This window comes from Ambystoma mexicanum, chromosome 6q, assembly GCF_040938575.1.
Source record: "Ambystoma mexicanum isolate Mex_15411 chromosome 6q, UKY_AmexF1_1, whole genome shotgun sequence".
NCBI lineage: Eukaryota > Metazoa > Chordata > Amphibia > Caudata > Ambystomatidae > Ambystoma > Ambystoma mexicanum.
The window spans coordinates 912,319,748-912,391,836 of NC_090937.1; positions in this window are offsets into that span (position 1 = coordinate 912,319,748).

A 72,089-nucleotide genomic window follows, 5' to 3' on the forward strand; every position below is an offset into this window, starting at 1 on the left:
GGTGTCCGGAATGTCCATAAAGAAACGAAAATGGGAGCATCCTAAGGACACTATATCTGTCCGTAATGTTTACATGCAAGTTGAAACTGTTCTAAGAACACATGCGGTGTCCTGAAATGTTTGTAAAGAAACAAAATGGGGGTGTCCTGAGGACGCTATGCCTGTCCGTATTGTTCGCAGGCAAGTTGAAACTGTTCTAAGAACACAGGCTATGTCCTGAAATGTTCGTAAATAAACTAAATTGGGGTGTCCTGAGGAAACTATACCTGTCCGTACTGTTTGTATACAGGTTGAAACTGTTCTAAGAACACATCAAGTGTCCTGGGATGTTCCTAAATAAACAAAATGGGGGTGTCCTGAGGACGCTATGCCTGTCCGTATTGTTCGCAGGCAAGTTGAAACTGTTCTAAGAACACAGGCGGTGTCCTAAAATGTTCGTAAATAAACGAAATGGGGGTGTCCTGAGGACACTATACCTGTCCGTACTGTTCCTAGGCAGGTTGAAACTGTTCTAAGAACACATCAAGTGTCCTGGGATGTTCGTAAATAAACAAAATGGGGGTGTCCTGATGCCGCTATTGTGACGCACTTTTAATCACTTCAGGACCCGAACAGTGTCCGTAGAACACCAACGTGCATGCGCAAAACAGTTTCAGTGCATTTGGTGTCCTGCGGACACCCGCTCCCTTCACGGACATGCTCGCAAACCTATCATGTGACCGCGCCCACACTGAGCATGTGTTCTGATTGCGAACACTGTTTGTGTCCCTGAACAAATTAAAACTACATTTCCAAGCAATCTACAATATTTTTCAATAAAAACGCACCATAGCACAAGTCCCACATAGTAATCCTGAGTTTCTACATACTTTTTGTCACTTTTTGAACCCTTTTTTCTGTTTGATCTGTCCATGGACAGCGCGCATGTCTGCAAACCGCGCACAAGCACCCCTATAAAAGACCACACCCTAGAGCTCATTCTCATTGTGTTTCTTGCTAACCTACAGAACACAGCGAATTTTGCTGCTAACTTTGCAGATTTTCATCTCGAACCTGATGGCTTCCATGGCTCCACTAATGCCACCTGGTGCTGCATCTGCCTCAGCACCACCCCCAACCCCCTCCACCACCAACACCTCCCCAAGGGCCTGAAGAGGGGAACAGGAGTGAGGATGCACAGGAGGATGAAGAGGATGATGAGAATGAGGTAGTGGAAGTCCCTACTACCAGCACTCGGCGTGAGTCTTGGGTGTGGTGGTTATTTACCATTCGTGGTAATGGTCCTAAGGCGCGTGCGAAGCAAGTCACCTGCAACGAGTGCAAAATGGTACTCATTTGCGGGAGGCCTGGTTCATTCAGCTTTGGGACAACTACTATGAAGCGACACCTAAGGTCATTCCACACTGGGGCCATTCACAAGGTTGTACCTTGCGAGGAGCGTAGCAGGTTGACTTCCTTTACTTCATCCTCCGTTTCCGATCCTGTCACCTCAAGGAACACTCCTGTGGGACAGCGTATTCCTCAAGCTGCCTCACAGGCCATACGCAATACTGATGACCCTTACCTTTCGAGGGTCACAGTTGTGTGTATGTACTGCGATGCAGTACTGCGTAGGGGGGAGAGACTTCGTAGTGCTTTTGAGGCTACTGTCTCAGAGCACAAGAAGATCTGCTCACTACCCAAGTAAAACGCATTCTACATCCTCCTCTCTCCACTCACCTTTTCTTATCCCCGTGGTTGGTGTCCTCCCTTACCCTCCTTTCCCCTCCTCTCCTAGTGTGTCGTGTATAAAAATCCCAAAAAAATATAAAACAACAAAAATAAAAAAAGGCTCTTTTCAGAGCCGCCTTTCGCAGTAAAAAAATAGAAGTGAAAATAAATAAAGCAGGGCCCTGTGTATTTTTTAGAAGTCCGTGGACAGTCCGCGAACATCTAAAATTTTGGAGTGCTGCCCTATCATAACCATTGCAGTTTTATCTGGGAGGAAGTGGTGGCTTTGAAAAGAGACTTTTGGTGGTGTTTGTTTGTGTTTGAAAAATTTGAAATGCTCAACACTTACTACAAAATGGATGCTGCAATTCAAAAAAGGTTGCAATGCATTTTGTACATTTCTCTGAAAAATCTGATTGCCAGCATAAGTAAGATGGACTCCATCTCTGCAAAAAATGTATGTGCTACGAAACATAATATTTTCATTGTGAAAAGAGGACATGCCAAAATATCTTAGAAAGGCACAAACAATCTTATTGACATTGCACCTTGCTTTCTCCATTTGTGGACCAAATGAAGAAGAGCGAAGCCACATTTGTCTCTGCGCAATCCGTGAAAAAATTACTTGAGAATTTGGAAACATGTCCATGACCTTCCCAAGTCCTTCTTTCATTGCAAATTGCAAAGAAGTTCCAGACACATGTCCCAAACTGTTCCCTCCACTTCAGTCCATGCACTCCATGCCAGTGCACTTCCACATGTGGGAATCCAAGATCTGCAGCTACTCCACAGCTTTCTGCATGCACCTTCATCCAATGTATCCACGAGTCTCTCAAAATCCAAACAATTTGTTTTCTGAAACACACAGCCAAAGCTATCTGTTCTTCTCTCAGCAAAAAGAGTATCTGAAAAACTCTCTCATGGCACAACACACCCACTAAACTTTCCTGACCAATCCCTTTCTCTGCTCATTCTCATTTGCATGGCTCCCCAACCCAAAATCCCTGGATGTAACACCCGATCTCCGCGGACTACCGCCATGTCCGCAGACATATCATAACATGGAGAGTCCTACCATTTCCATTTCACTTCCTGTTGCATTCCCTCATTGGATATAGCTAAGAAGTCACATGACCATCTAACAATCACATCCAAGACCTCTACATCTAACTGCATCATCATAGATCAGCACTTCAAATGTGTTGTTAATCTCTCTGAGTACAAGTGTTATATCATTGGAAAGCACCTCCTACAAGAAATACTGTACAAGTCTCCAGGATTTCTACTTGCAGCTGCATGCATATCCATATGCATGAACACAAACTACAGGTATGCATATTTTCTGTATAGTACATGTACAATTCATATAGATTCATATAAACAGATTAACTGACTTTTAGCTTGTATAATATATAAAATGAATTTACTGTCATTTTTTCGATCTCCTAAAATCAACTGTCACTTCCAAACCTATCTGCTATTTAATTTATTTTTACACACACATTTTCAAAGCATGTTGAACTAACATATTTAAAGTACAATATGAAGAGTTAACATACTCAAACAAAATTGCATGCACACAGTATGTTCAAATATCAAACAACAATACTTGTACAAAAACATAAAAATGTACTAATTTATTTATTTATTTACTTATATTTATATAGTGCGCAAGCAGCCCATGGCATTGAGGCGCTGTTACTTACAAGAGCTTAGTTACAGAAATAGTGGTATTCAGTGGTACATTATGAATTCCACAAGGCATAGAAATTATATTTTGGTTGGTACAGTTAGTCATTACAATACAGTTTATGCATTAAGAACATATGTTATGTATTCAACTGGTGCGACGCATCTTATGTGAATAAGATAGTTTTGATGGTTTTGAGGAAGGCGCTGAGGGTCAATGTCAATTAAAAAAATCAGTGTCTAAATTAAAGACACTGCTATATATTAACAAAATTACTAATTTGTTTCCTTTACAATTGCAGTGAAGACCATTCTCCTGAAAAGAAGCAGCTGAATTTGAAGTACAAAGAACAACTAAGAAGAAACCTGCTCATTTCAGAAAAAAAGTAAGTTGAATACCACCATATTATTTGTACTATTATTCAAACACACTGTGAGGTTAATTCATGCTATTTCTGTGCCTAAAAATAGAAATTGTGCACCATTCTGTCTACAAATCCCCATTTCTTAAACAGAGATTTACAGGCAGAAATGCACACAATTTCTGATTTTTCGACACACAAATGACCCAACTCAGCCCCTAGAATTTTGATATTATAGAACAAAGAACTATTTTAATTGTATACCATTAGATTTACTATTTGTACTTCTCCACACCACTAGCTTACTTTCTACTGTCATCTGAACCCCAGTTTAGTAGCACATACATTCAAGAATACCCATCCCAACTAGTTGTAGTTGCCCAATGCACAATCACACACCATTACATACATCTTTATCATCTTACTCAGACACTCATGCACACAGCACACATACATTAAGAAAACCCCAACCCACACCTTCTTTATTTTTTTCAACAGACCCTAAATAATGCCTACCAAAAATCAAGTCCGTAGAAAGCAACAGAGAAGCAGAGCAAATGAAAATAGAAGTGTCCAAAACAAGCATCCATCTCCAGCAGAATTTATAAAAAAAGTTAAAACAAAACAGCTAATACAGTCATTTAGTGAAACAAAACACAGAAACTTTACATCCTCTATCAAAATGTAAAACGAACCACAAAACAATTAACAAAAAATCAGCTACCACTACAGATGAAACTGCTCCTATAAATCTGGATATAGTGCAAAGTAAGCATACCAAAAAAGTATTTTAGCAAAAAATGTTCTGTCACAGAGTCCTTCAAAATCTTATAAAATCAGGTGAGAAATCAGGCTCAACTCTTAAAACCTATCATAGGAAATTAATATTAGAAGCGTTGATAGACAGTGCAATCCTTCTCAAAAGAAAGTTATTTATTTTAGTGTTTAAAAAAATGAAGACTTCTCAATAAACGAAATGTCAACAGAAATAACTTCTTAAGTATCTGTGGAGATGAGTGGAGTCACACTACTAGCATAGAAGCATACTTTAATGAAGAAGCATACAAAAAAAGCAAACAAATACAATTGCCATACATAGCAGTAGACGAGGTTATGAAAACGTTAATAATACCATAATGGAACAAGAAATACTGCTTATAAAAATATCCCCAGAAAACTTAGAATTACTTCTCCATTCAACTGAATCAGAACGTCTAGTATACAAATGGCCATGCACGTCAATGTGTAACATTCCCAAAAAACGTTCAAGTCTTCACGCCAATTCCTCAATCAATATGTGAAAGGCAAAGACAAAATCAAAATTAAACTACTGCAAATATGGATACCTGTCCAGTGCGAAAGTACACAGGACTACAAGGACATTCATTGGCCTGCATTTCAGGACCTACTTGCAAAACCACATTCCATTATAGCAAAATGATATCAATACATCATTCAACTATAAGAAATCTAGTCTATAAACTGTACTATGCTAAAAGTCCTGCTTTAGCACTAGCCAATTTAAATAACATTCTTATTAAGTATTAAATAGCTTTAAAGCAAATTAGCAACAATTCTATGCATGGCAACCTTCTACTACACACATACAAAAAGAAATACTGAAATTTAAAAGTACATCTGCTGAAGTACCAAACCATGTGTGTGTATGTTGCCGTAGAACCTTTTATAAAAGTAACACAAAAACTGTAGACCTAACATACAAAATAGAAGACAATGAAGATTCTAAATGGTTTGAATTAGCTCTCTACCTTATAGCAGAAAACAAATACGAAATAACTGACCCTTAATACTTTGCAGTTACTGCACTACAAACTTGACAACAACCAAACTCCTACACATGCTATCACAAATAATTTGGAATTATTTCCACTACCAAAACCCCTACAGCAACTAAATTTATATGTGAGCATCATAATTCAAACAGTGCACCCCTTTCAGGCAATAATATGCCTTCAACCAAAAACAGCAAAATTACCTCCCTTTGAATTAGTGAAAGGTATTCGGGGAAAAGTAGTGTATTTACCATTAGATCTAAAAGAAAATGTGCACATTCTAGGAGTGCAACGTCCAATAGAGAAATCTGTAATTGTCTTAGTAAATGGTGTACCTACAAAAGACAAAAACAATTGGCAACAACTGGTAGATTTACACAAAGTTAGACAAGCCTTGCAATATCTAAAAGACAATAATGAATACTACAAAGAAATTAATATTGAAGAAAACTTGAAGGATACCACTGAAATAATTCAAGAGACACAAGAAGCTGGTCAATTTGAGCTCCTAGACCCAGCTACAATATCCAATACTTTAGACCATTATACAATTCACCTATTGCACTCTAATGACACTGTAGAAGATGCACTAGAAACGTGCCAAATGCGTCAAACAAAAGGATCAACAATCAGCATATGGGAAAAAAGTATAGAAGCACATGCTTTTCCTCTACTCTTTCCTACTGGCAAAGGAGGAAGGTACGATGATAGACCTATTCAAATAACAGCATCAGAATACCGCTCAATACGGATGTATTCTGAAGATCCCAGATTTAGACAAAATGTGGAATACATATTCCACATACTCTTTGAAAATGACCTAGCAACTTTATGTTACGGAGTTACACACACATTAAAATCAGGATCCCACTTTTTTCAAAATATGTCAGCTACACAATTATTACAAAAAGTGCAACAAAAAGATGAGGTTTTAGAATCAAATATTACAAATCTATTAGCAAATATACGTGGTACTAAAGAGTACTGGTTTCGACGTCATGGAGATGTACGCTGTATGATAAGAAACCTTGGCCCACCCACTTGGTTTGTTACATTAAGTTGTGCAGAATATGCATGGGAAGATTTACATGATTTCCTACGCATATCAAACAAAAACAAAACAAACGTAGATATACTAACACCTGGAGAACTTTGTTCTCTAGATCCTGTTAATGTTTCAAGATATTTTCACCATCGCTTCATGGCTTTGCTACACTTTATTTGTAATAAAACTACTCCTCCCCTCAGAGAAGTGCCAACACTTCTTTTGGAGAAAAGAATACCAAGCCAGAGGAGCACCACATATCCACATGCTTTTATGGATTAAAGATGCTCCTAAATTCGGTCAAGACAGTGATGCCACTGTTTTACAGTTTATTGAAAAATATATCACTTGTGAAATTCCATCAGAAGCAACAAATAGTGATCTTCATGCACAAAATTTACAATTTCAAAGACACAAATGTGGCAAATATTGTCATTGCAAATACGAAAACAAAGGGAAATACTACACCAAATGCCGCTTTGGTTTCCCTAGACGGTTACAAAAACAGGTGAACAACTTCATGTCTTCAGTTAGACATAGTGTTAAAGGTACATCACCTAAAAATACATATTACATAAAAAGAACAGAAGAAGAAAAATATATCAATGATTACAATGCAATCATTGCCCACTTATGGAACGCAAACATAGATGTGCAGTACATTGCAGACAATTCCACTGCAGTTACACAATATGTTACAGCATACTTAACAAAAGCAGAATAAACAGAGCTCCAAGACCTCTAGAATGACCTGTCATCAGACAAAACACTGTCTCAGAAAGAAATTATACCGCTTGGGCATAAAAATGCTCTCCCATAGAGAATGTGGCTCCTATGAAGCAACAGATAGTTTAACTGGTATTGCTCTGTATGGAAAATCTGAAAATATAGTATGGCTAAGTGTTGGTCCTGCTAAATCTAGAAAAAGAGTTCTAAAATCATACGAAGATCTAGAAACAATAGCCAAACATGACCCCAACAGCCAAGACATTTAAAAAAAAAACAATTTACTGGACACATACTACCCAAACAGAAGTAACACGTTGGAAACCATGTGTCTATGCCACATAGCCCAAAACTTCACATACAAAAATAATATAAAACCCGATGAAAAAAAAGGTAAATACAGAGTGACAAATTGTGAAGGCAACTTAGTAAAACTCACCAAATGAAATTTAATTAATCATATCAAATTGTCATTAAAGACTCCTCAACAAGGAAAAGAAGAAGAAATACTAGATAACTATGACTCATATGAAGATGCTTTCAAAGCAAATGAAAGCACTATAACTGATGTAAACTTTACACAGTACAAAACAATGTTGCACAATGAACAGCAACATGAAGAAGAACTCCAGGCCCAACTCGATAAGGACACTCCTGACAGTAGTCAACCTTCTGCAACAGGAAGCCAAGAACCACTGGGAGAGCCACTAATAACAAATGAGGCAGAATTAGCTCTGACAGAAGTAGAATACACCATGTGTCATTACGAAGATAAAGAAGACTTAACTATACTACAATCAAAACTAAACAATGAACAACGTAGCATTTTTCAAGAAGTAACAAAAGAAATTGCACATGATGTACAGCATGAAAACAAAGAATGCACCTGCCAAAATTACAAACTTATACTACTGTACGTCAGTGGTGAAGCTGGTTCTTGCAAAACATTCTTAATCAAAATCATCAGTAAGTTCCTTCAACAACTGACAAACAACAAACTGTCAGCTGTTGTCACTGCCCCCACAGGTTTAGCTGCCTACAACATAGGCGTTGTCACTTTACACCGATTACTACTCCTGCCAGTAGAACACCAAAACAAATTAGACTATTACACACTTTCTACAGAAGCTGCAATGGAACTACGCAGAGTATTAAAACAAATGAAAATGCTACTAATAGATGAAGTGAGCATGGTCTCCAACCTAATTTTGGCTTTGATTCACCTCAGACTACAAGAAGTACTCAAAACAAACTACGAAGAGCTCTTTGCAGGAAAACACATTATTGTTTTTGGAGATCTTCTTCAATTGACACCAGTGAAAGGTGAGCCTATTTTTAAAACATTAGGACACAAACTCTGCCATAAAACTGTTGGCAGCATTGGAAATGTCAACCTTTGGCAACATTTCCAATACAGAGAATTAACACAAAATATGCGGCAATCTGCAGATCTCACTTATGCCAACATCTTAAAAAGTATTAGGTGGTGGGGATGGGAAGTAGGGCCAGCCCGATGAAGCTGGCACATGTACAGCAAGACAGCAATGTTGTACCAGCCATACATGGGGTTGCCGTGGGGGGAGGGTTGATACAGTGTTTTGGGAGTGTGCTGGGGGGAGGGGGGGTAGGGTGTTTTGGGAGTGTTGTGGGGGAGGGGGATATGGTGTTTTGGGAGTGTTGTGGGTGGAGGGGGGATAGGGTGTTTTGGGAGTGTTGTGGGGGGAGGGGGGATAGGGTGTTTTGGGAGTGTTGTGGGGGGAGGGGGATAGGGTATTTACGTTGTTGGGTCCATGCACTTCTTTATTTCTTAATGTATTAAACACACTGGTGACAAGTTAAAACACAGGCTTGGACCTTATCATTGAGTATGTGAGCTTTATTGGGGGAGAGGGCCCAGTGTGTGCTCCACCACAGAACCCAGTGGACAAATGCCCACATCCATTCAACAGAGTAGGACCATGTGATTCAGAATATTTGGTTGATCAGATGCTGATGCACATCCCGTCCCTCCTGGGCATCGTCTCCTGCATGACCTGCAGCCCCATCTCCTCCCTCCTCATACCCTTCATCATCCTCATCAGGTGGTTGCATTTCAATGTCATGGGGCATTGGCACATTCTGTCTGATACACATATTGTGCAGCATGAAACATGCCATGGGGATCTTGGCCACCTTCTCATGGCCGTACAGGAGTGCCCCACTCGACCTGCTGAGGCACCGGAACCGTGTCCTCAAAAGGCCAAATGTCTGCTCTATTACCACGTGGGTACGGATATGTGCATGATTGTATTCCTCTTCGTGCCTGTTCTGTGGGTTCCGTACAGGGGTAAGGAGCCAGCTCCTCAGGGGATAGCCAGCATCACCTGCATGGGGGCAACAATGGGGACGTGTTACTGTTCACATCAAGTGCAACCTGTACCTATCACACAAATCAACTTTGCATTGTGATTGACATCCACGAATCCCAGAATGCATGGAGATGATCTGTGTAACTGCAATGTGGAAGGTGAGCTAGTCCTTGCAAGTGGACATGCACCATGCATGCCTCTGGCAGTTATTGCCATGTCCTGGCTGAGGACAGGTCTTAGGTGTTCCTGGGCCCAGGCAACATTTGTACCACACTGCTAGTGTACTGCCATTCTGTGATCGATGTCGCCATGCTGTGAAGCGGCACTTCAGTAGTGGTGTACGGGTGTGGTTCAGTACAATGGCTACAGGTGATCCCTTTGCATGCACTCATGGGCGCATAGCTGTAGTGATGTTGTTCAGCGCGCATTTTGATTTGGCATATTGGCGCCATGTTGCTGATTTGTGTCATATGGGGTATGGTATGATGTGCAATGTGCATGTGGATAGATGTGTCATGTTTGGCATATTGGTTTGATTTCAATGTTGTGCAGCTTAGAAATTGCATGTGTTTTTGATTCCGGTCCATTGTGGCCTGCCTTGGTGGACAATGGCGTACATCTCTATGTCCATTTGTTCTACGGACGACAGTCCACACCCAGTTGGAGTATGCATCTCTTCCCCCCCAATCAGACCCAGTTGGAGTATGCATCTCTTCCCCCCCTAATCAGACCCAGTTGGAGTATGCATCTCTTCCCCCCCAATCACACCCAGTTGGAGTATGCATCTCTTCCCCAGCCCCAATCAAACCCAGTTGGAGTATGCATCTCTCCCCCCCCAATCAGACCCAGTTGGAGTATGCATCTCTTCCCCCCACAATCAGACCCAGTTGGAGTATGCATCTCTTCCCCCCCAATGAGACCCAGTTGGAGTATGCATCTCTTCCCCCCAATTACACCTAGTTGGAGTATGCATCTCTCCCCCCCATCACACCCAGTTGGAGTATGCATCTCCCCCCAATCAGACCCAGTTGGAGTATGCATCTCTTCCCCCCCAATCGCACCCAGTTGGAGTATGCATCTCTTCCCCCCCATTCACACCCAGTTGGAGTATGCATCTCTTCCCCCCCAAACAGACCCAGTTGGAGTATGCATCTCCCCCCCCAATCACACCCAGTTGGAGTATGCATCTCCGCCCCAATCACACCCAGTTGGAGTATGCATCTCTCCCCCCAATCACACCCAGTTGGAGTATGCATCTCTCCCCCCCCTAATCACACCCAGTTGGTGTATGCATCTCTTCCCCACCCCAATCAGACCCAGTTGGAGTATGCATCTCTTCCCCCACCCCAATTAGACCCAGTTGGAGTATGCATCACTTCCTCCCCCCAATCAGACCCAGTTGGAGTATGCATCTCCCCCCCAATCACACCCAGTTGGAGTATGCATCTCCCTCCCCCCCAATCACACCCAGTTGGAGTATGCATCTCTTCCCCCCAATCAGACCCAGTTGGAGTATGCATCTCCCCCCAAATCACACCCAGTTGGAGTATGCATCTCTCCCTCCCCAATCACACCCAGTTGGAGTATGCATCTCCCCCCCAATCAGACCCAGTTGGAGTATGCATCTCCCCCCCAAATCACACCCAGTTGGAGTATGCATCTCTTCCCCCTCCCAATCACACCCAGTTGGATTATGCATCTCTTCCCCCCAATCACACCCAGTTGGAGTATGCATCTCTTCCCCCCAATCAGACACAGTTGGAGTATGCATCTCTCCCCCCCCAATCAGACCCAGTTGGAGAATGCATCTCTACCCCCACCCCAATCAGACCCAGTTGGAGTATGCATCTCCCCCCCCAATCAGACCTGGTTGGAGTATGCATCTCTTCCCCCAATCACACCCAGTTGGAGTAAGCATCCCCCCCCCCCAATCACACCCAGTTGGAGTATGCATCTCTTTGCCCCCAATCAGACCCTTTTGGAGAATGCATCTCTTCCCCCCACCAATCAGACCCAGTTGGAGTATGCATCTCTCCCCCCCCATCAGACCCAGTTGGAGTATGCATCTCTTCCCCCCCAATCAGACCCAGTTGGCATATGCATCCCCCCCCCTAATCAGACCCAGTTGGAGTATGCATCTCTCTCCCCCATTCACACCCAGTTGGAGTATGCATCTCTCCCCCCCCAATCAGACCCAGTTGGAGTATGCATCTCTTCCCCCCCAATCAGACCCAGTTGGAGTATGCATCTCTCCCCCCCAATCACACCCAGTTGGAGTATGCATCTCTCCCCCCCAATCACACCCCACATCACACTGCCATGTGCTTGCCCTGCTACTCACCAAGTAGCCATGAACGTTGTCCGGCATGTCGCTCCATGTAGCGTGGTATCGTTGAGTTCTGCAGGACCATTAGATCATGGGTTGATCCGGGATATCGGGCACAACAATGTGTGATTATCTTGTTTGAGGCACATACCATTTGGACATTGATCGAGTGGAATTGCTTTCTGTTTCGGTAATCTGCTTCATTGTGATGTGGGACCACCAATTCCACATAGGTACAGTCGATGGCCCCGGTGCAACCTGGGATGCCTGCCAGTGAATAGAATCCAACTTTGGTGTTGGAGATCTCCTGGGCAGTCCGTGGCAGGGATATGTGTTCACTTGTGTGCTTCAGGAGGGCACCTGGTTCAGCGTGCGTGATAATACTGGTTGTGATATGACATGCATCTGCCCTACTGTATGCTGGTAGGTGTCTGTGGCCAGGAAGTGGAGTACACTTACCACCTTCAGTAGAGGGGGGATTGCAGTACTGATGTCTATGAGGCTCACAATGTTGTTGTGTATCATGTCCACAATGCTGGTGATGGTATCCCGGTCCAGAAGGTACAGGGTGTGTATCTGCTCAGGGGTTAGGTTGAATGGACTGGCTCGAATCCTGGGGATTAGTGGATGCCTCTGTGGTATTACTAGGTACACTGGTGGGGCTTGCTGGGCCTGTCTCGCCCTCCTCCTCCTGTGTCTCCTCTGTGCTGCCTGTTGTTGTTGGTGATGCAATGCAATCATGTCCTCCAGCCCATGTAATGCTGCTAGTATTGGATCCATCCTGGTGTGGGAAGGGGTGTGGGAATGGGTGTGGTGTGCTCCTTTTGTGCTGCCACACTCTCCATTGCCTCCACCTCTGCTGATTGTGGCCACCTGTGGCAGGTGGGAACACTGCTCATGTCTCTTAACGGGTGGTTCGTGATGCCGGTATTTCTGCCATGCCGGTATGGGCTTTTTGGGCCAATTCCATGGCGCTATTAGCATGTCCGCATGGCTTGTGATGGTGTGCTATTAGCGCCATGCCGCTATTTCCGACATGAGGGGTTGTGCGCCCGCGGACTAGCTGCTATTAGTGGCACCGTTCTTAGCGGTGCCGCTAATAGCGGTTATCCAGGTCGTAATTGGCAAGGGTATTTAGCAATACCAGTAATCCCTTACCGGTTTCGTTAATCCCTTACCGCCATCCGTGTAATGAGGCCCTATATGTGTTATTAGGATTGTTTGTTGCATTTCTATGAAGTACTAATATTTGCAAACACAATTGGTCTGTACTGTGTAAGTATATGTTGTCAACAATTGGTGGTAATTGAAATAGAATATTCATTGCTACATTTGCGTAGCAATTTACACCAATTATATTTGAGAGTTTAAATGGACCAGGTAATTCTGTATCTGAGTGATTTCTTTTTAGTTTGTCTTCCTTCTTTGACAAAGTACCTGGTTTACTTTCCCTAATTGGTACTTTTTTGCTTGTGGTACTTGATGAAGTATTCGTTTCTTTTACTCTCTTTGGAGGATTTGCAGTGATATCCTGTTGTATTTCTGTTTGATTTAGTTTTCTTTTACAACATTTTACTTTTTGTGGAACAGGATATGTTTTTAGATGGGGTGTATGGTGAACAAAGTCTATTGTATTCTAAAATGCAAGGAATATCAGCGTTTACTTTACTTGCATCAAAGTTGATTAGAAATACACCGTCAAGTGTATGTAAGCGTGATAGTGCTACGTAGCTCATGCCTTCTTTAAAGACTGTGTTACCAATGTCTATTAATGCTTTGTCTAGGGTAAGACCTTTTGATTTATGAATGGTGACTGAGTATGCTCGAGTTAGAGAAAATTGTTCTCTGCGTACATACATGTCTTTGAAGAGAAGGAATCGAGCTGTTGAGTGTCCTATCCTTTTTACTTCTGAAAGTTTGTCAAAGAGATTATTGACAAACTGAATGTTGTTGTCATGTGGGTATGTTTGAAAGCCAACAACTGTACACAGTGCTCCATTAACTAGTCCTTGGTCCACGTCAAGGTTACATTTAAGCATTACTCTGCAATTTAAGGATAATTTTAATAGTCTTTCCAACCCAGCTGTTTTGGAGATTGAATTTTCCAAACTATTTAGTCTTGTTGTGGCTTGCTCACACATGGATAGTGTCATACCATGTACGTCTAGAATGGTGAAATTCACTATAAACTCACAGGAAGATCCACAAGAATTTCTAATGTACTTACTACAAGTACTGGAAAAAAAAAACATACCTATAAAGGAAATCTTCCAGATTTCATACATGTGGAAACATACATGCACTCTCCGCAACAATGTGACACAAGAACAAATCCCCAATGAGCTCTTTGTGTATGTATCAATACCTAATTGTGAATCCATTCCATTTCAGCAACTTGTACTAAATGCAAACCATGGCAGATTATGTACTACCTGCAATTCGGATAATCGCTCCACCTTACTAATACAAACACATAGTAAATACGTAATACTAATGCTTTTACGTTACAATGCAGATGGTACCAAAAACAACTGCAAGCTGACTGGAATCACACATGGTCAAGTATCACTTGGTAAGAAAACCTTCACAACAATAGGTATAATCTACCACACAGGAGACACAACCAATGCAGGTCACTACTGCATATATAAAAAAACATGTGGATGTTTCGAATGTAATAATAGTACCATTACTCTAAAGCAGAGATTACCTTCAAATCTTACAAACGCTTATTTGATCTTCTTAAAACCAAAATGTATTAACTAAACTGTACTTAAACCTTAACTAAACTTCTATTAAAAAACTATAAACTGTTAGAATATGCCAACTGGTATCTAACTGCCCCAAGATTCTACAACAACTAAACAGATAAATGAATACCACTAAATTATATCAAACAATAAACAGTTAGAATATGCCAACTGGTATCTAACTACCCCAAGATTTTCAATAACCAAACAGATATGTCAATACCACTACATTATAACAAAACATAGACAGTTAGAATACGCCAACTGGTATCTAACTGCCCCAAAATTTTACAATATCCAAACAGATAAATCAATACCACTTCATTGTAACAAAAAATAGACTGTTAGAATATGTCAACAGGTATCTAACTGCTCCAAAAATCAGCAACAAGCCAATATATAGAGCATTAGCCAGAAACAACAAGTGAACACTGAAAACAAACAGACTGTAGCATAACAAAAAATGTTTTTTTTTTAATCCAACATGGATTTTTTTTTTCCCACAGACCCAATGATTTAACAAACAAACACAGAAACTGAGCAAATTGCACAGTACACTGGTTTGTAATCTACTAAATATGATGGTAAAAAAGAAAATGTTGATTATTCAATGTTATAAGTCATTACAAAATACCAATACTAACATGATCTTTTCTTTTATCACAGAAATGAACAAGAAATACATGTACTTCAGTTACTAAACCAAACAGTAAATATATTATAATAAGTACAACCATCGCAGAAAATCACACCCATAGTGACTTATAACTTTGGTGCTTATAAATTTGGTGTTGTCCATGCACCCAAGACTATGCGCCCTGCCCACAACCACCACAGCATATCACACCCGTAGTGGCTTACAACTTTGTTGCTTATAAATTTGTTCTTGGATCCCAAAGTTATAAGCCAATATGGGTGTAATATGCTGCAGTGGTTGTGGCCAGGGCATAGAGTCTTGGGTGCATGGCCATATGACCATGCTCCCAAGACTCTATGCCCTGGCCACAACCACCACAGCATATCACACCCATAGAGTCAAACATTTTGACTATGCCATATGGGTACTTTTAATGTCAGCGGACATGATGAGTGTTCTTAGAACACTTTCAACTTGCCAGTGAACAATATGGACAGCGTCCTCAGGACACTCCCATTTTGTTTATTTACAAACATTTCAGGACACCGCAAGTGTTCTTAGAACAGTTTCAGCTTGCTTGCGAACAGTACGAACAGTCATACCGTCCTCAGGACTCCCCCATTTTGTTTATTGACGAACATCCACCATCCTCAAGACACCCCCATTTCATCCATTTACGAACATTTCAGGACACCGCAGGTCTTCTTAGAACAGTTTCAACTTGCCTGCGAACAAAACGGACAGACATACCGTCCTCAGGACACCCCCATTTTGTTTATTTACGAACATCCCAAGACACATCATGTGTAATTAGAACAATTTCAACTTGCCAGCTAACCATACCGACAGCATCCTCAGGACACTCCCATTTAATTTATTTACGAACATTTCAGGACACCGCGAGTGTTCTTAGCTTCCGAACAGTACGGACAGTCGTACCGTCCTCAGGGCACACCCATTTTGTTTATTTTCGAACATATCAGTACACCGCGTGTGTTCCTAGAAGAGTTTCAACTTGCCTACGAACCATACGTACAGACACAGTGTCCTCAGAACACCCCCATTTCTTTTATTTAGAACATTTCAGGACATCCGTGTTGTCCGCGGACAAATCAAACACAACAAGGAGATCTACCACCTAAATAAATACAACATTTAACCCATCTCTTACTCCCCCACCTACCCCAAACAGTCTTACACACCAACACACTCTACTAAATAGCATTTCTCCACCAAGTTTCACCGCGCTGTCCGCGGACGTCCGCGAATTCAAGATGTCGGGCATTCCCCGAAAATCTGACGTGCTTCATGCTCTTCGCCGTCCAATCAGCAAAAACGTTGCATGTCCGTGGACATGACGCAAGCCGGTTGGCCAATCAGGACACTGTCTGCGCAGCGAACAGCGAAGTGTGTCCGCGCACCGAACATGGATATATCTATTTTTTTTGGACCTTTTTTTGTGCTCATTTTGTAATAAACTACTGGATGGATTTTTACCAAATTTGCAAAAGCACGCTTTCGGGACCAAGCCGCTGCTCCTGGTCCAAATTTAGTGAAAATTCGTCCAGCGGTTTGGGCTGTAGGCGTGAGCAAAGTTTTTTCCCCATTCAGTCTATGGGAAAAAAAGAAGTTTTGGGACCCCCCTTATAACTTTGCCCCCCCTGGACCAAACCTCACCAAACTTTGGACAAAAAAATTCAGAGTGACCCATATACTCTTTTTGCAAAGTTTGGTGAGGATTCGTCCAGGGAGAGCGAAGTTATAAGCCACCCAAAAAGGGCTCTTAAGCCACTCAAAAACAGCAACTTAACCATAAGTACACAGCCACTGCTGTTGCTGTGTAAAAAATATATATATATATATGGCTACCAGGTGGCGTTGTGGAATGTGAGACTTGTCTCAAATGGATTATCCTACAAATATATTTATTCAGTGAAAAAACATTTGTTAAGAGAGAGTTAAGGTGAACAGATTTAACACAACAAAACCCTTGAAATTCAGCACTTGCATTTGAAGCTGTGCCCCCTCTTGTACCGCGTATGACCACAATGATGACATCACAATTGACATCACTGATGAGCACCTTAACTTTCTCTTAATAAAGTTTTTTTTCGGAATTTCAAAAGTGTTGCTGGTACGTTTTTTCACATTAAATCGGATTACCTTAAATCTTGACAGTTCAGGTGTTTAGCTATACTATATTTTCTTTATGGACCACTAGCCATGGTCTTCAGTCTTGGCCACTGTACTTGTTGCACCAATACATTTCTTCATGGCCTTTGGCCATGGCCACTGTACACATTGCAACAATATTTTATTATGTGGCAAATAGCCATTGCCTTCATCCTTGCCCACTGACTTGTTGCACAATATGTTTCTTTGGGGCCCACTAGCCATGTGGTTTGGCTGTATCCATTGTACATGTTGCACCAATATGTTTTTTGGGGCCCACTATCCATGGTCTTCGACCTTGACACCTGTACTTGTTGCACAAATATGTTTATTTGGGGCCCAGTAGCCATGGCCTTTGGTCATGGCCACTGTACATGCTGCACCATTATGTTTCTTTGGGGCCCACTAGCCATGGCCTTTGGTCATGGCCACTGTACATGCTGCACCATTATGTTTCTTTGGGCCCCACTATCCATGGCATTTGGTCATGGCCACTGTACGTGTTGCACCAATAGGTTTCTTTGGGGCCGACTAGCCATGGCCTTTGGCTGTTTGCCACTGTACATGTTGCACCAATGGGTTCCTTTGGGTCTACTAGCCATAGCCTTTTTCCATGGCCAGTGACTACGTCCTTGGGCTGTGTGCACTATACATGTTGCACCAATAGGTTTCCTTGGGGCTGACTAGCCATGGCCTTTGGCTGTGGCCACTGTACATGCTGCACCAATAGGTTTCTTTGGGGCCCATTAGCCATAGCCTTCGGCAATGGCCAGTGACAACGTACTTTGGCTGAGCCCACTATAAATGTTACACCAATAGGTATCTTTGTGGCCCACTTGCCACAGCATTCAGCCATGGCCACTGTTCATGTTGCACCAATAGTTTTCTTTGGGGCCCACTAGCCATGGCATTCAGCAATGGCCAGTGACCACAGCCTTTGGCTGAGCCAACTGTACATTTTACACCAATAGGTATCTTGTGGGCCCACTAGCCACAGCCTTCAGCCATGTCCGCTGTACAAGTTGTTTTCAAAAAGGTATCAGGCACCCCTCTCCAGAAAAAACATGGCTTAATAACCTGTTCTGGGGAGGCCAGCTAACATTTGGAACCTGCCGAAACCCAGAGCATTGAAAGATGTGGAACATTTGCTTCTTGCTGAATATCGTGACTGGTTGACTCAAAACTTGTATTTGATTTATCAACAGGTGCGAGAAGCCCTCCTAGTTAAATATGAGGGGCCAGGTCACAGAAATTGGCCCGGGGACTGGGTGCTAATGAAGTCATTTTAGAGAGCATCCAGTCTCGCACCGCGCTGGAGAGGACCGTCCCAGGTCCTGTTGTCCACACAGACTGCTCTACAAGTAGCAGGAAGGAGACACTAGATCCACGCGACACACATCAGGAAAATACATTTTCCTTTGCCACTCGAAGAAGAAAAGAAGGAAACTACTTGTTCTGTTTCTGGTGATCAATCTGTCTTGAACAACATCAAGGGTGTTTCGTAGATTCTTCCTGAGCCCGTGGGGCATGGGGAGATGGCTGCTTTGTCTTTGAATTCTTCTTGGGATCTTTCTGCACCCTTGAGCAATCTTTCCTCTGCTTTACCACTTCCATCAGGAAGCATCGACACTCTGTTCACAGATCACTCAGTGTCTGGAGTCTTAAGGTACGATCTGTGTCTACGGCATTAGACTTACTGCACAGCACGGCTTTGCCCACGGGAAACGACTGTTGAGCTAGTCCCTTCCCACTCTCTCGCTGAAACATCAGTAAGTGGCTGGGACCAGCAAAGCTATCTTCAATCAAGAAACATCACGTGGTCAGGAGATCACCAACGGACAAACTTAAGCAGTCCGTCGCAGAAACCTTCCGGAATGAACTTTGAGGAACAATGCCTGTCGCTACTCCTACTTGTATGAAGCAACCGATCGATTGTGTGGCTAACAAAGACATTGGACATAAAAATTCATGGTCCTTGAGGACTTATAGTTTTCTCGTCATTTTGTTAATTGGTCTAACAGTAATCATTGCTTTAGGGTTTTGGTATATTGAGGGGGTGTGTCCACTTGAGACATTGTTACCCATTGAGAGTGTTCCTACTATGCCTTCTCCTTTCGTGCATCTGCACACTCTACCTTCTAGGGATTCCCAACACAGACAGAGTTACCACAACAATACACTTTTATTAATTATGAATGCGATTCTGAACAGAACAAATTGCTGGATATGTTCGCATTTGCCACAACATTTGGAAAAAGGGTTGGGCTGGTATATTCATACTTTGCCTTTAACTACTGCATGCTATGCCTCTCTAAGGGCACTATTCTTTGGTTGTTGGAATTATAGCATCTCAGGGAATTTCGATGGAACTAATTTGAACGAGTTTGAAAAAAGAGTCCTGATGCCTCTGGGATGCTCCCTTTTTGCAAACAGGAGCAAACTTAATGTTGCTTCTATTAGGCCTTGCGATAGACTTTCTAGACCTTTCCAATCATTTAAGATGGCCCCCGTAGGCAACCGGGATGCCACGCCTCCTTCTCACACTATTAATCACAGCCCCCCCTCTGTTTCCTTCTGCATACAAAGGAATGGTTCTCAGACAATGGGTACCTGTGAGGGTTGTACCAATATTGCGAATTTGACGAGTGAGGACAGACCTTTGTATATAGGTGATCCTGTTTATTTCGTTTGTGGCAATGAAGCTTATCTGTGGCTACCTAGAGATTGACAGGGTACTTGTTATTTAGGTATCTTGCTACCAGGGATATTTGTAGCTAGCACCTCTGAGGTCTCTGGAGCTCATCCAAGGCGGGACGAGAACGGTGATACTCCTTCACAGGTCATGGGTGATGTAGCAAAATCCTTTGTGTCATTTTGGGGACAGATCATGAATTCCGAGGATATCAGGAGATTGGCAAGAATATTGGAGAAAACCATCAACCGGACCACCGATATGTTCTACAATATGACGTTAGAACAGAAAGCAATTAGATTAGTAGCTCTACAGAACCGAATGGTGTTATACGTCATCCTAGCTGAGCATGGTGGAGTATGTAAATTAGTGGGATCTGCTTGTTGTGTTTTCGTACCTGAATCCTCCCCTAACATATTCAAGGCAATACAAAATCTGCACATCCTAAGTACATAAGTACATGTTCCCGAGCGAAATTGGGATCTTAGTGCCTGGTTTTGGGACTTTTTACGGACTTGCGGATAGAAATTCTTCTCGGTTTTAGTAGTAATCCTGGGTATTCTATTGTTTTGTTGTTGTTGCATACAATGTCTTCCTGCCATATGTCCGATGTTAGGGGGATGTTGTGCGCAAACTGTAGGAACATTAGGACCAAAAAAACCTGCACCCAAAAAGCTGACTAATGTTTTTGTAATGGAGGATATTTCTGTCAAGGATCTAATGGCGATCAATATATCTGATGAATGTGGAACGTGGAGTTGCGACTAAAGCAAATATTTTTAGTAAGCTCTTGGGTTAGGCCAAAAGGAGGGTTTGTTAGACCGTAATTATATAGTGCCTCCTTATATTTAATATCGGCCTAAGCCCAATAACGTTACACAGAAAATCGCATTGTAAAGTTCTGATTTTTGAGTTTAACTTCGCCGCCATTTTAAGATTCGTCCACCATTTTGATTTTCACTTGTGTTCCACATTCTAAAATGGTGGTCTGTGTTTTCGTTTTGCAGTCGAGCTGACTGACCTTTTAGTTCTATTAATGTTTAGGTTGTCTGCAAGCCAACTGTTTAAGCAAAGCAAAGAAACCCTGTGCTTCATATGAACTGCTATTCGAGTGTTGTCTGTGCTCACAAGCCTCTGCCTTGTATAAACACTGAAACAATGAAGAGTAAACGATGATCGTATGTTTTAGTTGAACTACATTGTAAGAGATTCTTGAAACAAGGCCTACCGCAGATCCGAGAACCTACACCACCATTGTATTGTCATGGAAATGTAAATTCAAGTAATCCTTTGCATAATATTGTAAAGAAAACTGTCATGTGAACTAAGCACAAACTCTAGATCACAAATTATTAACATGAAGAGAGACTGGACAATATTGTAGGAAATGTATAAAAATGCCATTGTTTATATGTCCAGTACCTCACTCTCCTCACTGTGTCGGCTGGTACACACTGCGAGGTGTTGGGACCAGATATCTGTTTTGCTTTGTAAACTGTACAGTAATAAAAGATACTTGTATCTTTTCAGCCCGTGATTGGTGCATTTCATTTGTGGTACTCGGCCTTGATATTTCTTGGTTCTTTCATACCAACAGCAAACCCCATACATATTTCAGCCTTGTTGGGCTTCATCAGTGAGGTGGAGCTGTGCCTCTTTGAGCACAGTGAACAGGGAGTCAACGTCTGGGTTCCGCAAGGTAACTCAGGGTGACTAACGCCAAGTCCCTTGCAAAACATTTTTCAAAAAGGTAGCAGGTGCCCCTCTCCAGAAAGAACATGACATTATAACCTGTTCTGTGGTTTTGTCCCACTGTGAGAGTTTGCAGCCATTGCTTTTTTCCCACTGTACCTTTCACAGATGGGAAATAGCCATTTGCATATCAGTCTTTGTCCCGCCCACACGGGCAGTCCATCTCCGAAATGCTATGGCAATTCCTTTCTGAACAAGAGTACCAACAGAAAACCCATACACGTTTTTCAGGGATTTTTTTGGGCTTCATCAGTGAGGTGGAACAGTGCCTCTCTGAGCACACTGAGCAAGGAGTCCACATCTGCGTTCCCCCAGGTAACTCAGGGGGACCAACCCCAAGTTCCTTGCAAGACATTTTCAAATGATTAGTAGACACCCCTCCCCAGAAAGAGCATGGCATGATAACCTGTTCTGTGTTTTTTTTCTCAATTTGAGAGTTTGCAGCCATCACATTTTACTCACTGTACTTTTCACAGATGGGAAATATCCATTTGCACAAGTTACAATAATAGGTTTCTTTGGGGCACAAAAGCCATGGCATTTGTCGTGGCCACTGTTCATCTTACACTAATGGGTTTTTTTGGGACCCACTAGTTATGGCCTTTGGCCAAAGCCACTGTACATACAGCAACTTTGGGTCCACTAGCCAAAGACATAGCCTAAGGTTAAGTCAAAGTCTGTTTGGTGTGATGAATCATGTTGCGGCATCACTGATCCGCAGCCTTAAATCTCCTCCATTTTGCCATGGGACGGCAGCTGCTGCCTCATCCTGACCCTGAAAGTGGTATTATGAGGGAAGATCACATGGGAGGAGATAGCTGCCCGGCAGATGTGGTGACCCCATCAGGAGAGATGAGGTATGCTCCTCTTCTCATCCATGTGAAGAAGATCCTATAATCCCTGCTTGCTTGATGGTATATTGTCAATATACCAATACTTTCAATAATAAAACTCAGACACCTCTTCTTGTCAGACACCTTAAGCAGGATAACATTCCAATGTCAAGTCCACATAATAGTCACATAACATCTTCTATGTCTGACCATCTTGACTTGAATAAAAACACAAAGCTTTATTGCTTTACAGAGTCTCAATCTCCAATGGACTCTTAACTTCCATAAAACCTATAGTGCTGGGAAGAGGAAGAAGAGAAAGGAGATAATGTGGAGCGGAATGCACACCAAGCTGAATTTGCAGACTAGTTGTTGGTATACTAGTCAACTGTGCGGGACATTTAAAAATGGTGGGCCTTTGAAAATGCAGAACAGAGCAGAAGGAGAGGAGAGATGCAGAGCGGTCATAGCAGGACGCAGAACCAGAGGCAGAAAAACACAAGCAAGCTATGCTTAAGGAGGCAGGTGCTTCGTACCGGAGAGGATAGAGACTGGGAATGGCTTAGCAGGTGAGGAAAGGGGATTGCTGAAGAGCTGGAAGTAAGGAGAAGGCTGTCAGGAGAGCGGTGTCTGCAGAGTGGGGAACACTTTTCCACTGCACGAACATCGCAGCAGCAGTAAACTAAGGGTCGGAAATGCCAGTAAACAACGGTCTGCCCTGGAGTGTTGGGAGGTCCAGGGCGCACCCACAGGTGTACCAGCAATTACCAAGCTGTTTTGAATACCCGCCAAGTAACATTGAAAGACTACATTTAAGTCTCCATATAAGGGATGCCAATATGGGGAAAGTTTGAGTAAATGTTGTCAGAAGCAAATTAATATTAATAATGAAGTAAATGAAAGGCAAGATCTGTACAACTATTCATAACAAGTACAACTTGATCAAGCCTCCATACAAGGGATACCAATGTGGGGGAAGTTAGAACAAGTAATAACCAAAGCCAATGGAATACAAAACAAAGAAAGAGAAAGATAATTGAAATGACCTGGTGAAGATGTTCCTTCAAGTGAGCCTTTGGGGGCTAGATACCTGGGTGGAGAGTGTGCAAGGGATCTACCAAGCCCAGAGAGGGGGATACCTGGCAGGAGAGTACAGCAGGCAATCCAGCCAAAGTATGTGAAAGAAGAAAATATATTGTAAAACCAGTTCCTAGTAGGGGAGTATACCAGGAGGTCCTCATCAATAAGTTGCTAAGTGGAAGAGACACTCTTTTTTTGCTGTCCTTACAAACATCATGAATTGTTTTGAAAAGATATTTGTGGTCAATCTTGAGAAAGTGTTGTAGAAGAGAGCCATATCCATTACCCTTGGGGAGCCATTGTTTGCGAAGGATGTTTTCATCATCCCTAAGGAAGTGCTAAAACATCATTACTTAAGTTGCCAAGAGATACTTTTATTTTCGAGGAAGTGTTATGTGAAAGAGACATTTCTACCATACTATATTGTGAACCGAATCTTTCCTATATTCTACCGGCAACAGTTCAGGGGAAGGGAGTCCTCCCATAGATATAGGGATTGTTCTGTTGCATTTATATGCTTAGTTTTTGCACTTTTTTCTGAGTTTAAAGCAGAGGCATGTACCTTGCACATTTGGTTGTTATGATATGATAGGTTATTTATAACACGCTTAATACCCAGAGGTTTCTACGGGTGGACCCGGGGATCAAACCTGTGTTGCTCTGTGTCATCTTGCTCTCAATGTGAGCCAGTTGCCACTGAGATGTCCTCCCAGGACAGGGAGGATAGGGAGGATGTTAATTGTTAGTGTGAGGGACAGATATCATTTGGACACAAGGACAGTTTTGCTTAAGCTGGATGACAAGACACAGACTGTTCCGTTCTTTTGATTTCATAGGCTGGGAAACTCTCATTTAGATAGAGAGAAGGAAGGTGTTTATCCAAACCCTTTTATTTTAATAAAATGTCTAATGTTGAAAACTTTACAACTTTGTGTCTGTCTCTCATTTCTGACCCTCACAATGGCGTTTCAGAAAATTACTTTTCTTAATGACGTTCTAACTCTTACATTTAAACGTCTGAAAATATAGCAGTGTAATATTTCGAGGCAGCCACCTGTGCATGCAAAATGTCAGATTTGTACACTTAACAGCTTCATAGTTAAAAAAAATATTTGCTTTGCATTTTGAATAGCTTTTAACATGGGGTTTTCCCATAGAAAATTAACATTTGCGGGCCAAATATCTCAAAATGTTGTGCTTATTGTTTGCAGGTGCCTAGATTTTAGCTAGAATCGGTTCACTGAAAACAAAATGGACTTGGCTAATTTTTAGATATTAACGATTGAACATGTATTTAAACGATGCATGCGCAATGACAACCACGTTTCTTTACCAGAAAAAATACAAACTAAGTTAAAATACACACCAACCATATGCTCAGCAACAACGCTGCCTAAAATCACAGCAGCTATAACCACACCCATCATACACACGAACCCCCATTTTGTACACATTACAAACACGTTTTCCCATATCCACGCAGGAGCAGTGCCACCAATTGTTGCCAACCATAGCTGATTTGCAGGGGACGAAACTAGAAGGGAGAGATCTAACACCAGGGTGGACTGCAACCGTACCCCAATGCCTCTGCAGAGACCAGGTAAGCGTAACACTGGGAAATCTTCTATGGGTTCTGTTTCTATATGTTTTCTTTTTATTTATTTTTTTCTTCAGTACAGTGTACATAGCTAGGTGGGGGGTGTACAGTGCATGCATTCTATTGTATTCTAGGATGCAAGTGATGTCAGTGTTGATTTTGTTGGCATAAACGTTAACTAGGAATAGACCATTGAGTGTACAGAGATGTGAAAGTGATACATAACTCATACCTTCTTGATGACTGTGTTGCCAATGTCAATCAATGAGTGATCTAGGGCTAAACCTTGTGGTTTGTGAATAATGACAGCATATGCAAGATATACAGAAAATTGTTCTCTCCATACGTACATGTCTTAAAAAAGAAGGAAACATGCTATTGTGCAGACTATTTTCTTTACTTCTGAAAGTTTGTCAAAATGTATGTTGTTCTAATGTGGATATATTTGGAAGCCAACAACGGTACCAATGGCTCCATAGTCTAAACCTTGTTCAAAGTCAAGGTAACGTTTTAGGATTACTCTGCAGTTTAAACACAGAGTTAATAATTTTTCTAATCCAGCTGTGTTGGAGATACATTTTTCTAAGCTATTTAGTCATGCTGTTGTTTGTTGACGCATAGGAATTGTCATGCCATGTTGTCATGCCATGAACTTCTAGTTTATCTGTTGAGCTGATATGCGGTATAAGTTGCATTTCTATTTTCAACATAGTATTGTTGAATTGACTACAGTTTGCAAGGGTTTGTAATAATATTTTGTTGAGTTCATTTTTCCATGACACCAGGAGCAGATGTGTTTTGCCCATATGGCTCATGGATTAGTCTAGTTTTTAAGATGGATGTTGCATCTTTAGCAAGCAGACCAGTTATAATGCTTTTTAAAATGTTAGCATAGGTGAGATCTGCAGACTGACGCATGTTTTGAGTTAGTTCGCTGTAGTGAAAATATTGCCAGAGATTTACATTTCCAATGCTGTTGAGTTACAACATTGCTTTTTGTCCTAATGTTTTAAAAATAGGTTGACCTTGTACTGGTGTTAAGTGTAGGAGGTCTCAAAAAACAATTATGTGTTTTCCTCCAAACAGTTCTTCGTAGTCAGTTTTTAGAACTTATTGCATTCTAAGATGAATTAAAGCCAACATGAGGTTGGAAACCATGTGTACTTCATCTATTAGGAGCACACTCATTGGTTTTAGAATTCTGCATACTTCTGTAGCAGCTTCTGCTGATAATTTGTAGTATTCTAATTTGTTTTGGTTTTCTACTGGGAGGAGCAGTCGTTGGTGTAAATGTTGTAGGCAACTAAACCTGTGGGGGCTGTTGCAACAGCTGGAACATTGTTGTTTGTTAAGTCTTGTAGAAATTTGCAATACTTTTAATTAAGAATGTTTGACCAGAAACAACTTCACCACATACATACAGGAGCAGAGGCTGATCATTTTTACAGCTGCAAGTTTTAGTTTCATGGTTAATACCATGTTCAATGTCTTCAGTGACTTCTAGATAAATGGTGAGTACTTCATCATGTAGCAGTGATTATTTTCTACCTCACTCATGGCTATTTTTGCTTCATTTAGAATGTGTGGTTCTCCAAGTGGTTCTTTGCTTCATGTAAGGGAAGGTTGACTTCCCTCAGGAGTGTCTTTATTTAGTATAGCTTCAATGTCTTCATCTTGTGTCGTTCATTGTCCAACATTTGTTTGTATTGTTTAAAATTGACATTTGTTATATTGCACGAAACAACCCGCAGAGCGTGGGTGAGGCCTGCATAGAGGGCGGAGTAGAGGGGCAGAACTAAAAAAATTAGGAAGAACAAGGAAAAAAGTTGGTGTTACGAGGGACGGGCCAAAGTAGTCTATAGCCCACCCACAAATGCGCATAACTAAGCGTATTCATGGATTTGACTGTGCAACCTCCCGCCTGCAAAATGCCCATGCAAATCCCTCCATCTCTACGCCACCCGAAAGCAGGCATAAATACACTTGCGCATAGCAATTGCAGCTCAGATGTGGGTTTGCATGTCAGATTTAGGGGTGTTCGTATGTAGCCAGGGATCTGATCAGACTTAGGTGTACGCATTTACAGTGTAGTGTGGAGCAGGAAGAGTTTATGGGGGTTCACACGCCGATTTTCTGAATTTTACCCACGTTACGATACAACGTACACATGCTGTCAGGATGCTGCTAACAGTTATGGGTGCAAGGTCCTTGAGATGCAGGTCTGCTTGCAGGGAACCCCATGCACTGTTTGAAGGGTGCATGTATCTGCACCTGGGGGAGCACATAAAGGTAGCCTTACTGGCTGCTTTTGCTTTGCGTGGGGGTGTTTCAGGGAAGTTCCATCCACAACTTGCGTATATGGTTACTTTGAGCAGAAAATTCCACGACTATGCAGGGCGCACACTTTTTATTCTGCACGCAGGCTCTTACAGTGTTGTTCTCAGCTCACAGCCTTTGCAGGATTAATGTGCTATTTCTATGAATCAGCCCCTGAATATCTACCAGATGTCTCATCTGATGTTTATGTAGGAGTACTTGTGGGTTATGTCGAACAGACACATGTTTTCCAATCTAGTACTTCTGTTTGGGTAGTATGTGCCAATTAAATTGTTTTTTTAAAATGTCCAGCCTGCTGGGATCATTTGTGTCTATTGCTTATTTATTTATTATTCTATTTCTTGGTAGGTTTTTAGTACTCTTTTTCAGGATGAAACTGGACCAAGGTTTAATCAGACAATGGGCCTCATCACGAGTTGGGCGGTAACACTGGCGCTAAAAGCGCTGGCATTATTAGCCCTACCGCGAAACCCACCGGCGCTATTAGCGCCAGATCACGGGTTTGGCGGAACGGGTATTGCCCATTCACCATTGAGCCCATTCGGGAATTCCCCATTCCCCATTGAGTTCAATGGGGAAATTTTGCGCTTTTACCGCTGGCGGATTTCCCGGCAGTGGTTAACACGCCTAAAATCGGCAAATTCTTGGCGGATTTCCCCCCAGCTTAGAGCTGAGGGGAACTCAGCCAAAGCTGTGATTTGGGAGAGCCTTAAATGCAGCGTTAACAATGCTACCGCCACATTTAAGGGCTACCGCCAAACTCGTGATGAGGCCCAATGTGTTCAGATTTGCCATATATGGATGTACCTGTTAAATGGTGTGCAGCTTTGTAGCACCCACATTCTCTATGGGAGAGCATTTTTATACCGAAGCTGTACAATTTTGGTGACATTGTTTTTTCAGATGATATGTCATCCCAGAGGTCCTTTAGCTCTGTTTGCTCAGCTTTGGTGTGACAGACTATGACATATCTTGCAACTGCATTGGAACTGTGTGTATTGTATGTCAATATTTGCATTCCACAAGAGGACAATGATTGCATTGTAATCATTGATGTAATTGGATGCTTCTTAGCTTTTATGATTGTGTGTGTTTTTAAAGGAATTTTCCTTTTACACTGTGTCTAACAGAATACATTAAGCTATTTACTTGTCCTGTTCTGCAAACTGGTCTAGGGAAACCAAAGCGACATTTGGTGTAGTATTTACCTTTGTATTTATATTGATGTCAGCAGTATTTGCCACAATTTTTTGGAAGCGCAAGATTTGTGTACGTAGGTCACTATCTGTGGTTTCTGAAGGGATGTCACAGGTAATGTATTTTTGAACATGAACATGTGATGGCCAAATTTGGGAGCATCCTTTATCCACAAAATCATGTGGATGTGTGGTGCTCCTCTGGATTGATATCCTTTTCTCCTAAAGAAGAGTTCCACTTCTCCGAGTGGAGGGGTATTTTCATTGCATATTAAGTGCAGCATGGCAATAAAGTGAGGGTGAAAGTACCTTAATACTTTAACAGGGTAAAGGGAACAGAGTTCTCCTTGTGTTTTTATTTCTATTCCCTCTTTATTTTGGTTTGCAATGCGTAAGACGTCATGCAAGTCATCCCATGAACATTCTGCACAACTTAAAGTAACAAACCATGTTGGTGGGCCTTGGTTCGTTAGCATACAACGTACATCAGTGTGACATCAGAACCAGTATTCTTTTGTACCACGCATGTTTGCCAAGAGATTTGTGATGCTTAACTGCAAAACTTCATCTTTGTCTTCTATCTTTTAAAGCAGTTGGGTAGCAGGTATGTTTGAAAAATAAGAGCCTGTTTTTAATAATTGTGCAACTCCATAGCATAGAGTTGCTAGTTCACTTTCAAACAGGAGGTGGAAAATGTATTCTAAATTTTTTCTAAATCTGGGGGCTTCAGAATACATTCGTAAAGAGTGATATTTTGATGCACTAATTCGTTTGGGTCTTACATCATATCTTCCTCATTTTCCTGTAAGAAAGAGTAGAGGAAAAGAACGTGCTTCTACACTTTTCTCCCATATGCTCATTGGGAAGCCTTTGGCTTGACACATTTGATATGTTTGTAATGCATCTTCTATGGTGACTTTGGAGTGAAGTGGTTGAACTGTATACTAGTCTAAATGTTGGCTAGAGTAACAGGATCTACATGTTCAAATTGGCCAGTTTGTTGTGAATCTTGAATTATTTGGGTGGTTTCTTTTAGGTTTTCCTCTATGTTTATGTCTTTGTAGTATTCATTGCTTTCTTTAAGGCATTGTGGTAGGGCTTGTCTAACTTTGTTTAAGTCAACTACTTGTTGCCAAATCTTTTTGTCTTTTGTTGATACGCCATTAACTAGTACAATCAATGATTGATCTACTAGCCATTGTACTACTCCTAGAGCTTCTACATTTTCTTTATGATCTAATGGCAAATATACTAATATGCCACAAATGCCTTTTAGTAACTCTGATTGAGGAAATCTGTCCGTTTTCAGTTGAAGGCACATTATAGCTTGAAATGGGTGTACTATTTGGGTTATAATGCTCTCATACAAGTTCAGTTGTTGGAGAGATTTTAGAAGTGGGAAGTTATTAGTAATAGCACCTGATGTCATTTGGTTTTTGTCCAGCATGTGCAAACTGTTGAGGGGATCATTTATTTTGTATTTATTTTGGGCTGTTAGATATAAAGCTAGTTGGAACCATTGAGATTCATCATAATCTTCTATTTTGTAGGCTTCATATACTATGTTGGTGCTCTTTCTATGAAAAGTTCTGCGACAATAGACACATACTTTGGTATTTCAGCAGATGTATTTTGAAACTTAGCTATTTCTTTTTTGTATGTGTGTGTAAGGTGGGTGCTGTTTGTGAGGTTTTCGCTAATGTTTTAAAAGGTTTCTGAATTTTGTAAGTCAACTTCAGTTCCAAAATATTTACTTTGGAACAGTTATTTGGCAGGAGAATGCTATTTAAATGTTGCAGTTCTAGAGCAGGACTTTTTGCATTGTATAGTCTATGCACAAAACTCTGTATAGTGGTGTGTTGCTAACATTTTGATGTAACAGAAATGCAAGCTAATGAATGTCCTTGCAGTCCTGTGTGGATGTGTACTGGGCAGGAGTCCATGGTTTGTAAAGTTTTTATTCTACTTTTTAGTTTCACATATTGATTTAGAAGTTGTCATAAAGATTTTTCGGAATGTTGTTGTACATCACATATTGAGCTGCAAGTCCATTTGTACACTAAACGGTTTGTTTTGGCAAAATGAATATTGGCTTGAAAGTTTGTTGGGAAGGGTTTCTTTTGCCATAATGGTGTCTACTACCATTTCATAGCCTCAGCCGTTATTGTCTATGGCAAGTGTTTTTTTTGTTCTGTTTTATAAGCGTCTTCATTGAAATATGGTTTTGTGCTGCTTCTGTGAATCCATTCATTCCCAGAGGAATTTGAAAATGTATCTATGTGGTCATTGTGCATGTTTAGAATTCCTTTTTGTAATGTATTGATCAATTTAGTTAGTAGTTTCAATCTGTTTTATATCAATATGAACAACTTTCTCTTTAGTAGAAATGCACTGTCAATTGGAGCTTTGAGGATTAGTTTTCTGCCGTAGTTTTTAAGTGTAAATCATGACTTTTTAGTTTTCTTTATAAGATTGTTAAGAACAAACCGGTGCAAAATTCTTTGTAGAATTCATATTTGCGGTTGCTTTACTGTGGCTACTTTAACATAGATAGAAATAATGTTAGGTTCATTACTCGGTCTGCTTTGTTTTGTACATTTATTTTACTTTAAGATTTTGCAAAAGGGGCCTTAGTTGTTTTGGTGGTGACTGGTTTATTTTTACTGAGTTAGGTTACTAACTGCTTTGTTGTAATATTTTCAATAAATTGTGTTAGAGGAAGATGAGTATATGGCTGTTTTTTTATCTGCTCTATTTTTTCTTTTTTTTCTACAGAGTTGCTTTTTAGTAGGCATTGTGTTTCGTCTGTTGGAAAAAAAGAAAGTGTGTGTTTGAAATTTGTGGAATGCTTATGCATGTATTATCCATGGGTGTGTGTATGATTGTGCAGTGGGATGATAGGTGTGGTTGGAAGGTTGGAAGAGTAAGAGGTAGTACAGGTGTGATACACTTGGATTTGAGAGTAAGGCAGTAGTGTGATGGAATAAGTAGGGACCTTATGTTTTGAGGAAAAAAGTGGTTGTTATAATGGTGTGATTTACTGCGTAGGTATGAGGGTTGTGTGGGTGAAATGGAAAGGGTTAAAGAATTGTGTCTGTGTGTGCTAATGTATGGTAGTGATTTGGAATACAATGAGTTCCAAATGTGTTGCTTTGGAATTAGGACCTTATGTGCATAGGGGTTTGGTAGTAAGGAAGTACACTGTGGTATAGAAGTTATTGAGAGATAGATGTGTTGTTTGGTATTAAAGAATGAACAGTGTTTTGAATAAAGTACATTGTTTGGATGGGAATAGAAAGAGTGTGCATCTTGCAAAATAATCAGTAAGTGAAATACAATGTTGGTTAGTAGAATAGAATATTCTAGGCTAATATATAGTGAAAGCACATTGTTACAATTATAGCAATGTACGTGCTATACTAATGAACTTACTTTGTAGGATGCAAAGAGTGTTATTTCTTCAGTAGGTGTTTTCTTCAATCTTCTTTTTTTCCTGTAATTGTAAAAGAAAGTTAGTGGATACATGTGGTAATAGCAAAGTACTTTTAGTAAGAGAGTTTGTTATTTATTAAGTAGTAGAAGTTGTTGGGAAAAAGAGTTATCTAAGGTGGGTTATGGGTGGTGTAGTAAAGTATGTTAAGTATGCTGTTAGAAAAATTGACTATGGCTCTCATTATGAATGAGTCTGTAATTAAAGGTATTAGTAAAAAGTTACTGGCAGCTTTTTTGGACTGGCTTGCTCTGTGTTTAGCGTTAGGGGCACTGTACTCCTGGCAGGTCCTACCTGCTGGGAGTTGAGGCCACTACTGGCAGGCTTTACATGGAAGCACCAGCATTTTTACTAATAGTGCTGGTGCTTCGTGGTTCCCATTCCCATGGAGTTCTACAGGACTGTATGGGAATGGGAACTTAGTGTACTGATGCTGATTGTGATATTTTGGTAGCATCAGGATGTCAGGGGGTGGTAACAGTAATACAGGGTTAATGGCAACATGCCGGCTACTGCTGGGTTTTACCGGCAACTCCATAAAGAGGCCCTATGAGTAGTCTTGTTTGGGACATTATAAGGTATAGGGCAAACATGGGTGTGTAAAAAAGATGCATATCTAGGTTATTGTTTTGCTGGTAATTTTAATAAGAGAAGTGCTGTGTTTGTGGTGCAATGTATTTTTAATGTGTTGCAGTATTTTTAAAGAATAAGGGAAACTGTGGCATAGTGGTAATGCAATGGCGATTGTAGTTGGAGCAGTGTTTGGTCTCTTAAAGTAGTGATTGGAAAAGAACAATAGTTTATATGTAAAGAGAAGTGATGTATATAAATACTTTGAGCATGATTATGGAATTTTGTTGAACAGTGAGTTTGCACTGCTGATAGAAATCCTGATTCATGGAACTGTGCAATGTGTATTTCTGCATTGGAAAGTCAGTGTAAGGTCATTTATGCACTATAAAGTGACTTTGCATTGACTTTGTACTGCAAAAATCCACTTTTCACAGTACCATGAATCAGGGTTTGTATCAACAGTGCAAAGTCACTTTTTAGCAGTGGAAAGTCACTTTACACTGTAAAAGAAATATGATGAATCAAGAAATTTGGCAGTATACACCTATGTGAGAGCAGGTGGAGAATGGTAGAACTATAAGAGATTTAATGAGAAAGGCTGGAAAGTTCGATGTTCATATGGAATGAGAAATGGAAAATGGTGAGCATTGAAAAGTGTGAATTTCTAGGAGGATTTTGCTAAAAGTAAAAAAATGCATATGTGCATTTACAGCAGCACTGTGTAAATATTTTGTAAAAGAAAGAACAAGCTGATGTTAAAGGTGTGTAAATCATGTTTAAGTGGCACTTGGTGTGTGGAACTTTAAAATGTTGGCGTTGCATGTAAGTAACTGCCACTTGATGTTATATTATTGATGTTATATCATTTGATAGTGGTTAAAGAAAATATGCTTATTAATATTTTTACAGGGTTTAAGTGGCAGCAACCCTAACAGGGTAATTCATAGAATTTCGCACAAAAATGGCGCACGCGGCTGGCGCACAGTGTCCCCGTGCGATAATCTGCGCCAGCCGCGTGCGATAAAATCCATTTCATCGCACAGCGTATTCATGGATTTTAGACTCCAAAACCAGCCATGGCGCAGAGTGGCGCAGCGACCCTGCAGCAGCGCCAGTAACGCCCCCAAGAACGCCCTCTAGCACGGAAAAGCCATCAAAATTCCTAATTCATCGCAAATGTCTGCGCTAACCCTGGACCAGTTCACAGGGCTGCCAAACAGCAAACGCCAAGCGGGGAACATGTATTTCACTGGTTGCGGGAAGTTTCACACGCGATTGTCCTGGGTACGTGTACATCAGGGGTGCGCGTGAAGTAACACACGCGATTCCATCAGGGCCTGCGTATTCCAGGGGTGCGTGGGGAGTACTACATGTGAATTGGCCGTGTGGGTCCTCCCAGGTGTCCCCTCTACACCCTCCACGGCCCCTGCAGGCAGCCCACACCACAGGGGACTACCTTGCACCCCTGCTCATGTCCCGCAGGCAGCCCATCCACCATGGGCATGCCCCCCAGCCAAGCCACATGTCACCTTGCACTACTGATCAACAACGCATGTCTCCCAGCACCCTCACCCCCCAGCACTGTGGGGCACCTGCCAGCAGGCCCCCACACATGTCCAACTCATGTCCCCCTGCACCCCCATCCCCAAGCACTGTGGGGCACCCTCCACCAGGCTCCCACTCATGTCTCCCAGCACCCAAACCCCCCCTCAGTGCAGGGCACCCTCCACCAGGCCCCACTCCTGTCCAACTCATGTCCCCCTGCACCCCCACCCCCCTGCATCCAGGGCCACCCTCCACCAGGCCCCCACTCATGTCCAACTCATGTCCCCCTGCACCCCCACCCCCCAGCATCCAGGGGCACCCTCCACCAGGCCCCACTTGTGTCTCCCTGCACCCCCACCCCCCAGCATCCAGGGGCACCCTCCACCAGGCCTCCACTCCTGTCTACCACCCCCCCAGCCCTCAGCAGTGCTATTCGCCTGGGTACGTGTATTTCAGGGGTGCGCGTGTAGTCTGACACGCAAATTCATCAAGGTACGTGTATTATGGGTCCGCGTGAACTTCCACACGCGATATCAGCAGGGTACGTGTATTACGGGGTTCGGGGGAAGTTCCACACGTGATTGCCCTGGGTACGTGTATTTCGGGGTGCGCGGGAAGTTCCACACGTGATTGCCCTGGGTACGTGTATTTCGGGGTGCGCGGGAAGTTCCACACGCGATTGCCCTGGGTACGTGTATTTCGGGATACGCGGGAAGATCCACACGCGATTGGCCTGGGTACGTGTATTTCGGGGTGCACGGGAAGTTCCACACGCGATTGCCTGGGGTATGTGTATTTCGGGGTGTGCGGGAAATTCCACACGCGAATCCAGCAGCCTACGTGTATTCCGGGGGTGCCGGGGAGTCCTACACGTGAATCGGCCATGTGGGTCCTCCCAGCTGTTCACTCTACACCCTCCATGGCCCCTGCAAGCAGCCCACACCACAGGGGACTACCCTGCACATGTCCCGCAGGCAGCCCATCCACCATGGCCATGCCCCCCAGCCAACCCACATGTCACCTTGCACCACTGCCCACCAACGCATGTCCCCCTGCACCCCCACCCCCAGCAATGTGGGGCACCCTCCACCAGGCCCCATTCATGTCCAACTCATGTCCCCCTGCACCCCCACCCCACAGCATCCAGGGGCACCCTCCACCAGGCCCCCACTCATGTCCCCCAGCCAAAACGTCATCACAATCTAGATCCCTGGCCCTTATGGGCAGCTTCCACATGCCAATCACCCACCCAAGTATTGCATCCACCCACTTAGAAATGCCAATTACATGATACAACCGCAATGGCAAGTTTGTAAATGAACACATGTCCCTCACATACACACAATGAGTGTCAGTGAATGTCAAAACCCATATCATGATATGCATGAAACCAATGAGATGATACTACACATTGAAGTTTGATGAAAAAATATGTATTAAAAGCAACATAAATTGAATCAAAAATAAACAAACGAAAATGCGAATTAAAAACAAAAAGCAGCATGTCTGTAAAATAATGTAAAACCACAAATCATAATCCAAAGGAAAGGTGTCCAAAGTCACAGTTCACAAAAGTAAATCCAATAGAAAATTAAAACCGAAAACCATTGCTCCATGGGTAAATAAGAAAAATAAAAAAATAATCCAACAGTCAACTATATACAGATAAACAATCCAGGGTCCATGATCCCAACAGAAGAAATGAAACCTATCTAATAACATTACCTAATAAAAAAAACTATATACAAAAATGTGGTCCATTGTCCAAAAGGTCCAAAAAATATAAAAAAGCAAAGGAAACCTAGCACTAACTACAGAACTATTTACAAGGGCAGCGGGTCAGTCCGACGGCTCACTTCGGGATGTTCCGGGCCAGGGCATCATCGAACTCCTGCTCAATGTCCAGAGGCCGTCCTCCTCCATGGCCCCGAGGGTCCGCAGGGCCGTCGACATGTTCACCTCCAACTCCCTGCGGATTGCCTCGAGGCACTCGGCCCGCCTCAGGGCCCTCTGCATGGAGTTCTCCGCCCTGACCATCGTGAGCCGTGCCTCTTCCGCCCGCTGCCGCTCCGCATCTATGGCATGGCCCAACCGCTGCCACACGGAAAACACTTCCCGTCCTAGGTCCTCCTGCCCTCCAGCCGATGCCTGCCCCTCCGATGTCGAAGGCCCCGAGCCATCATGGCTCCCACCTCGTTGCTGCTGCTGCTGTGCCTGTGCCCATGCCCTGGCTCCTGCTGCCTGCACATCCTCCACCGGCTGGGGTGCAGTCGTTGATGTGGCCACCCCTGCTGGATGTCCGACTCCCGACTGTGGCAGGGATGCCTCCTCCACCCGCCTGGCCGCACCGTCAGAGGCAGCTCCACAGGGCACCCAGGTGACAAATGGGTGGGAAGATGGCACGGAGGACGACTGGCGCATAGGGTGTTCAGTTGAGGAGGGGGTCGGAGCAAGCCCCAGCAAACGGAGGAATCCGGCCTGGGTGACCTGTCCCAGTAGGCCGACGCGGTCAACGAGCCATTCGAGATGACGTGCAGTCTCCTCATGAAAAGACTGCAGGTCACCTCGCATGGCCCGTTGACGCAACGCCACACCAGTCAGGACAGGCTCAACCCGTACCTGGATAGCCAGGCAGAGAAAGGCCAGTTGTTGTGAGCTCATCCCCTGCCTGAAAACGGGTCTGGACGTAGGCATCCCTGCTGGTGCAAGATGATGCAGTGACAGGATCAGGGAGAGGATTGCACACAGGAACATCCGCGGTGGCCTGCGCTGCCTTCTGTCCCTGGTCCTGCACTGCACCACTAGCACCAGTGGAATCCCCACCTCCAGACCCCGTCTCTGTCGCTTGCACGGCCTCCTCCTCCACCAAACCCCCCACCAACCTGGATGACTCCTTGCCATCTTCCCCCGTTGGGCCCTGTGGGGTCCCAGCTGCCCCTTTTGCTGCCGAGGAGTCCAACTCTGACCTCGGCCTCTTGGACCTCCCCCCGGCAGCTGCGGCCTGGGACGCGGCACCGGACTCCTCACTCCCCGACGAGATCACAACCTGGGAAGGGAGCCGGGCCTTGCGTTTCCGGCAAGTGGTGCGATGCCCGCCGCTGTGCTCCACAGCACCTTCTCCACCCTCTTCATCAGTTGACGCTGCAGACAGGGAGAAATAAAACACAGGCATCAGGGCACTGTACAGTGGACACATGCACACATGACAGTTGTACATGAGTGGCATTGGCAAACCTCAGACATGGCATCACAATCGCCAACACACATGTCATTTCAACTCGCACACATGAGCCATACCACCGCCATATCGCAACAGCCAGCACCATCAATACACATACAACAGCATGAGCAGGCAAAGGTGAGCCAGACATCACATGCAACACAGGGAGTGCACTACACATGCACACACACCACCACACTTGCATGCATGTGTACACCTCTGCCAACTGTCGCAGTGTTCAGATTGGCATCCATGTCACATCTGCCAATCAGGCTTCCACATCCCGCTGTCACATGCATCCATGTTGCATCACTGTTGCACCCTTGTCAAATACACACACATGCACATGTACACAGTGCTGATACATGCAGCTGAAAACAACATCCATGTGTGACATCACGAACATGCCTGCTTACATACACATTCATCCAAACATGTGTGCCCACACAACTGCATTTGGCATGCAAGCCTACACACACAAGCACCATCCATGTCTCACACATGACAGCCCTCGCATGTGTTAGCCTCACGGCCATGTACACCCCCCCATACTTGGCCCCATAAAAACACATGTGCAACCTGCACACTACTGGCACATCACCACACGCACAGCTTACAATCATGATGCATGTACACTTACCGCTCGACTCCAGATGGGTCTGCCTCTCAAGGACCTGGACGTGGAGTGCTGGGGATATGCGTTCCAGGACCCTCATCTGATCGTCCAACAAGTGGCCCCGGCGCCCCATAGCATCCGCTTTCTTCAAGGGGCGCCGGGCCTTGTTGAGGGTCCTGGACCTGAAGTCCTCCCAGCGCTTCTTGACATGATGGAATAGTCGGACTGCCACCCCCTCTGCGTTGATGGCAGTCACGATGTCCGTCCAGATCCGAGTCCATCCTTCCTTGTCGGCGCGCAAACTTCCGAAGAGGGCATCATACTGCCCCAGGACTTCCTCCACCAAGACACCAACTTCGGTGGCAGTGAAGCTGGTGACCCTCTGCCTCTCTGGCCGGGGGTTGTCAGTGGTTCCAGATGTTGCAGTGCCTGACATGACAACCCCAGAGGCAGGAGTGGGTGGGCAACTGTGTCCTGGGGCTGGGCTGTGGAGCGATGGAATCCCAGTCAGGAGTCTTCGGTTCCAGCAGGGGTGGTCACAGCAACAGCACCCCTGGCTGATGTGCAGGCAGCAAATGGCAGGGCATGTGGGCAGCAGGCAATCAAGCAGCAGCAGATGGCAGGTGGGAGCATGCTCGGGGCTCTGGGCGGCAGTAATTCGGCCTTCTGGGCAGGAGCGTGGTCTTCCGTGTGCTTACGCATGGCCAGCTTGATACGGAGTGGTTTGGCACGTGAAAATCCAGCACGTCTGCGTGTAATTCAAGGAAAGGGCCTTAGCACGTAAGCGAGTCAGCACACGTATGCGAATTCATTGGCCCAAAGGCCACCAGCGCGTATGCGAGGCTGTGAGGTGCGTGCGCGGGCAGTTTCCCTATACACGGGCGCATGTTACACGTCCAATGACTGCACATCGGAGTGTCAGCTCGTGTAATTGGAGGATGGGGCCTTAGCGCGTACACGCGGAAGTGATGCTGGACGTGTGGGCATGTTTAAAAGGTACGTGTAGAATGCCATTTCCTTGTACGTGCTTTTCGTGGAGAGCGAGTGGGTGAAATCTGTACTTTTTGTCGGTTCACACGCGATTTACTTCACGGTGTTCCAAGTTCGTACTCCTGATACCTCTGACAGCTTTTTCTCTTCTTGTCTTTTTCCTGGGCCTGTTTCCTCAAGCAGCGTTCACTTCTCCTGTCGTCCTGTCTCCTCAGACAGCGTACAATTCTTCTTTTGGCGGGGGTGTTGCCAACGTACGCCCGTATTTTTCACACGATTTTTCCTGGCAGATGGTGAGTCGCGCACTTATTTGACATCTGTGCTTGCCCCGTGTGTTGCCTACCCCTTCAGAGGTCAGTCTAGGCTGCGTGTGACACGCATATGTTCATTTTTGTGTTTCTGGGTGCCACAGCGTAGTGCAGGTTTATTTTTCCACGCACGTGGTCTAGGAGGGGTTGCGTGCACATTATCTCCCTTTTTTGAGGTGCCTGTGCGTTGCGTGACCCGTCATCTTCCCCCAGGGGTCACATACAGCCTTGCTAGAACTCTTGGGTACAAATTCCATCTAGTACCCTACCCCTTTGACCCCCAATTGCCCAGGACAATAGTTTACTGCAACTCCCATACGCACAACAACATCAGTGCCATGGTTGGGAGGCGAGCACGCGGTAAGGGTGGCAAAGGTGGGCGAGCCACAAGAGGTGGCCATGGTGGATACGGTAGGGGACGTGGCCAGGGCTTGCAGGGTGCCCCTAGCCGCCCATGTGTGGGTGACCAGTCAGGGACACCCATGCCCCCCCCTTGTTGAGGGTAACGTGGCTGACACCATCCCTGCTCAGCCCTTGTTGGACCAGCCCATTGTGGTACCAGACCTGGCACAGAGTGACTCCATGGCTGACTTCCAGGTCAGCAGGTCTACGCCACGTGTGGCGGTGCACGTTGGTGTCACCAGGCCCTCGTGGATCAGGGGCTGCTATGTCATCTGCTGCCCCAAGTAGGCAGGGTGGGGAGGCTGCAGGGGTAGCTGCGGCTCCATCCACCCCAGCTCTGAATCTCCCAGCCAGGACAGTGTCGGTTCCAGACCATCCTGCTGACGTTCCCGCTGACTACATCACACTTCAGATAATGCCTGCACCAAGTCCCATGGTGAGTGTTCATTCCCACACTCCTAGTCCACAGTCCACCGGGGCTCCTGCCCCTACTGTCCAGAGCGTAATAGGTCACTCAGTATCACCACCACCTTCCAAGCGGAAGAGGAAGAGTGCTCGTCCAGTACAGGCTGATGCCCCAGACACGGCTACACAGTCCGGCCCACCAAGGAAGCCCAGCTTCAATCAGGCCGAACTTGATGCACTTGTGGAGTATGTGTCCGCACATGACAGCGAAATGGTGATTACTGCAGGATGCAAGACCACACCTGCACAACGTCAGGCACACTGGCAGACCATCGCTGACCTCATAAGTGCCCTTGGATTAGTGAGGCGTACAGCTAATGATTGCTACAAGCGCTGGAATGACCTGAAGCACAGGGCAAAGAAAAAGCTGGCCTCAAGTCATGCCGCAACTCTAGTGACTGGAGGTGGGTCTCCAGCAGAGGACATAGAACTCACTCCACATGAGTATGTTGCTGGGACCTACGTCACGTAGGAACAGATCCAAGGTGTGGGAGACCTGCCAGATTACGAGGCATTGTCCGGTGAGTGCACATGCATGGTTGTGTCATCCATGTGCATGGTGTGTGTGTGAGTGCTTCTGATTGAGTGCCAATACATTCTGCGCACCAGGATTTGGGTATTGCAGTATCCCTTCTGGCAACAGTAGACATTCAGCCCAACCTCACGCCAGTTGCCCTTGAAGTGTCATCCTGCCACAACATAGTTGCATATTATTCTGTGTTCATTCAGGCTGATTGTCTGCATTCCACCACTTTCACTAGGCATTTCTCAGTCCTATTGTCACATGTGTGACATGGCTAGGGTACATGCCATCTGTGTGATGGCATGTGTCATGTATGTGCATTGGACATGCCGATCACAGGCCAATGTGTGATGGCACTGCTAGCCAGCATGCAGCTAATGTGTTGGTCTTCCATCTTGGTGTCATCAATGTGTGCCGTTTGCCTCCCCTTCATACGCAGTGACAGTGCATGCATGGGAGGGTTATAGTCACGTGGGACATGTGTCAATGAAGAACTGTTTCTGTTGCTTCTCAGCCCTAATTTTGTGCCATGGTGCTAATGCCTCTTCCCATTGCTTTTCTTTCATGTCTTTGCAGGGGATTACGCACTTGATACTGCTGGGGTTGTGAAGATGGTGCAGACCCAGGAGGGGTCTCAGGCCCGACCGGGCACCAGTGAGGGACGTGGTGTGGTGGTGGGTGAGAACCCACACTTGCTGCAGACCATCATCTCAAGGGGTGTCTCTGGGTGCACCTCCCCCGAGCTCTATTCGGGTGTCGATTCGGATGATGAAACCTATGTGCCGTCGCAGGTAAGTGTTTCTGGGAGGGATTCTGTACTGTCCAACCCACCTGCACCAGGGGTAGAACCCTCAATGGGGATGTCAGTGTTGGTAGGTCCGCCTTTGGTGGTTACGGATGCAGGGTCACACTCCTCTACATCTGATCCTGTTCCTGGGCCAGCAGATCAGAGGGGCAATGCAGTCCTGCAGCCTCAGGCAGTGCCGGCACAGCAAGGCGCAGTTCGCCTTGCCCCAGACAGGTGTGGTGCCCGCCGACGCTGTGGCCGTACGCCACCTGGCAATACCGCATGGAAGCAATTCATATACGGTATGGCAAACCAACAGGCAGCATCAACTGAGATGATGGCTCAGGCCATGGATAGGGTGGCCACTTCCATTGTCCCCCAAGAAAGGCTGATTGAACAACTACAACAGGCAACAGACTCCATTTGCCAGTCACACAAGGAGGACATGTTGGCGTCCAACAGGGACAGGCGGGCGGCACTGGAGACTCTGCGGGAAGCCATTTCTATTGAGTCCCAGGGCCACAGGGAAGCCCTGAGGGTGGAACTCCGTCAGCTCAGGGTAACTCTGGTCGAGCTTGAGGCTTCAGCTAACACGAGGACAGAACAGCAGCTGGAGTGGCTCACACGTATGCTCTCAGCTGAGATGCAGGCAACTAGGGAGGAGGTCCGGGCATCCCGTGAGTTGTTGCATGGGGACCTCCGCACGATTATCCTCCAGAACCAGACCTTCCACACCCGCATGCTTGCTGCCATGGAGGACCAGTCTAGGGCTTTGCGTGGGCTGCCTCCCATAGTGCCACCACCTCCTGATGCAGCTGCAGAAGGTGAGAAGAGCGACAGCAGCGAATCTCTCTCAATAGGGTAGCCGTGCAGGCCATGAGCCCATGGAGGTGTTTTTTTTCTGCAAGATCCACACAGGTGGGTTTTGGTGTGCACCCTGTCCTCGGACCTCCTGGGTGGCCTCCCCCACACCCCTGGCCCATTCATGGCCATTTTTGATTTTTGATTTTTGATTTTTTGGACAGTGTGTTGCCTTGTGTGGCTTCCATGGGCATACGCTGTATTGTGGCTGGGCACATGCAGGCTTGTCCTGAATTTGGGTCAGATGCTTGGGTTTGTGTGACACACACCCCTCCTGCTTCCCGTTTCCATGGGCTTGCAAATGGTGTGCCCAAGTGACATTGATTTACACAGTGACGTTGGACTCCCATTTGATGTGTGGGCAGTCTGTAGTCAATACTGTGTATACATTCCTATTGCATATTGTTGTTGTATTGTACACTGCAAGGTGTATTGATATGTAGGTTGGAGGTTGTGTAGGTGATTAGTATTATTGGTAAATATTTGGTAATGTGTGTTGTTGGTCCTACATTACTGTGAGCATTTCATGTGTGGCCAGTTTCCATTAGGGACACTGTAGTTCATGACACTTGTGTCATGTTGTGGGGATTAATTTGTTTGCTCTCACATAGCATGACATGCCATGGTGTGTTGTGTGGCGGTGCCGGGGAGGGGTTGGGTGACATGGCACTGTTCTCATGTTGTATTTTGCAAGTGGATATTAATTTTTGCTGCATAGAAGTGTGTCTTTTCATGACACTGCATTGGTGGTGTTTGTGTAGGTAGGGATGCACACATTGTGACACTTACAGGTGAACAATCTCGGGCTGCTATGGTTCTGACAGTTGACTGTCCCTTAATTCATCAGAATTGTCAGATTGAGTCATCATTGATTGTCAGGTGGTATGTCCCAGGGCTGTGTGCACTCCACAGGGGTGTGATTTCTTTGTGAAGTAATTAGCCACCAGCTGCATACGGGCTGCCTCACACTGTGCCCTTTCCCCTCCCATGCGCAGCGTGCGTGCATGTGGTTGGGGATGTGGGGGCACCACCATGTCCACAGCCAGGCCCTGGCGTGTTGCAACATTGTGTAGGACACATGCTGCCACTATGATCCTGCACACTACTGGGGGAGCGTATAACAGCTGCCCGCCAGAACTGTCAAGGGAGCGAAAGCGTGACTTGAGCACTCCGAATGTGGGCTCCACTATGCCCCGGGTTGCAATATGGGCTGTGTTGTATCTTACCTCGGGAGGCGTGATGGGGTTCCGAATTGGCGTCATCATGTGGGTGATCAGAGGGTAGGCACTGTCCCCTGGGGAGGTGGTGATGGGGCTCATTAGTGGGGTAGTGACATTACTGTGTATCTGTCATGCATGCGTGTGCTGTGGCATTTATACTCACCAAGCAGCCATGCATCGCCATGCCGCCCAGCTTCCATGTCCCAGTTTAGGGTTGACATCCTGTAAATGAAGCTGTCGTGGGTGGACCCTGGATAGTTGGCATATACTGAGGTGATGATTCCCTTGGCATCATATACTACCAGGACGTTGATGGAATGCCAGTGCTTGCGGTTTCTATAGATGTGCTCAGATGCCCAGGGGGGACGTAGAGCCACATGGGTGCAATCAATGGCACCTAGCACTTTGGGGAATTGTGCCAACCTGTAGAAATCCTGGCTCACAGCCTGCCTTTCTGCAGGTGTTCTGGGCAGGTATATGTGCCTGCAGACTGATGGGCATGCAGTGATGATGGCCAACACCTGGTGTAGGCACCGTGACTACGTGGCCTGTGAAACCCCCCCCCACTATGGCACTTGTCCGCTGAAATGATCCGGTAGCCAAGAAGTGCAGTACATTGAGGACCTTCTCCAAGGGGCTGAGTGCTTGAGAGCACAGGGTGTGTGATATGAGGTCATCCTCCCACTCACTGACCAGGTCGAGTATTATGTGTGGTGGAAATCTGTACCTCCCATACACCTGGTCATCAGGCATACCAAATAGGCTGGTTCTGGGTGTGAAGATTATGGCCCTGACTATCCTCCTCCTCCTCCTGCGGTATCCCACGGCCACTGCTGCTAGGAACGGTATGTTCATCCTGGCGTCTGAGCTTGTTTGTTGTTTGCGCACTCTTTTATGCTGCGCGGGACGTGCACCGTGTTTCCGGATTGGACCTTTTCTTTTGGCGCGTTGTAGGCGACCGTGTAAATCTTCCCGCCCACCCCAGGAATACACGTGACACGCTCTCCCAGGCCCAGTCGCGAGTAAATATTCCCGCCCACCCCAGGAATACACGTACCCCACTCTCACAGGCCCAGTCGTGTGTGAAACTTCACGCGCACCCCGAAATACACGCACCACGGACAATCGCGTGTGGAACTTCCCGCGAACCCCGTAATACACGAACCCTGCTGATATCGCGTGTAAGACTACCCGCGCACCCCTGAAATACATGTACCCAGCCAAATCGCACTGCTGGGGGCTGGGGGGGTTGGAGACATGAGTGGGGGCCTGGTGGAGGATGCCCCACAGTGCTGGGGGGTGGGGGTGCAGGGAGACAGGAGTGGGGGCCTGGTGAAGGGTGCCCCTGGATGCTGGGGGGTGGGGGTACATGGGGACATGAGTGGGGGCCTGGTGGAGGGTGCCCCTGGATGCAGGGGGGTGGGGGTGCAGGGGGACATGAGTTGGACATGAGTGCAGCCTGGTGGAGGGTGCCCCTGGATGCTGGGGGGGTGGGGGTGCAGGGAGACATGAGTGGGGGCCTGGTGGAGGGTGCCCCACAGTGCTGGGGGGTGGGGGTGCAGGGAGACAGGAGTGGGGGCCTGGTGGAGGGTGCCCCTGGATGCTGGGGGGTGGGGGTGCAAGGGGACATGAGTGGGGGCCTGGTGGAGGGTGCCCCTCGATGCAGGGGTGTGGGGTGCAGGGGGACATGAGTTGGACATGAGTGGGGCCTGGTGGAGGGTGCCCCTGGATGCTGGGGGTGGGGGTGCAGGGGGACATGAGTGGGGGCCTGGTGGAGGGTGCACCTGGATGCTGGGGGGAGGGGGTGCAGGGGGACATGAGTGGGGGCCTGGTGGAGGGTGCCCCACAGTGCTGGGGGGTGGGGGTGCAGGGAGACAGGAGTGGGGGCCTGGTGGAGGGTACCCCTGGATGCAGGGGGGTGGGGGTGCAGGGAGACATGAGTGGGGGCCTGGTGGAGGGTGCCCCTGGATGCAGGGAGGTGGGGGTGCAGGGAGACATGCGTTGGTGGGCAGTAGTGCAAGGTGACATGTGGGTTGGCTGGGGGCATGGCCATGGTGGATGGGCTGCCTGCGAGACATGTGCAGGGGTGCAGGGTAGTCCCCTGTGGTGTGGGCCACCTGCAGCGGCCGTGGAGGGTGTAGAGGGAACAGCTGGGAGGACCCACACGGACAATTCACGTGTAGGACTCCCCGGCACCCCCGAAATACACGTAGGCTGCTGGGTTCGCATGTAGAATTTCCCGCGCACCTGGATTACACGTACCCTGCTGAAATCGCATGAGGAACTTCACGCGCACACCGAAATACACGTACCCTGAAAATTTGCGTGTGAAACTTCCCGCGCACCTTGGAATACACGTACCCTGCTGAAATCGCGTGTGAAACTTCCCGCGCACCCCGGAATACACGTACCCATGCCAATCGCGTGTGGAAGTTCCCACGCACCCCGTAATACATGCACGCGCTATTTTTCACACAGCGGGTGCCCGTGTTTGCACCTCATTTGTCCTAGAGGGCCACAGTATGGATCATTCGTCATAGCTGTATATAGGTGCTTTTTGTTGGCGCACATTTTGGCGCACATTTATTTCAGGCGCAGGGACGCTACCGCCTGCTTTCTTGTGGCAGACTTGTTTGGCCCTGTGCGCGTCTTTGACCGTGCGCTGGTTTGCCCTATTCGATTCCATGAATACGAGTTGTAGGCGAGCGTGTGGGCGTTCCACGCACTTGCCTCCTGTACTTCCCCCGTGACGCCCATATTTTCATGCGTTGTTCCCCATTTCGAGTGTTACGCCCCGTGTTACGCCTACTTTTGTTATGTGCGCCGCGCTATATGCGATTTCGCAGCGGCCGTGGTGCACGCCGTTGGATGACCTGTGCGCCGGCATGCGCCGTGCACTTTTCCAGCGCACATCCAATATTTTTCTCGCGCACAGACTTCCATGAATCGATGTGCGCTGGTTTCCCTGCGATTTTAGCAGTTGCACTGCGATTTTCGCACTTTTCCTGCGATTCGCACGTTTTGGCACCTCTGCGCCGGAATTTTCGGCGCACATTAATTCCATGAATCGGCTTGAAAATATATTACATGGCCTGCGGTAGTGGCCATGTATTTATGGTTAAGTTGCTAATCCCATAGGAAGAGCACTTTTTGGGCAGTTTATACTTCGCTCCCCCTTGATGAATGCTCACCAAACTTTGCAAAATAAGTATATGGCCCACACAAAGTTTAATGAGGTTTGGTGCAGGGGGGGCAAAGTTATAAGGGGGGTCCCAAAATGTATTTGTTTACCATAGAGTGAATGGGGAAAAAACTTTGCTCATGCCTACAGCTCAAACCGCAGGAAAGATTTGCACCAAATTTGCGGCAGGAGTAGCGGCTTGGTCCAGAAAGCTTGCTTTTGTTAATTTGGTTGAAATCCGTCCAGTAGTTTTTTTTAAATGACCAAAAAGTAGGTCTAAAAAAATGAGTGATATCAATGTCTGCTAAGCAGACACATTTCCCTGTTCGCGCCGCGGACAGGACACCGATTGGCCAATCAGCCTGCGTCATGTCCACGGACAGAAGACATGTTCTCTGATTGGCTGGGATGAAGCATGAGGTGCATCAGATTGTTTTGATGCGCCCGCCATCTTGGATCTGCCGATATCCACGGACAGTGCGGCGTTGAACGGGGAAGAAATACAACTTCGGGGAGTGTGCTGGTGTCTAAGTGTGCTTGGGGAGGGTGGGGAAGTAAAAGATGGGACAAATTCTGTATTTGTTGAGGTGGCAGGTGCCCCTGATTAATTTGTCATGTCCGCGGTCTTCACGACTGTCCGCAGACATAACAAATGCACTACTGGCTATTTTAATTTAGTATGGTATTGGTTTTGGGTTGTTAGTAGAGTGTTGATTGTAATTACTATCCTGTATAAGTAGCCTACAAAACACAGTTTACAGTTTTGATTGTATGGGGTGTGTTATGCTGCAGTGGCTGTAGCCTTCGGCCATGCACCCAAGACTCTAGGCCCTGGCCACAACCACCACAGCATAACACACCCATACAATCAAACATCCATCAAATATCCACAAATCAAAAGTTTGTCTACTGTTTGATTTGTAGAGTTTGCGTGTGAAGTTTTGGCTAAGTGATGCAATTAAGATTGTAGAGTTTGGTAACACGCACTGCAGTATAACATATCCATGGAAGTAAACATTTTTGGATTGTGGTGTATGGTTAGATGTTTGCTTGAATGGTTGTGTTATGCAGCAGTATTTGTGATTTGAATTATTATATACTTACTGTTTGACTTTGTGATTAGATATATTTAGTTTCATGACTTGGGTAACTGGAGCAGATTTTCTTTTTCAACGTTTGTGATAAAAGAAAAGTTCACATGTTAGTGTAGGTAGTTCATAATGAGTTATTACACTGCATAATAGACATTTCTGCATTATTAAGACACTCATATTTAGTACTTTAGAAGTACTTTATTTCAAACCAGTGTACTGTGCAATTTGCTCAGTTTCTGTGTTTGTTTATTAAATCATTGGGTCTGTGGGAAAAAAATCCATGCTGGATTTAAAAAAAAAAATGTTCTTTGTTATGGTACAAGATATTTCTTTCTTTGTTTTCAGTGCTTATTTGTTGTTTCTGGCTAATCTTCTATCTGTTGGCTTTTTGCAGATTTTTGGGGCAGTTTGATACTTGTTGGTGTATTCTAATTCTTTACTTATAATTTTATGCTTATCTTTTATCTGTTGGCTTGTTGCAGATTTTTTGGGGCAGTTAGATACCTGTTGGCATATTCTAACTGTGTATAGTTTTATATTTATACTTTCAAGTTATTCATCTATCTGTTGGGTTGTTGCAGATTTCTGGGGCAGTTAAATACCTGTTGGTGTATTCTGTTTATTTGTTATTATATGTGTGTGGGATTGATTTATCTGTTGGGCTGTTGCAGAATCTTGTGGCAGTTAGATACCTCTTGGCATATTAGAACTGTTTATAGTTTTCTAATTTAAGTGTTGTTAATGTTTATGCACAGATTAGTTATTAAATTTTGGTTTTAAGACTATTAAATAAGCGTTTATAAAATTTGCTGGTAATCTCTGCTTTAAAGTAATGGTACTATCATTACATTTGAAACATCCACAATTATTTTTTATGTATGCAGTGTACCTGTATTGGTTGTGGCTCCTGCGTGGTAGATTATACCTATTGTTGTGAAGGTTTTCTTATCAAGTGATACTTGACCATGTGTGAATCCAGTCATCTTGCAGTTTATTTTGGTACCATCTGCATTGTAACGTAAAAACATTAGTATTACGTATATACTATGTGTCTGTATTTGTAAGGTGGAGAGATTATCTTAATGGCAGGTAGTACATAATCTGCCATGGTTTGCATTTTGTGTAAGTTTCTGAAATGAAATGGATTCACAGTTAGGTATTGTTACATACACAAAACATTCATTTGGGATTTGTTCCTGTGTTACATGGTTGCAGAGAGTGCATGTATGTTTCCACATGTATGAAATCTGAAATCATGTATAGGTATGTTTTTGTTTTCCAGTACTTGTAGTAAGTACAATACATTCTTGTGGATCTTCTTGTGAGTTTATAATGAATTTTAACATTCCAGCACAGTAGTCCAATTCTTATCTTATTCCATGAACACTGTAGGTGTTGTCAGGATTGTTGGTTGCATTTCTATGAAGGACTTACATTTGCAAACACAATTGGTCTGTAGAAAGTTTGAAATAATCTAATTTGTTTTGGTGTTCTACTGGAAGGAGTAGTAATCGGTGTAAAGTGACACCACCTATGTTGTAGGCAGCTAAACTTGTGGGGGCAGTTACAACAGCTGACAGTTTGTTGTTTGTCATTTTGTCAATTGTTGAAGGAACTTGCTGATGATTTTGATTAAGAATGTTTTGCCTGAACCAGCTAGACCACTGACATATAGCAGTATAAGTTTGTAGTTTTGGCAGGTACAGTTTTTATTTTCATGTTGTACACCATGTTCAATTTGTTTTGTTACTTCTTGGAAAATTCTACACTGCTCATTGTTCAGTTTTGATTTCAGTACAGTGAAGTCTTCTGTAGCTTGTTCATACTGACACATGTTTTTTTCTACTTCTGTCATAGCTAATTCTGCCTCATTTGCTATTAGTGGCTGTGCCAGTGGCTCTTGGCTTCCTGGTACAGAAGGTTGACTACTGTCGGGAGTGTCCTCATCTAGTTGGGCCTGGAATTCTTCTTCATGTTGCTGTTCATTGTGCAACATTGTTTTGTACTCTGCAAAGTTTACATATGTCATAGTACTTTCATTTGCTTTGAAAGCATCTTCAAAGGAGTCATACATATCTAGTAACTCTTCTTCTTTTCTCCATGGTTTAAAAAGTTCTATCAGGGACATGTAATATAGTTCTTTATGTTGAGGAGTTTTTAATGACAATTTGATATGATTAATTAAGCTTTGTTTGGTATGTTTCACTAAGCTGCCTTCACAAATTGTCACTCTGTATCTACTTTTCTTTTCATCTGGTTTTATATTATTTTTGTATGTGAAGTTTTGGGCTATGTGGTATAGACATATGGTTTCCAAAGTGGTATTCCTGTTTGGGTAGTATGTGTCTAGTAAATTGTTTTGCAAAATGTCCTGGCTGTTTGGATCATTTTTGGCTATTGTTTCTATGTCCTCATATAATTTGAGAACTCTTTTTCTAGATTTAGTAGGACCAAGACTTAGCCATACTAAATTTTCAGATTTTCCATACAAAGCTGTACCTGTTAAACGGTCTTCAGCTTCATAGCAGCCACATTCGCTATGAGAGAGCTTTTTTATGCCTAAGCTGTACACTTTCTGTGAAAGTGTTTTGTCAGATGATAAGTCATCCCAGAGGTCTTGAAGCTCAGTTTTTTCTGCTTTGGTTAAATAGGCTGTGACATATCATGCACCTGCAGTGGAATTGTCTGCAATGAACTGAACATCTATGTTTGCATTCCATAAGAGGGCTATGATTGCATTGTACTCATTGATATATTTTGCTTCTTCTGTCCTTTTTATGTAATATGTGTTCTTAGGTGATTTATCTTCGACACGATGTCTAAGCCCCTCCCCTCCTGCTTTAAACGGAGGGGGAGAGGGCCGAGAGGCAAAGTCGAGCAGGGAAGGCCATGAGGAAAGGCCTCCCATGCTCTTGTCTGCTCTGCTGCAAGCATCACTGCAGACGGATCAGATGGGAGCTGAACAATTTGAATTTGGAACATCCGTGTGTTCCATACACACAGCGCCATTCGCCGCGTGCTCCACGGCTCTACATTCACTCGAAATGGCATCCATGGTTGCCATGGACGCCATCCAAACAAAGAAGCCAGCCGACATCACCGCCGCGGGCCTGAGCGCCCATTTGCTGCCTCTTTCTGCCTGCCCCTCCCCTCCTGCTTTAAACGGAGGGGGAGAGGGCCGAGAGGCAAAGCCGAGCAGGGAAGGCCATGAGGAAAGGCCTCCCATGCTCTTGTCTGCTCTTTGCTGCTCGTCTGCCGCCTGCCCTAAATCTATGCCGCATCTCGGAGGTAAGAGTCAGAACTATAACTCACATCGCTCATACCCATGCCTTCATACTAGATGCTTCAGATTACGCACACGCACGCTGCAGCCCACTCTCAACTCCCATCCCCTCCCCACGAACACCCACAATGCCCGGCTATGCTCACGCACCTTGCCGCCCTCGCCACATGTGATCACGGCTAGACTCGTCCGCCCAAAGCCTACAGCCTCTATGAACACAGACAATATAGCAGATATTAAAGTACTCTACCACACCCACATGTGTGCCACCCCCAAACAAAATGTGTTACCACCTGTTTCCACCACCACTGAAAATGTGCCCCCCAGTGTAAAATCTGTGGTTTGCAATTCATCTACCACCATTTCGAATGCTACTGTGCCAAATGTGTTACCACCTGTGTCCACCACCACTGAAAATGTGCCCCCAGTGTAAAATCTGTGGTTTGCAATTCTTCTACCACCATTTTGAATGCTACTGTGCCAAATGTGTTACCACCTGTGTTACCACCTGTGTCCACCCCCCCAGCCACTACCGAACCCCATCTTAAATGCGCCATGATTAACGCTAGGTCCATCAATGCCCACGCTTTAGACATCCACGACCTCCTAACCACCCATGACCTCGATCTGCTCATGATCTCAGAAACATGGCTACACGAGGCATCCGGTCTGGCACTCGCCCTCGCACTACCACCTGGATATTCCATCACTAGACAAGATCATCTATCCAAAGGTGGAGGTGTAGCAATTATTGCCAAAGACTGCCTTTCTATCAGGAAGGTAGAGAAATCCGTGCACAACAGTGACTACCTCCCAGTCAAAATTAACCTATCTCGCCAATGTACTATTGCTGTCCACATTGTCTACCGCCCCCCAGGCACAACAGGTGACTTCCAAGCCTCTCTCATCCACCTCCTCTCTGACAACCTCAAAAACAATCAAAAGCCATTCTCCTTGGGGATGTTAACCTAGGTCTCCACTAGATATAAAAAATCAATCACCCTAGCTAAGGCCAAATACTTTGAATCCAGAATCTCTGAAGCCCAATCCAGCACTAAAGACATTTTTGCCATTTTTAGGGAGCTAGAGACACCCACGCCTGCCCCCACAGAACTTCACCAAAGACAAGGCCTGATGTGATGATATACAAGTAGCCATAAAAAATAAATTGAGCCTGCTCCAAAACAAAATACTAGCCACTAAGCAAGCCCTACCCAACACACACACCTGTCCCACCACCAGCCCCGGACCCCCCCCAACCTTTTTCATTCAAACCCATTCTAGAAAAATACATCACCAACATAATGAGGAACATCAAACCCTCCAATTGCAAAGGTGATGCATGCCCAGCCACCATTATTAAAGACTGCGCTGAAGCATTAGCTCCCTTCCTTACAGCCTTTGTAAACGCCTCCTTTGCTACAGGGAAAATCTCTGCCTCCCTCAAGGAAGCCTGGGTCCGCCCTCTCTTAAAAAAATCAACTCTCAACCCCACCTCCCCCAAAAAATATAGACCCATCACCACTGTCCCCTTCCTCCTCAAAATACTGGACAAAGCAGCCTACCAGCAGGTTCAACACATCATTGAAGAGAACAAACTCCTAGGACTCCGCCAATCAGGCTTCCGCCCCAGACACAGGACAGAAACCGCCCTACTTGACCTGAAAAACCAAATGGACGATGTCAGAGACATGGGCAAACCAGCACTTCTCTTACTTCTTGACCTATCCGCGTCTTTCGACCTCATGGATCATGACGTCCTATGCCACCACCTCTCCTCTACTGCCAAATTTTCCCCTGAAGCCACAGCATGGATCACTTCCTTGCTACAAGACAGAACCATGCAAGTATTCTCGGACCTAGCATCCGCCTCACCAACTATCATACTCTGCGGTGTGCCCCAAGGCTCCTGCCTCTCACCCACCCTCTACAACATCTTCACACAACCCCTTTTTCTCATCTCGACGCCTTGGGCATTTCATACACTAACTACGCCGATGACACACAGATCCTCCTCACCCTCACTGGCAACTATGACGTTGACTCCATGACCCTCAACAACCTCTACAACACCATCCAAGCCTGGATGGCAGACAATGGACTATGCCTCAACTAAGACAAGACTGAACTCCTCCTGATAGGCTCACTCGACACGCTGAAAAATCTAGACTCCCAATTCAGTCATTTCACCATAGACTCCATCAAAATACCTGTCTCAGAATCAGTCAAAACCCTTGGCGTCTGCTTGGATTCCAACTTATCCATGGATTAACAAGTCAACGCTATAGCCTCTGCAGCTGCATATTCTGCCAAACTAATCAACGCAGTCAGGCCCTTTCTCTCCAAAGAAAACTGCACTAACATAGCCAGAGCCATCACTGGATGTAGGCTTGACTATTGTAATGTACTCTTTATAGGCACCTCCAACAAAAACCTAGAGGGTTACAAATCATACAGAATAGTGCTCTCTGGGGAGCCCAAGGCATTGCCAAAAGAGAACACATCTCGGAAGCCAGAAAACTAGCACACTGGCTCCCAATAAAAGAAAGGACCATCTTCAAGACTCTGACACTGACCCATAAGTGCATTCACCTTACTGCCCCCGACTACCTCTCCCAAAGGATCCACCCCGTCTCATCTACGAGGCCAACCAGATCACCATATACTAACATGCTCTCTGTGCCATTAGTAAAAAAAGCCAGAGCGGGCGGATCCAGCTTCCCATATCTCGCACCCACTCACTGGAACGCCTTACCTCCCACAATCCGAGGTGAGGCCTCCCTCAGCACCTTTCACAAAACCATGAAAACCATCTTATTCACATAAGATACCTCGCACCAGTTGAATAATTCTCATATGTTCCTAATGCATAATCTGTATTGTAATGACTAACCGTGCCAACCAAAATATCAGCTCTATGCCTTGTGGAAGTCATAATGTACCACTGAATGCCTCTTTGCCTGTAACCAAACTCTTGCAAGTAACAGCGCCTCAATGCCCATGGGTTACTTGCGTGCTATATAAATATAAATAAATAAATAAACTGAAGACATGAGGTGGTTTACTTGACCTGTTGTTGTAACTGGTCTAGGGAAACCAAAGCAGCATTTGGTGTAGTATTTCCCTTTGCTTTTGTATTTGCGACAACAATATTTCCCACATTTGTGTCTTTGAAATTGTAAAATTTGTGCATGAAGATCACTATGTGTTGTTTGTGAAGGAATTTCACAAGTGACGTACTCTTCCAAAAACTGTAAAACAGTGGCATTGCTGTCTTGACCAAATTTAGGAGCATCTTTAATCCATAAAATCATGTGGATATGTAGTGCTCCTCTGGCTTGCTAGTCTTTTCTCCAAAAGAAGTGTTACACTTCTCCAAGGGTAGGAACAGTTTTATTACAATAAAGTGTAGCATAGCAATGAAGCGATGATGGAAATATCTTGAAACATTCACAGGATCTAGAGAGCAGAGTTCTCCAGGTGTTAGTATATCTATGTTTGTTTTGTTTGCTATGCGTAGGAAGTCATGTAAATCTTCCCACATATATTCTGCACAACTTAATGCAACAAACCAAGTGGGTGGGCCAAAATTTCTTATCATACATCATTCATCTCTATGACGTCAGAACCAATATTCTTTTGTACCACGCATGTTTGCTAAAAGATTTGTAATGCTTGATTGTAGAACCTCATCTTTTTCTTGCACTTTTTGTAGTAATTGCATAGCTGACATATTTTGAAAATGAGTACCTGATTTCACTGTGTGTGTAACTCCATAGCATAGAGTTGCTACTTCACTTTCAAAGAGAAGGTGGAATATTTATTCCACATTTTGTCTAAATCTGGGATCTTCAGAATACATTCGTAAAGAGCGGTATTCTGATGCTGTTATTTTTGTGGGTCTGTCATCGTACCTTCCTCCTTTTCCAAGAGGAAAGGCACGTGCTTCTATACTTTTTTCCCATATGCTGATTGGTGATCCTTTGGCTTTTCACATTTGGTACATTTCCAGTGCATCATCTATGGTGTCTTTAGAGTGTAATGGATGAATTGTATAACGGTCTAAAATATTGGATACTGTAGCAGGATCTAGAAGTTGAAATGGACCAGTTTCTGGTGCCTCTTGAATTATTTCAATGGTTTCTCTCAGGTTTTCTTCAATATTAGTTTCTTTGTAGTATTCATTGTTGTCTTTTAGATATTGCAAGCCTTGTCTAACTTTATGTAAGCCCACAAGTTTTTGCCCAATTATTTTGTCTTTTGTAGGTACACCATTTACTAAGACAATTAAAGATTGATCTATTGGACGTTGCACTCCCAGAGTGTGTATATTTTCTTTCAGATCTAATGGTAAATAAACTACTTTGCCACAAATGCCTTTCACTAATTCAGAGGGAGGTAAATTTGCTTTTATTGGTTGAAGGTGTATTACTGTTTGAAATGGGTACACTGTTTGAATTCTGATGCTCTCATATAAATTGAGCTGTTGCAGGGGATTGTAGTGGGAATAATTCCAAGTTATTTGTGATAGCATTTGAAGGAGTTTGGTTGTTCTCAAGTTTTGCAGTGCAGTAACTGCAAAGTATTAAGGGGTCAGTAATTTCGTATTTGTTTTCTGCTATAAGGCAGACAGCTAATTCAAACAATTTGGAATATTTATTATCTTCTATTTTGTACGTTATGCCTACAGTTTTTGTACTACTTTTATTACTTAAAAAGTTCTGCAGCAACACACACACACATGGTTTGGTAATTCAGCAGATTTACTTTTAAATTTAAGTATTTCTTTTTTGTATTTGTGTAGTAGAAGGTTGTCATCTGTAAAATTGTTGTTAGTCTTGTAAAGCTATTGCATTTTGTAAGTGGCTTTCACTTCCAAAATATTTTCTCTGGATATGCTCTGAATATGCTCTATTTCTTTGAGTAGTTTTTTGGCTGTACCATGTAGAAGATTGTTATTTAAATTGGCTTGTGCTAAAGCAAGAATTTTAGCATAGTAGAATTTATGGACCAGATTTCTTATAGTTCAATGATGTGTTGATATCATTTTGATATGATGGAAGGTGCTTTTGCAAATAGGTCCTGAAATGCAGGCTAATGAATGTCCTTATAGTCCTGTGTATTTGCGCACTGGACAGGTATCCATATTTTGTAGTAGTTTCATTGTGAATTTGTCGTTGCCTTTCATGCACTGAATGAGGAAGTGGCATAAAGATTTGAAAGATTTTTTGGCAATGTTACACATTGACGTGCACGGTCATTTGTACAATGGACATTTTGATTTAGTGGAATGGAGAAGTTATACTGAGTTTTCTGGGGATAATTTTGTAAGCAGCATTTCTTGTTCCATTATTGTATTATTAAGCTCTTCATACCCTCATCCACTGCTATGTATGCCCATTGTGTTTGTTTGCTTTTGTTTGTATGCTATTTCATTAAAATATGGTTCTGTGCTCATGGTGTGACTCCATTCACCTCCACAGATACTTAAGAGTTTTTTTTTTGACATTCTGTTTATTGAGAAGTCTTTTTTGTAGTTTAGTAGTTCATTTTGTTAGTGGTTTCATACTGTTTAAAACTAAAATAAATAACTTCCTTTTGAGAAGGATTGCACTGTCGATGAGAGCTTCTATGGTAGGTTTTAAGGGTTTTGCATGATTTCTCTGCTGTTTTTATAAGGTTCTGAAGGACTCTGTGGCAGAACATTTTTTGTAAAATACTTTTTTTGGTATAGTTACTTGCCACTACATCAAGATTTATAGGTGCAGTGTTAGCAGTAGTGGTAGCTGAATTCTTGTTAATCACTCTGTTTCGTTTTATATTTTGAAAGAGGAGGCAACGTTTCTGTACTGGAAGCTTGGTTTGTTTCGCTTAATGACTGTAGTAGCTGATTTGTTTGAACTTTTTGTACAAATTCTGCTAGAGATGGATGCTTATTTTGGACACTTTAATTTTGATTTGCTCTACTTCTGCGTTGCTTTCTATGGAGTTGCTTTTTGGTAGGCATTCTTTGGGGTCTGTTGGAGAAAAAAGAAAGTTTGGGTTGGGCTGTTGGTTAATGTATGTGTGCTGTGTGCATGAGTGTCTGATTATGATGGTAAGGATGTATGTGGAGGTGTGTGCTTGTGCAATGGCCAGCTACAACAAGTTGGGAAGGCTATTCTTGTATTTGTGTGTTACTATACTGGGGTTCAGGTGACTTTACAAAGTAAGCTAGTGGTGAGGGGAAGCACTAATACTAAATCTAATGGTATACAATTAAAACAGTTGTTTGTTCGGCAATACTAACATTCTAGTGTGTTTGAGTAACAGTTAGAACATTATAGTAGTTTTGTACTTAGTTTTTTGTATGGAAAAAGTAGGTTTCTTCTGAGTTGTTGTTCGTATTTCAGATGCTGCTGCTTTTCAGGAGAGTGGTCTTCACTGCAATTCTAAAAGAAAGAAGTTAGTACATTTGTGTGTTTATAGCACTATTGTTAATTTAGACATTTATTTTTATGTTTTTGTAGTAGTAGTGTTTTTGATAACTGAACATAGTGTGTACAGGCAGTTTCATTTGCCTATGTGCAGCCTGTATATTTTACTTAGAATCTGTGAGTTGAACATGCTTTACAAATAAGTATAATACTAAGCGTATGAAGCTCACTTGGCTTCTTAAGGCTGTGTTAATGGATGTTAGGAGATAGAAGAAATAATCATATACTCATGTTGCTGTTTTTATAGGGTAAATGGCAGAAACTGTGTAGAAAAGCATGGAATGTATGCATTTGTGAAGGCGGCGGTAATAAAGTTAAAGGATTTGATGTGGAGGCAGCAGTGTTTTTTTCAGCTGGGAGCCTTTCTAATGATAGTGTCTATCTGTGTGAGTGTGTAAAGATGCATGAACTCATCCTGGCTGTGTGTAATTTTATAATACACTACAAAGTGTTTTTTCTACAATTATACTGTTATTTCTCCCATCTTTTAATATAAAACTACACTTTTTTAGATAGCTCTGTGTGTAAAAAAAAATTGGAGAGCAGACAGGTTTGCAAGTGACAGTTGATTATAGCATATGGGAAAAATGTCAGTAAATTCATTTTGTGGGTTATACAGTTTAAGTGGCAGTTACCTGTTTATATGCATTTATACAAGAGTTGTACATGTACTGTGCAGAAAATATGCATATCTGTAGTTTGTATTCATGCATGTGGATATGCATGCAGCTGCAAGTAGAAATCTTGGAGACTTGTACAGTAGTTTTTGTAGTAGGTGCTTTCCAATGACATGAGACTTGTACTCAGAGTGATCAACACTACATCTGAAGTGCTGAACTATGATGATGATGGAGTTAGATGTAAAGTTCTTGGATGTGATTGGTGGATGGTTGTGTGACTGCTTAGTTGTAGCCAATGAGGGAATGGTGTAGAGAGTGAAGTGGAAAGGGTAGAAGGGCTGCCCAAGAGTTATACGCTCCGAGGACACCGCAACTGTCCGCAGACAGAATGTGCTACATACAGGACTTCTGAACATATTTGGCAATGAAATAGGACTGTAGGGATTAGCCAATCAGGTGTTGAGGTTGTGGATGTGTGTTGAAAGAGGCTGTGTGTAGTGAAAATGGCAGAGGTGGAGAAAGTCAGGGTGTTGGTGGTTGGAGATATGTTTGTGCATGATTTGGAGCAGTATGCTAAATGCTGGAATGTGGCAAACAATTTTGATGTTAAAGGAGTGGAGATGGTGTGGAGCACTGTGCCTGATTTCAATGTACAGGGAATTGTACAAGTTTGTGAAGATATGGGCAGGGTGAACAGTCCCCATGTGGTAGTTTTGCACTGTGTTGCTTTGCATTTGGGCTATGTCAGTTCCCCTACTTTGTTGGCAAATTTGGAACACTTGGTTCAAGCAGTAATGAAAGTCCTTCCAAATGCCAAAGTAATTTTTTCTGGTTTAGTACCTAGGGTAATATGGGACAATAGTTCTGATTTTGTCCTCAGCAAAGCATTGTTAGGTGTGCAATCAACCGAGGCATGTTTGCTTCCATGCTTAGAGCTGGTATGTTCTTTTGAAATAATGAGAACATTGATTCTGGTAATGTTGTTTATTTTAAAGAAGATGGCATTTCTTTATCTTTTATGGGAAATGCCATGCTGTTTTGGAACATAATTGTTGCTTTGGAGAAGCTAATGTGAACATTTTAAGAGTAAAATAAGAAAAACAAAACAAAAAAAGGTTTCTCTCAAGCATCTGCAAAACCCCCCCGAAAAAGGCTCTTTTCAGAGCCAACCTCAAAGGGGAAATGGGGTACACTATTTAAATTTACATTCACCACGCTCAGATTTTTCGATTTGTCCACGGACACCATGGTTGTCCTCGGACAACGCATATTATATACGGGGATTTTGGGGTTGAGAGGCATGCAAATGAGACTGAGCAGAGCAAGGGATTGACCAATAGGATGTACTGGGTGTGTTGTGTAAGAAGAGAGTTTATAAATAAATTGGTTGGAGGTGCATGCAGAACGCTGTTGAGTGGCTGCACATCTTGGATGCCCTCATGTCGAAGTGCACTGGCATGGAGTGCGTGGTATGAAGTGGCTAGATTTGGTACCTCTGTGTGCTACTTTGGTGACACAGTGTCATCCAGACATTATTATTATTTGTTCATTGTGGAGGGAACAGTTTAGGACATGTGTCTGGAATTTCTTTGAAATTTGCATTCAAAGAAGGACTTGGGAAGGTCCTGGAGATGTTTCCAAATTCCCAAGTCATTTTTTCCCGTATATGGCTGCGTTCTTCTTCATTTGGTCCACAAATGGAGAAAGCGAGGCGCAATGTCAATAAGGCTGTTTGTGCCTTTTTAAGAGATGTTGGCATGTCCTCCTTTCACAATGAAAATATTATGTTTCGTAGCACATACATTTTTCGCAGAGATGGAGTACATCTTACTTATGCTGGCAATCAGATTTTTCTGTAAAATACACAAAATGCTTTGGACCTTTTATGGAATTACATTAATACATTTTGCAGTAGGTGTTAATCATCTGAAGTTTTTGAAACACAAACATACAGCAGCAAAAGTCTATTTTCAGAGCCACCACTTCCTTTCAGAGAAAAGTGCAATAGCTCTAATAGGGCAGCCCCTCAAAAATGTTAAGGTCCGCGGACTTCTAAAAAAAAAATGCACAGGGCCCTACACTATTTATTTGTCACTTCTATTTTTAAACTGTGAACGGTGGTACTGAAAAGAGCCTTTTTTTGTTTTGTTTTTGTTGTTTTATATTTTTTTTTGTTTTTTAAACAAGACAAACAAGGAAAGAAGGGGAAAGGAGGGTAAGGAAGGGACACCAACCACGAGGAAAGAAAGGGCAGGTGGAGAGAGGAAGATGTATGGTGGGCCTTATTCAGGTAGTGGGAAGTTCTTCTTGTGCTCCTTGACTGCAGACTCGAAAGCACTCCAAAGATTCTCCCTCCTGCAAAGTACTGAGTCGCAGTACACACACAATACTGTGACCCTTGAAAGGTAAGGGTCAACAGTATTATGAATGGCCTGAGATGTAGCTTCAGAGATGCGCTGTCCCACAGGAGTGTCTCTTGTGGTGGCAGGAGCGGAAACGGAGGATGCTGCCGGGGAACTCAACCTACTACGTTTATCACAAGGTACAACCTTACGAATAGCCCCACTTTGGAACGACTTGAGGTGTTGCTTCATTGATGTCGTACCAAAGCTATATAAACTAGGCCTTCCACGACTCAGCACCATGCGGCACTGATTGCAGATCATCTAACCGCCAAACCCAAGACTCACTTTGAGTGCTGATAGTCGGGACTTCCACTACCTCATCTTCTTCATCCTCTTCATCTGTCTCCTCTGCATCCTCACGCCTGTTCCCCGCTGCAGGTCCTTGGGGAGGTGTTGGTGGTGGAGGGGGCGGGGGTGATGATGAACCCAAAGAAGCATGGTTGCCATCTGGAGAATAGCAGGCAGAAGTCAGCAGCAATGCCGTGAGTGCTCTGTCAGGTGGCCAGAAGCACAATGAGGAGCAATTCTAGGGTGTGGCCTTTTATAGGGATGCTGGTGTGAGCTTCGTGCTCTGTACAGTGCGTGAGTCCTGTCTTCAATATAATTTTGTTGCAATAAATTCTTGCAGTGCTAATTAAATCCCTTAACTCAAAGCCTAGTCTGACATTTAAAAATTGTGTCTCACTAGGCAAAGAGCCATCCAACCACTGAGGGTAAACCACATCTGCCATTTTTATTTGGCATTTGGCTAAAAATGTGGGATGCAAGTACTTAAGGTGAAACAAAAAACAATAATTTTGTTAATGTGCTGAAACATTCAGTGAGAGATCATTATGAGAGGTGAATACAGTTAACAACAGCAGCAACATAATAGTTTCTGGGTACACTGTGTGATTTGGTACCCGCACAAAAGGGTCCTATAAGATATTACTTCATACTAGTCAGAACAACATGATTGCAAAAAGCATTGGGTGTTATTAGCAAAGCATAACAATTCCAACTAGAGTTTTAAATGCAACCTATTATGCAAATTCAACAAGACATTTTGCGCCAAAGGATATGCGCAGAAGACACATGAAATTTGAGTGGTTTTTTTTTGGTCCACTTAGTGTGGAGTAACGACCTATGGATGGAATCTATCAGGGTCTGATGTTTTGGAAGAATGACCAAGGTACTGCGGATGGATCGAACACCAAAAAAAGGCTCAAAACGTTCCGGAAAGTATGTAGATTGCCAGGGACATTGTCTGGGACATGTGCAATGGTGAACTTTTACTGTAAAATACCTAGGATTGTCCAAAAAAGTACTTTTGAAATGTTTGGGGACCCGGTCAGTGTCCGCAAATAAGGAGTGAATTTCAGGGGTTTTTCATTTTTTCTTGGAACCATAACGTCCCTTTAACAAAGATTTTTTAATGAATATATATTGATTGAAAACAACCAAATGCAATCATCCAAGAACAACTAAAAAAGTGTTGATAAAGAAATTAAATGCTCTACACCATTTGCTATCTACGTGATCACTTGCCAGTGCAACCTATAATAAACTAGAAGAAAGATTGTGTATCTTGCAGCACCTATGGACAATTAAAAATAAGGACACGAATTATCCATTAGTAAAACATTTTGAGGATAAACATCATGGAAATGTTCTTTCTTTCAGATACTTTGTAATCGAAACAGTTGATCCACACCCAAGAGGAAGCGACAGACTTAGAAGATTAAGACAACTAGAATCACGCTATATTGTTGATTACAAGACAAAAACTCTGATGGGCCACAACCGAGACGAAGAACTATATGTATTCATAGGAGATTAGCTGTGAGCCAACCAGTGCTTATCTGCCACCCGATGAGTGCTTAAGCTAATTTTGAGAGGCATTATTTTAAAGACTACTATCTTTGCCTCAAAAGTCTTTCTGTTCTATTGCATCGATACATTGAACCTAAACTATCCTTCCCTACCATTCTAGACCTAATCAGTATCTGATCAAGAATGCTCCACATTCAACCCTCAACCCTTATCTTGAATGTATATATATCTGTTTTATAACTGCGGCATACATGTAGGTTTGAAGGATTATCTCAAGCTTTTTTATATGAGCACTGTTTGTATTTTTGTATTTTTGGAATTTCATTGAGTAGCTTTTTGAATTCACTTTATTTGTTTGTTATTCTATCATCACATGAATTGTATTTTAACATGTAGCTTTTAGAGAGTAGAGGAGCCTAGCCGGTTTCACCGAGGCATAAACCCAGGGTTACAACACTACAGTAAATTACTGACGCGGATGGCATGAGCAGGTCCACATTTTGAGGCACTTTAGCAGACTGCAATACAGCATTTTAGCTTTTTATCGACAATTGCCAGCACTATCAATTATCGTGTAACGCTATTAAGTGTTAATTCCCGCTTGAAATCCATTGCTTACTATATAGCGTATAGAGTTCCTATTGAATACAGTACAAGCACTTTGCACTTTAGAACTCGGGACATTCTTGTGCTCTTCCAGGACAAGATTTTTAGGCCACTTGGCTGCCTATCCGACAAATTTCTTTCTTGGTAAATTAAGAGTTTAAATGGATTCCAAATGAGTTTCTAGGGAAACATTACCCCCTACTTTAGTCTTCCAATGTCAGCACTTTGCACTTTATATATTATGCTACGCACTTTATGCATTGCACTTTTTCCATTCAAGTTGAGTGGATTTGCTTCGATCTAGTTAAATTGCTACTCTGCACATCACCTAATGGACTCAACAACTTGGAGAGAGGTTAGCATTTAGCTTGATAACATCCAGATCAGCACTTCATTAAACCTCAATCCTACCATCTCCCTCTCTCTCCCTGTTCCATCTCCCTTATATGTCATTACCCTCCAGTACATCCTGTTGCCCACCGAAACTTCCCAAAATAAGGAATGAGTGATGATAACATCTCTAATGGTAAACCATACATCTTTCAATATAAGCAAATAATGTAATTTATACAGAGTTCAGACAAATAATGATGTCTTCTTCTCTCATAGTACATACTTTACATGAAGAAATAACGCCCCAATGTAATTATGAGGAATCCCAAGAATCATAATGAGAATCTCTATCCCGAACTGTACATAATGAAATCATGATCTTGTCTGCTAAATTAAATTAATTTATTAATGACTTTAAGGAACTTAAACATTTTGTTAAAAATCATGTTATTAAAAAGGCTGATTATCACTGTCCGTCTTGTACCTGTCCCCCTTACTCCTAGCAATCACCCCCATCAAATTCCAAATGAAAGACGCTTTGTTGAAACTTCACTCCCTCCCTCCCCTGATGATCATTGTATAGAAATTCCAAATGGTCTCATTTATGTTTCCCCTTCCAATACCCCATGACTTTCATAAATACATTAATGTTTTATACTATAAATATCTTTCATATTGTTCTGTCATAATTGTTTTTTTAAACCCCATTTAAAAGTCTGCAGACTATATTGTTGTTCGGGGTGTTCGTTTATGAAATGGGTTGTCCAAAGACATTGCGCTGTATCCGGACATGTCCGTTCTCACATGACACACTTTTAATTACTTTGCATACAGCGAGCCAGTTTGCAGGCACCCATGTACATGCACCCGGAGGTCTCCTGCTTGATGCTGTCCGCAGACAGCCGTCCCCTTCGCCGATGTCCAAAGATGTCATCAGATGTCATCAGCGTGACGGCTTGTCCACGGGGAGTGTTGGTCACCGCAGACAGTTTTAAACTGCATTTATGGCCAATCTAGGGGGTTTCAGGTTGAAAGCTTAACCTTTGAGAGCTCTTAAACCCATTCTTAGTTGATCTGTCAAATTTTTACAACTTTTCAAGGCCTATTTTCTACTCTGAAGTCTGCAAACAGTCGCAGTCAAAGACAATCGCACAGTCGGTGGACGGTTTCTCTGAAGGGACCCACACATTACTTTCAGTCATTTACAATCAGGCTATCCAGGAGAGGGCACCTATTCGCAGTTCCTGAGGTCCTGCTTGGACTTACCTGCAAAATGGCATCACTTACGGCCATCCCCCGTCCGCAGCCACCACAAAAACTAGGAGGCCCTGGAGAGGGGAACAGGCACAGAGATGTAGAAGAGGATGAAGAAGAGCAAGATGAGGTAAAGGAAGTGCTTACCTCTGGCACCCGTAGTGAGTTATGGGTGTGGTGGTTTTTTACCACCGTTGAGGGTGTACCAAAGTTTTGGGTAGCCAAGGTGAGATGCACTGAGTGCCACGTCATTCTCAGTCATGGAAAAGCTGGGCTGTACCCCTACAGGACCACCTCAATGCGCTGCCACACCATATGCAACCATCCGGGTGGTCTGAGAAAGGCTGTACAGAGGCTGTTGATCCTTACCTTTTGAGGGTCAAAGTTATAATAATAATAATAATTTAGCATTTATATAGCACTCCAAACCCTCAGGTATCTGAGCGCTGCTTATTATTACCCACGGTGTGTGGTTATCAACCTCAGAAAGATGAAAGGCTGAGTTTGGCTCTGTCAGGATTCGAATCTACGTCAGCAGGCTCTGCACAGATGTCAAAGCGAGCGCTCTACTCGCAGTGACAAAGTACTATGTTTGTACTGTGATACACCGACCTGCAGGAGGAGCAGTTTCATATTGTTGTCGAGGCTGCAGTCAAAGGCTCGCCCAACATCTTCCCCTATCCACCTGCCATTCCGTCTCTGAGGTTGGTGCCTCTTCCCACCCTTTCCTCCCCCACCATACATTTCCTCTCCAACAAAAAAAACAAAAGCCAAAAAAATATAAAAACCAAAAACACAAAAAAGGTTCCTTTAGGAGCCACCTTTCACAGTTAAAAAATAGAAGTAAATAAAAAAATCACAGCACCTTTTGCAGTCTGCATGGTTCGCATACATCTTCAAAATTCCAGGCATGGGGTGGGGGAATTAAAATCAATTAACTTGTTAAAAAATGGTGGCTCTTAATAAGTGCCAGGTTATCATGCAAGTTTATGCAAAAAGGATGAGCATACTCGTTCTTGGCACTTAAGGGGTTAAAATAACTTTTTTTGTCTTTTTCTGGCTTTTATATTTTCTTTATTATTTGGTTTTATTTGGTTTTATATACTAAACTAACAAATGTTCTAGTGAACTTTCTTTCACAAAAAGTGCTTCTAATTTTTTTTCTGTTTTGCCTTTTTGTTTTCTTCAACTACTAAAAAAGACTTGAATCCATATGTGTTGTTTTCACAGAAACTGCATCAATGCATTTTGAACATTTTCTAGAAAAATCTGATTGCCAACATCTGATTGTAGTCAGATGCACTCAATCTCTACGGAAAATGTTGACACTATCAAATTTGATATTTGCATTATCAAAAGATGTCATCCTAACATCCTGCAAAAAAGCACACACAGCTTATTTAACATTGCTCCTTGCTTTCACAATTTGTGGGCAACATACATTTGTACGCTTCCACATTTGTCTCTGAGCTATCCATGAAAAAATAATTTTCTAATATGGAAACAGTTCCGTCAACTTTCAAATCTATCCTTTACGTCAAACTGTAAAGTAATTCCGGTGACATAGCCCAAACTATTGCCTCCTCATTGAACAGCAATGATGTCTGAATGCTTCAAATTTACCATACTCTCACGAAACTGGAGGAATTTCGGCACTTCATTCCACAAACTCCACATCATGAAATATGTAATTGTTCTAATCCAAGATTCTCAAACAATCCACAGTGCTCTGAATATACCTTCAGCCAATGGGTCCAAGAGTCTCCCAGAATCCATACACTCTGCTTCCTCAAAGACATTGCCATAGCATCTTCAGTGCACTCAACATACACAACTCCTGATATCCTGTCTTCCTGTATACCACAGCCAAGAAACCTAAGTGGTTAATCCACGGTGTCCACGGACATCCATGACTGTCCGGGGTCTCCACAATCGCATGTCAATGCCAGGCATCCTCAAAGGACCTAGATGCACGTGCAGTGCCAACAGACTACCGTGGTGTCTGCGGACCTCGTAGCACAGGGCAGCCCTTCTACCCTTTCTACTTTCATGTTTGTAACACTCCGTCATTGGCTGCTTTCAAAAAGTCACACATCAATCAATCACATCCAAAAACTCTACACCTAACCCTGTCATCTCAGTTCAACACTTCAGATGTACACTTGAACTCTGAGAGTACATATCTCCTGTTCATCACAGCAACCTGCATCAAAAACTACTGTGAAACATTTCAAGATTTCTACTTGCAGATTCAACTAAGGAGACATACGACCCTGGCAGAATGGATTTAACAGAGGCGGTAAAGGTGCCAGAGCCATTAAACCCATTCCGCCCTATTACGAGGTCATCTTGCGGGACCCGCTCTGGACGTCAGGTCAGATGTCCAGAGCGTTATTAATGGGCCCGTTGTTAGCTCCCTCCCCATTCCCAGTGAGCCCTATGGGGGCTCAATGGGGAATGGTGATGGGTACATTGAATGAGGAATTACTGGGTCCTCCAAGGTTGGAATGGCCCGGTAATTCCTCATTCAAGAAACCCGGACCCGAGTTTGGAGGTAGCCATGCCCTTATTAAGGGCATGGCTACCTCCAAATGAGTCCCATAGTAAGGTATGGTTATATTTATTTAAGTATTTTTTACAACACTTTTACATATATATATATATATATATATATATATATATATATATATATATATATATATATATATATATATATATATATATATATATAAAAACACATGTAAATGGAGGGTTGTAACACTACAAAAAAAAACCACAAAACATGCCAAAAGTATTCCCAGCACTCAAGACCAAAACACCTTCTTACAAAAATACTTCGTTTTTATTCATTATAAAAACAAACAACCAACTGTGCAAATATGCAGTAAAGGGTAGGTATAAGTCAAAAACCTCCCCATGGCAAACAGGTTAAACAACACTCACCCCCCAGGGTGGAAAGTCGCCACGAGTTCCGCCTGGATATACCAAGCTTCCTTAGGCTGATCAAACTCCACATCCCATTTAAAACTCAAGGAAAGCAACTCGAGCGAGCAGCTCCTCCCCCCTCTCATTATCTCCGATCAAGTGATCGCTTAATGCCGCATTGAAAAATTCATGAAGCGGGCCGCCATGATGGAATGACTATATAGTCATTGCGTTCACTATGAACACAGTGCGCTGGCCATGAAATAAATGCCATCTTGATATGCGAGTATATGGGCAAAGAGCTCCTCGCTCCTCGTTGCATCTCCTTATTTAAAACATTAATTTCTTATACATTTACTTGTGTTTAGTTGCGCTAGTGCGCCTTTCTGTAACATGGGTAAACCTTATCTACATTGACAAGAGTTTACCCATTACGTCCCTGGGTTTGTAGTGTGTTATTCTAAAAACCAAACACGGCACGACACCAAATTCATAAAACATCAAAGCACTCCTTTGTAGATGTAGGACATAATGCCCTCTAGTGGAGAAAAGCTATATCTGTTTTAATTCAATCTTATGTATAGAGCTCTCACACGCTTGGAATAATTTCCACTGTGATTACATTTATCTATAAAATGCATATCCATTTGGATGTTCAATCTTATTTATATAAAAGACATGTATTTACCACTGCAGTTATGATTACTAGACGTGACTCATACATGCTAAAAGAGACAATATTCAATTAATGATCTTATACAGCAAGCCACAGTATATTTACAAAAACTGTTCAAAGTGCAAGTGCTCAAAGTTTTCAAATTTCAACATCATATTGGGTAATAAAATACTAATGTAGTGAACCCTGAGTTGTGATATAATAATCCTCACCTGTAGTTTTATACTACACATTGAAATAGGTAATTCCCACTTGCCAGCAGAGGCAGCATTCAGGGAATATGCCAAGATTACCAACCGGGGTTCTGTTGTTACATACACTTACATAGACACTAGTCCAATCTACTGGAGAAATACAAACATCTCTGAATCAATATTGAGTCCATTAGGTCTTAAAGTATCAAATTTGCAAATTAGAGATGCCTCTAATTGCCTGAGTTTCAGTTCTCGGTTACCCAATCTCTTGTGTTGTGGGACATGGGCAACACCAACAAATGACATTTCCTCCACATTACCACCATGTTTCTCTATAAAGTGTCCTGTCAAAGGGTTGGTTATATCTCCATTCTTAATGGCTCTATAGTGTTGGAGAATCCTGAGCTTGAGCATTCCTATGGTCGATCCAATATAATGAAGACCACAGGTGCAGGTAATAGCATATACTATAAATTTAGTCAAGCATGTTATTCTATGTTTATATCTCCATGATAAACCATTGGAACTGACAAATGGAGTTTTTGATACAAAGCTACACATTTTACAATTCGCGCATTTGCGAAAACCTCCCAGATCTTGTTTCAAAAAGTGGCCTGACTTGGTGACTTCTGTGACCACCATACTTGGAGACAGTGGGCCTCATTACGACCCTGGCGGAAATCGTGGTGCAATATGCACCATGGAGCACGGCGGAAAGCTGCCGATAGCGCCATGGGGGTTGGCGGATTTACCGCCCCATTCCGACCTTGGCGGGGCGGTAAATCCCCATTCCCCATTTTACCCTTCCCCATTCCCATTTTTGCCCCATAGGGTATAATGGGAGTGGGGAAGGCGTTAATTACGCCACCGTAAAATACGGTGGCGTAATTAACAACAAGGTCCCGTAGCGCCATGGATTTCTCCGCCCGGAAAAACCAGGCTGGAAAACGCTCCATGGCGCTACGGGAACTCGTAGTAGGGCGGACGGGTCCGCCGCAAATACCGCTGGCGTAAACCCACTCCGCCAGGGTCGTAATGAGGCCCAGTATGTTCTTAAGAGTGGGCGCTTTACGGTATGTCACATTAGGAGCTGCATCTAGTACCTTCTTAAGATCAGGATCTGTCAGGAGCACATTCCAATGTCTTTTCATAATTAATTTAACATTTGTGGCTTGGTGATTATACCCTGTTATAAATCTTATCTTCTCCGGTTTCTTACTAGTTTGAGCTCCAAACAAATCCGTTCTTTTCGGAATTTCTGCTTTCTTAAAGCAGTCTGTGATTACATGTTTATTGTAGCCTCGCTTGACAAACCTTTTACCAATCTGCTTGGCTTCTGTCTGGTAATCTGATTCTTTACTACATGCTCTTTTAGCTCTCAGGAACTCTCCATAGGGAATAGAATTAATTAATGGAGTAGGGTGGTGACTCTTAGCATGCAGAGTGGAATTCGAACTTGTTTCTTTTCTAAATAATTTAGATGTTAAACTATTGTTCTCCACAATAAATAACACATCCAGAAAGATCAGTTCTTTTTTGCTGTGTACACATGTCAATTCCAAATTCAGATTGTTAATATTAAGAATCTGGACATAGTTATGTAACTGAGTCTCGGTACCCTCCCATATAATGAACAGGTCATCTATGAATCGGTACCAGACAACTATGTGTTTAGTAAATTCTTCCATCTCTTCTCTCCAAGCTATCTGTGTCTCCCACCATCCCATATAGAGATTAGCGTAAGTGGGGGCCATACATGACCCCATAGCCGTACCCTGAGTTTGTTTGTAAATCGAAGTATCATGTAAGAAATAATTATGCTCCAAACAAAACTGAAGCATTTCCAACAACATTTTGTTGTGTTGTCGATGACTAATAGATCTAAATTCTAAATAGAATTTACAAGCTTCAATGCCCGCTTTATGTATGATGGGTGTATATAATGAGACAACATCCAGGGAAACTAAGATGTATTGTGGTTCCCAATTGACATTGTCTACTTTAGTCAACAGGTCAGAGGTGTCTCGTATATCTGAACTAAGACTAATAACAAATGGTTGTAGAAAGTGATCTAGGAATTTGGAAGTATTTTCTAAAAGACTCCCTATAGATGAAACTATAGGGCGACCAGGTGGATTCATTAAACTCTTATGAATCTTCGGATTAAAGTAAATTAATGGGGTAACAGGAAAAGGATTTTTTAGAAACCAATACTCATCATCACTAATCAATTCCAGGTCACACCATTTACGTAACATTGAATAATATGATAAGTTGGTTTCCAATAATTCACTGTTCTCTGCCAGTGTATAATTGCTGGTAACACTCAATTGCCTCTTTGCTTCCATATTGTATTGATCAGTGTCCAAGATCACTATACCACCCCCCTTGTCTGAAGGACGTATTACTATGGTATGATCGTTTCTTAGGTTCTCTAATGCTTTGTATTGCAGGTAATTGAGATTTCTAGATGATGGAGATATTTTCACCGGTAGTTGCTTGAGATCCTTCATAACCAGACTTTCAAAAGTGTCAATCGGGCCACAAATGATATTAGGGCAAAAAATCGATTTGGGTTTAAACTTGCTAGGACAAGTGATGTCTGTGGGTATACCAAATTCTCTTTCCAATGTTATATTGTCCAATGTTGATGTTAGCTCCCATTCAGACTCAGGTTGAGATCCCATCTTTGCAAGACATATTAGACTTGTCATATCCTTATCTGTGAGGGGAGATATCTCTCTACTGGATGCTTCTCTATTTTTGGTTCCTTCACTGACCTTTGTTGCATAGAACTTAGTTAGTTTTAATTTTCTTAAGAATTTAAAGAGATCCAACCTCGTAGATGTATAGTCATAGGGATATGTAGGGCTGAAGGATAGGCCTAGGGATAATACCGAGTTTTCTTCTTGTGTAAGTCTTCTAGATGATATATTGAAAATCTTTAATTGTAGGTTTTCCTGCCTCTCGGTTTCCCCCTCGGATTGTTGCCAGATCGTGTGATCATATTCAGTGCGTTGCTTATGTTGGCATCCCCGCCTCGTCCTCTTTTTCCTGTTCTTCCGGCTGCACCTCTTCCTTGTCCGGAGTATTGGCCCTTTCCCCTCTTGTCTGTTCTGCTGTCTAGATGCAGTAATTTGAATTCCTCTAAAAAATTTAACTTTTTTGAGGTGGCTCCTTCTGTA